This window comes from Homo sapiens, chromosome 6 (genome assembly GCF_000001405.40).
Source record: "Homo sapiens chromosome 6, GRCh38.p14 Primary Assembly".
Lineage (NCBI taxonomy): Eukaryota > Metazoa > Chordata > Mammalia > Primates > Hominidae > Homo > Homo sapiens.
In genome coordinates, this window is record NC_000006.12 from 14,078,441 (window position 1) to 14,145,861 (window position 67,421).

The window sequence follows — 67,421 nt, forward strand, 5'->3', positions numbered from 1 at the left end:
AGTTGAAATGAGGTCACTAGGGTGGGCCCTAACCCAATATGACTGGGGTCCCTATAAGAAAAGTTTGGAGTCAGTTACAGATGAGGAGAATGCCATGTGGAGATTATGGTATAGCTAGGGGTGATGCATCTGTAAGCCAAGGAACACCAAAGATTGCCAGCATGGAACGGAGTGTCCCTCCCAGCCCTGAGAAGGAGCCAACTCCACCAGCCCCTTGTTACAGACTTCCGGCCTCCAGAACTGTGAGATAATCCATTGCTGCCATTTAAACCACCTGGTTTATGGTACTTTTTTTTTTTTCTTTTGTTCTTGAGACAGGGTCTCACTCTGTCACCCAGGCTGGATCAGTGGGGTGATCTCGGCTCACTGCAACCTCCACCTCCTGGGTTCAAGTGATTCTTGTGCCTCAGCCTCCCGAGTAGCTGGGATTACAGGTGCACGCCACCACACCCGGCTCATTTTTTTGTATTTTAGTAGAGACAGGGTTTCGTATGTGGGTCAGGTTGGTCTCGAACTCCTGGCCTCAGGTGATCTGCCCACCTTGGCCTCCCAAAGTGCTGGGATTACAGGTGTGAGCTGCCGCGCCCTGCCAGATTTGTGCTACTTTGTTACAGCAACCCTGAAACCGCCTTTGCAAAATTATGACTGAGACAGTGAAAGAGCTCTAACTTAACCAACTCCATCTTGCTTCTAACCTCCAAGCTGTCCTTGTTCATTCCTGGGTGTAGGCTGAATTAACTTTGAGAGAAACTTAGTTTATAGTTTAAACAAAGACTTTAACAGCTCTTTGCCAAAGCAGTCCTCCTTCTTGCCTGGGGACTAGATTGCCTTTGTAGGACTAACATTAGCCACAAGATTAGAAATTATGGTTTAGGAGTCACGCAGCTGGAGGCTACAAGATCCTGACAGTCCCTAAACTGCTCCTAAAATCAGTGCTTGAGATATTTGGCAGACCCTGCACTTGATGGATCAGCTGGCACAGCTGGCACCGCCCAGATGGATAAACTGGCTCACCTGATCTTGTGGCCCCCACCCAGGAACGGACTCAGTGCAAGAGGACAGCTTTGAGTCCCTATGGTTCCATCCCTGACCAATCAGCACACTTGGCTCACTGGCTCCCCTGTCATCCACCAAGTTATCCTTAAAAACTCTGCTCCACACTGATTTGAGTATTTATAAAACTCTGGTCTCCCGCCCAGCTGGCTCTGCGTGAATTACTCTTTGTCTATGGTAATTCCCCTGTCTTGATGAATCAGCCCTGTCTAGGCAGCAGGCAACCCGCTTGGGCGGTTACAACCCCAGTGAACTAAAATAGAAACCTATGGAATTAAAAGAGACTCAAGACATATTAACAAAAAGTGCTGTGTGACCCTAGTTTGGATCCTGAGCTGAACAAATAATTGTATTAATATATTCTATTGGGTATTTGATGATATTAAGAAAGTGCAGAGTTGTTTAGGCATGGTAATGCCATTTTAGATATGTTAGAAAAAGAGTCCTCATCATTTAGAGATAAGTATTGAAGTACATATGGATAAAATGATAAGATGTCTGGGATTTGCAGCAAAATAAGCCATCAGGGACAAGAGCAATAAATTAACATTGGCCAATTGATAATGATTCTTGAAGCTGGGTGACCGGAACAGGCAGTGATGGACTGGGAAAAAGGCTGGGGAGTGGCGAGTTCACTTTTGAACCGTTTGCCAACTTCTGTGGGTTCCCACCATGGCTAATTTCAAGCTAGCCATGACTTAACAGGCATCTTGCAACATTCCTGAATATTTAACACTTAGGTCTCAGGAGCTGGTGGTAAGAGCTGGTTCTAACACAATGCTGTTCTATTCTTTCTATTTTGTGTATTTGAAATAGTCCATTTAATCAAAAAACAAAAAAAAAACAGAATCTGGCCAATATTTCTGCTTTTATTTTATTTTATTTTTTTTGAGATGGAGTTTTGCTGTTGTTGCCCAGGCTGGAGTGCAATGGCACCATCTCAGCTCACCGCAACCTCCGCCTCCAAGGTTCAAGCGATTCTCCTGCCTCAGCCTCCGGAGTAGCTGAGATTACAGGCAGGCACACATCACCATGCCCAGCTAATTTTGTATTTTTTTTTTTTTTTTTTGAGACAGAGTCTCGCTCTGTCACCAGGCTGGAGTGCATTGGCACAATCTCAGCTCACTGCAACCTCTGCCTCCCAAGTTCAAGCAATTCTTCTGCCTCAGCCTCCTGAGTAGCTGGGACTACAGACACATGCCACCATGCCCAGCTAATTTTTGTATTTTTAGTAGAGACAGGGTTTCACCGTGTTGGCCAGGATGGTCTCGATCTCTTGACCTCGTAATCCACCTGCCTCGGCCTCCCAAAGTGCTGGGATTACAGGCATGAACCACTGCGCCCGGCCTAATTTTGTATTTTTAATAGAGACAGAGTTTCACCATGTTGGTCAGGCTTGTCTTGAACTCCTGGCCTCAGGTGAGCCGCCCGCCTTGGCCTCCCAAAATGCTGGGATTATAGGCATAAGCCACCGCGCCTGGCCTCATTTCTACTTTTTGCCCTGGAGGTTGCTGTTGGAAAAGGGGACATCAGGCCTTGGAAGTGTAAGGGCCAAGGGAAAGCTTCTCCTCTGCCCTCTAAAGGTTTGCGCAAATGAACTTACAATAGGCAGGTTCATAAGAGAAAAAAGCATTCAAAACGTGTTATCGTGCATACGGATATGGGAGCCATACCAAGGTATGAGACATGAAGAGGGACCAGATGGATGAGGCTTGAATACTCTGTATAAACCCTGGAGGCAGACATTATTTTGCAAATGATTATTTTTGGAAGCTGGATAGGAGTGACAATTTCAGAAGGTGAGAGGAAAAACTGCACAGGAACAAAGGTTGTGTTATTATGCAGATAACATCCTCCAGATAATGTAGGCGCTTCCCTCGGAAAAATAGATGAAAGGATGTCTGGGTGTGGTGCTGACCCCCAGTCCTTTCTCTTCCTGGTGATTAATCATTCCTGGTTATTTGATGAGATTCCTAGGTAGGGGTTCTTAAGGCAATTGCATTTCTTTTGGAAAGTTTTTTTAGTCAGATAAGAAAATTCTAGGCTGGGTGGTGTGGCTCATGCCTGTAATCCCAGCACTTTGGGAGCCCAAGGCAGGAGAATCTGTTGAGCCCAGGAGTTCAAGACCAGCCTGGGCAACGTAGGGAGACCTCGTTTCTACAACAACAACAACAAAAAATTTAGCCCGGCATGTTGGTGCTTACTTGTAGTCCCAGCTACCCGGGAGGCTGAGGTAGGAGGATCACTTGAGTCCAGGACATTGAGGCTGCAGTGAGCCATGATTGCACTACTGCACTCCAACCTGGGCAACAGAGTGAGATCCTGTCTCAAAATACAATATAAATAGATAAATAAAATAAAATTCTAGACAGAGTGCTTCAGGAAAGAGGATCAGAGAGGCAGGAAGTTGGCGATATGTCAGAGAGAGACCCTGAGGCTGCTTCTTTAGTTCAGTATGTCAAAGTGCCACATTATAGAGTATTGTTTTCTGAGCCCCAACAGAGGACACAGTCTCAGCTGAGTCCCAATTCTGCAACCTACTTGCTATGTGACCTTAGGTAAGTCATTTAACTTCTCTAAGCCTTGTTTCTCAGTGGTAAAATGAGAAAAATACTACTTCATAAGGTTGTTGTGAGGATTAATTAAAGTAACATAATGGCTTTTAAAAATGTCAAATATTGTTAACATGGTAATTACAGTTGTTGATTATCAGACCGAAGACTAAAAGGAAATGAAATTAAGAACTGACAGTAGACAGCTATTAGAATGTTCTATAATCCTGTGAAGGCCAAAAAAATCATTACTAAGTCGTTAGCAAGAACTTTGAAAAGGGATCTTCCAACCACCTTGGGAAATCACTAAGAGAGGCATTGGCAGTGCGGCAAGGACATTCAAGGGACTATGAGTCCTTTGACAGTGGCAGCAGGAATGCTGTCCACTAAGGAGCCTTGAATAAATGGAGTGTGAAAGAGAGAAACATGGGGGAAACCTGAGCTGAAAAGTGTCATCCCACATCACGAGGCTGGGTGGGAAAGAGAGGGGTTTGGTGAATCCTTTTTGCAATGCAACTGACAATAATTCCAGTGCACATGTGTGAACTCGGGTTAGAGTAAGGAGTGGGCAGCCCCGGTGAGTAGAGATGTCAAACAGAAGCTGCAGGTGAATGGAACATGGGCCTTGAGGCATCCATTCTGCCATGGACATTGACTGACTGACACCTCTGGGAAAAGTTTGGAGCTGACGTTTCTCCTGTCTGGGCCCCCAATCCTAAGAAATGCTATATATATATATATTTTTTTTTTTTTCTGTAAGTAAAAGACACAATTACCAGATCTTCAGAGTGGATACTGGATGGACACTTCCCTGGGAGGAGGCGAACAAGAGCCTGAGACTTTGCTTCTCCCTCACGTTCACCTTTCCTGCATTGCTGCAGTCCTTAAGGGAGCTGTCTGGAGGGCCCTAGCTGCTGCATTCATGCTTACCTCAAGGGGTGTCATTTGCCTTATAATACTCTAGGCCAAGGTGGGGTCGATGGGGTGAATGAATCAGTCCTCAGCTTTCAGCCACACTGTAAACCCTCCCCTCATTTTAACAGGTGGTTCCTAAAGAAGAAAAAGCCTCCAGGACAAATAAAAACAAAACCAAAAATCCCTAGACATAATGGCAGAGGTGCAGGTGATGCACCATGAAGTTTTAGGGTCAAGATCTTGTCACTACCGTCTTAAATTACAACTGTGTGTAATGCTGACTAAAGGCCACCCAGAGGGTGTGGATGCCTTAGCAAATGAGGTTCCACTCATTCGTTCATTCATTCGATAAAAGGATACTGAACACTTCCTCTGACACAGACACTAGAGATGCTGAGATAAATAGAACATGGCTCCAAGCTCTGAAGATGACAGCAGAGTGTTTAAATGTGTGGGTTCTAGGACCAGGATGCTGTGTGACCTTGGTCATGTCACTTGATGTCTCTGTGCATGAGTTTTTGTATTGATGACATGAAGAATTTAATAGACTTTCCTTCCCAGGGAGATGTGGTAAGGAAAAATGAGCAAATACATGAAAATCACTTCGATTGGTGTCAGGTACCTGACATACATGCTTATGCTATTATTATTTATATTATTACTTATGCACCAGCAGCAATTCTTTCAGATTTCTGGATATCAGAGTAAATATATAAATAAATAAAACCTCCATCCCAGGCAAGTAGTTAAAAAAATAAAAAATCCACACACTGTCCCATTGCAGTGCCTGGAATGTGTCCCCTGAAATGATTTCAGAACCTGCTGCCTCTGTAGCTAGAAGGTGATTTGATACCAGATTGCGTATTTTCCATTCAAATAGCTCACTTTCCCCACCAGCACTCTCCCCCAGCCCACTCTGCTTCCACTGACACACAGAAGCAGTGCTGCTGGATCAATTTCTCTCTCAGTTCAGCCAGCACAGCCAGCACAGCACATCTTGGCTTGGCCTTCAGCTCAGTACAGAACATGTGTGTCTCCTCATTCATTCGGAGCCCATATCCTTGTCTTGGTTTCCTGACAATGAGACCGAGCAACTCATCTCATCTTATCTTCTGCACACAATACCCATGATTCCTGTGCATCCCTGTTCCTAAAATCCTTGAAGCTCCTGCCTGGGAGGATTTCCACTGAGAAGAGGAGAAATCATCCCCTACCATCATGTAGTGGTCCAAGCTCTCTCTCTCACTCTCTCTCTCTCTCTCTCTCTCTCTATATATATATATATACACACACACATATATATACACATATATATGTATATATAAAAATATATAAAATATATATTTTTTGAGATGGAGTTTTGCTCTTATTGCCCAGGCTGGAGTGCAATGGCACGATCTTGGCTCACCGCAACCTCTGCCTCCTGGGTTCAAGCGATTCTCCGGCCTCAGCCTCCCAAGTAGCTGGGATTACAGGCATGCACCACCACACCCGTCTAATTTTGTATTTTTAGTTGAGACAGGGTTTCTCCATGTTGGTCAGGATGGTCTTGAACTCCTGACCGCAGGTGATTTGCCCACCTCGGCCTCCCAAAATGCGGGGATTACAGGCGTGAGCTACTGCATCTGCCTGCGGCCCAAGCTCTCTAACAGTGGCATGCGTGGGGTTTGAACAAAGAGAATCTCATGAACTGGGTTTGCTGAGGAAGCGGCTCTGAGTTGGGAGCCCTTGGATTTCACCAGATGAATGAGACAAAGGAGGTGGGAAGGGGTCGTCCTGTCCAAATGGAAATTGTTAACACTCTCCCCTGCAGCACCTGCTCCTCCCTTTGTGTTCTTTGATAGACAATTTTATTTGTTTTAACCACCTCTTCTTCACCCCATTGCTGAAGGAGAGATTCCCGCCCTAGGATTACAGGGGTGGCCAAACACGCACACTGGGCAGATGAGACCCGCAGCAGTGTGTTAGTTCCATACACTCACAGCATGGACGAGGAGGACACTGTGTGCCACACAGGGCCACAGGGAGGTTGCGCTCCAAGCAGAGTGAACAACCAGAGGCTATGGACGAAGGCAGGCTTTGTAGCAGCAAGAAGATGGAGTGTCCCTGGTTCCCCCGGGAGGATGTGACTGGCTTGTTTGAATAACTCCATGGACTGGCAGGGAACTGAAGCCCACTACTCACAGATAAGCAGAAATGCATCTGTTCCCCTTGAAAAGGAAGGCTGTTTGGCTTGGGGATCTTACCCTCAGGAGAACAATGAGGGGATTTTGCAGTCAGGCCATTTAAGGCCCTCTCAATTTAACCAGATGTCAAGGCAGCACATTTGTGAATTTTAAGCCCTATACCACATCATCATCCACTTGGTCGCACAAACCAGAGTGTGGGTCTAACACTTGACCCCTTCCTCTTTCTCATCGCCCACAGCCAATCAACCACTACATTCTATTGTTTGTGTCTTTTTAGTATATGCAATCCATCCACTTCTTGCTGTCTCCATAGTTCCAGTCACTTTCATTTCTCATGTGATTTTTGCAAATTAACCTTCAGCTCTTTCTGAGGATCTACAGCTGCTGGCCCCTACAGGCTTCTTCCTCCCCAGAGCACCCAGCTTGGCAAGCACAGCACGCGCTGTTCCCACCTTACTCACCATCTGGGTCAGGCGCTATTGTGCAGTGCACACCTTGCATACCTGTGTGGCAGCCTTTGGTTTTATCTCTAATCCTGTTTCCCCTCTATAGCTAGAGAGCTTTGGGAGAAGGAAATATGACTGTACCATTGCCTATTTGCTTCAGGACAAATCTAAACTCACTGCTTTTGGTGTGAAAGGCCTCTTCCTTCTGCTTCACCTCTCTCCCTTTCTCCTCTTGCACATTTTGCCTGCATTGGCCACAGTAAACTGGTCCCAGTTTCTAAATAGTCACTGTCTACCTCTGAACCTTTTCATGTTCTGGTCCTTTTGCTGGGCTACTTTTTTTCCCCACACAAACTCACTCTCCCAGTCTCAGGGGAGCCCTCACTTCTCCCATAAGCTTCCTTGGCCCTGGCTGAGCTTGGTTTGGGCACCTCCAACGCACGCTTGAGCTTAATCTTGTCATACACTTCCTATGTGTTAGTATTTGCTCCTCTCTCTACTGATCCTATAAGACTCTGAAAGTCAGGACCTGTATCTTTTCACCACCACACTGCCAACATCAGGCAAGGTGCATGGCACAAAGGAAACATACAGTAAATCTGTCAACCAAAAGAGGGCCATTCCGCTCAGAGGAAAAGTGTTGGTTGTTATCAGTGATTGAAGGCTTACTATGGGCCAGCTTTAGTTCCAAAGAGAGAGAGAGAGAAAGAGAGAGAGAAAATGATTTCAAATATATATATATGTATATATATACGTATATATATATGTATATATATACGTATATATATATACGTATATATATGAAAATAATGTCCCAAGTGGGTTTGAATGGGAGATAGGGGTTTTCACTTTTCTCACCTGATTTCAGATCACCAGCCTCTCAGTGTAAGCACGTTGCTTCTTTGAGGGCAATTTTAGTGTTTGGAGATATGCATTTTTCATATGAAATGCCAGCCAACTGCTCTTAGCCAAAGAAAGAGTGATCTGTCCCAGTGCTGGCTGGAAGAATGGGCCCGGTGGCAAGTTTTGGAGAGATCACAGATTGGTCTCCAATAGGGTGCCTGCCTACATGATTTTTCAAGGGTAACTTTGAGTCACTGCTTTCATTAAATGTGCTGACTTTAGACCTCTCCACTGCCTCAGACATGATCCCATAGCAGTGGGCTCTGGCTTTGCCATTTTGAGTTTGGCTATTTTCAAGACAATTTATCAGGTAAACTCCAATTCTAAGTCCTTTTGGTTTGAGACACTTCCTTGCCTGAAGTGTATGACTCATTCTCTCTTTGCTGGTGACTATTTTATCAGTGATGGCGAGGAATAAGGGAACTAGAAATACTGAGTTATAAATTTAGAGCTAAAAGTAACTTAAGGATTAAGAGATCCAAATCCCCCATTTTGCAATGAGAGAACTGAAGCCCATGGAAATGTACAAATGTGTGAAAACCACAGGATGGATAAAAAGAAATCCAGGTCTATTCCTTTATTCAGTGATTTTTGAAAGGAGTTTCAGATCAGGAAAAGCCCAGTGGATGCAGATATCTTTGTGTTTGCTTTTCAGCTGGTCATGAATAATGCTGCTCACTTATTGTCTGCATTAAATACCAGCCTTGGAATCAGGGCTTTGATAGAATGATTAAATGTGTACCTTAATGAGTTTCGAATTAAAGTTTGTGAATAACTAACTGAATGAACCATCTTGCTTCTGGGGTAACGATGAGATGGAAATCCTCCTTAAGGTAGATTTGGTGTCACAGGATTACAGATTCCAGAAGTTTCTAGTGGAGATCTTGGGATTCACATCTCAATGGGCTTCAGAACTTTTCTTTCTTTTTTTTTTTTTTTGAGACAGTTTCCCTCTTGTTGCCCAGGCTGGAGTGCAGTGGCACGATCTTGGCTCGCCGCAGCCTCTGCCTCCTGGATTCAAGCGGTTCTCCTGCTTCAGCCTCCTGAGTAGCTGGGATTGTAGGCATATGCCACCACCCCTGACTAATTTTGTATTTTTAGTAGAGACAGAGTTTCTCTATGTTGGTCAGGCTGGTCTCAAACTCCCGACCTCAGGTGATCCACCCGCCTCAGCCTCCCAAAGTGCTGGGATTACAGGCGTGAGCCACCGAGCCCGGTGGGCTTCAGAACTTTAATTGTGAGGTTTTGAAGCACAGCCCCAAAAAAGAAACTGTTACTTGAAGCCTATGTTTTAGGAAACACAAATGTAATATTGATGCTCACAGCCACTGAAGAAGTAATTCCACGCAGGTCTCCCAAGCAATTTATTGGACAGGTCTAGAGGTTTGCAAAATGGATTTTATTCCATTTATATTTTGGTTCTTAATCCTCCTTTATGCCAAATACTTCACATTTCAATTTGGTATTTCAGAATCTATTTAAATAAATCACTAGAGCTTAATGGAAAATCAAAATCAAATTAAATAAATGGGCTAACTATTCAGCTGCTAAGTTTTACTTCAGCCATTACAAGGTTAGGAAAAACCACGGAGCAATTTATAACTAACCCGACTGCTCAGGGAGAGACCTCTATATCAGCTGTCCCCTCCTGAGCATACTTAACCCATCTCAAATGACACATGGAGAAAACATCAGTTCTTTGACAAATACCTACACAAGAACAATTTAAATTGCAAACCCAAATCAATATCAAACACACATCCTGCTGCATTTTAAGTAGAAATAGGGGAGATAGCAATGTAGAATTCATTGCAAATCATAAAAGTTTATTTACCAAGCTTAATGCTCAGAAGGGAATTAAACTCCTTAAAACTGAGAGAGTGTTATATAATGCTGAGAATTAAGGGAGAAGTAGCAAGTCTGAGTTAAGAAACCATGTTTTCCTGAACCCATCTTAACCTTCAGGGTCTCCAAGGTTCACAAGCATCTCTAGAACTCTCTGTTTACTCTCCCACTTTCTTCTTTATTAGCAATGCTGCTATTCCATCTTTAGGACCACTGCCAGACCAAAACTTCCTGAAAAGGTAATTTCCCTTCATCTCTTAAAGCTTTCTTGTCCTTGTTTTCCCAATCCATCTTCCTTTTCTTCTCTTTCTTTACTTCAATGTGCTGAAGGCACTTTTAGCTGGTGGTATATTAGGCAAATTTTGTTGCAGTAACAACCCCAAATTTTAATGATTTATGAAAATGAATCATTTCTCAGTCCTGGGACTGTAGGTCAGCTGCGCCTCAGCTGTGTCTCACCTAAACTTTTTGGCTTCCTCTAGACTTGATGGGGTTTGGTTGTAAGCTTCAGGTCAGATTCAAGTCTGCTTTGTGTGTTTTTCATTCTGAGACCCAGGCTGAAGAAGCAGTGGCCGCCTGGGGCATCCTTTTCTTATGGAGAGTAGCAGGAGTGCCAGACAGGAAGCGAAAAGACATAATGCCTCTGAGTCTCTCTTTGTGCTGGCATGCCACCATTGTGCCACACCCCATTCTTCAGTCAACGCACATCCTATGGCCCAGCCCAAGGTCAAGGGATGGGGAGATGTACTCCATTCAGGAGGGTGGACCAGGAACATGAAGACTGACTGAAGAATAATATAATCTACAATAGATGGGAGAAGGTGGAGTACAGTGATCCCTCAATCACTCATATAAAGAAACATAAAATAGTTCTCCAACATTTATTATGCTAGGGATGCTCTGCCCTTATTTCAGCACTCAAGGTTGCCTCAACTTCTCTGGAAAGAGAAGGTGGACAGAAATATAACTGGTCAATAGTCATCATAATAATGCTTGGAATTTATTGTGCAACTGCCACGTGCACAGTTACTTTACATATATTCATGTAATGAGTACCCATATTGGACTGCAACAAATGTAACTTTCTATGACTAAACTTAATTTCTATTTCAGTTTCTGTTTAGTGCTCTCATTCCAAAGCGTTTCAGAAATCTAATTTTTTTTTTTTTTTTTTGAGACGGAGTCCCGCTCTGTCACCCAGGCTAGAGTGCAGTGGCTCGGTCTCGGCTCACTGCAAGCTCCGCCTCCTGGGATCACACCATTCTCCTGCCTCAGCCTTCCGAGTAGCTGGAACTACAGGCGCCCGCCACCACGCCCGGCTAATTTTTTGTATTTTTAGTAGGGACGGGGTTTCACCGTGTTAGCCAGGATGGTCTCAGTCTCTTGACCTCGTGATCCGCCCGCCTCGGCCTCCCAAAGTGCTGGGATTACAGGCGTGAGCCACCGCGCCCAGCCCAGAAATCTAATCTTTTTCCCCGCAAGGGTGGAGGTGGTGGGGCGGGGCGTGGCGTGGTTATCACCTGTCGGTGCCGGCGTGGTCCTGTGCGTCCTCTCTCCTGCCTGGCCTCCAGTCATCCATGTGTGTAGTACTACCGCTGCCCCCACCTCATCCTGATGAGGCCCTGTGGATCTGGCTCTCTTCGTCACTCCTTTGCCCTTCTGGGGAGCAGGGACAATATCTGGCTGTGTTGGCCCAGTCCCTTTCTGCCTTGCTATGCCACCTAGCAATTTCTGCTCTATTGCTTCCCACCATGCTGGGCTCAAGGGACTTTGAGGTCTTATGGTCTTCGAAGGTTTCACACATGTTCTTGGGTCTTTAAAGCTATTGGGGTTCCTATCAGTCATCCTTTTCTCAGTTGGCTTGGCCCAAGATGGGGTGGAGAGGAGCAGGAGGCAGCGCTTTTTCTGGAACCATATTGCAATGATTAACTCTCTTGATTCTTATCAGTCTCTTCTCTCAATCCGTGGAACTGTTTCTGGGTTCAACTGGGGTGATTTGGCTTTATGGAGTGTTCCCAAATGTGTGGTTTATGAGATAATTTTATGTCCTGATACCTTCATATTTATCGCAGGTGAGAAAGTTCATTTTGAGGCAGATGAAGTCACTCTCCAACCTTGACTTAGTGAAGAAGTGGAAAAAGGAGAATTTGTAGGATTCAAAAGCTGAAACTTTCTCCTCTAGGCTAAACTGGCTCTACAAAAAAAGCAAGTTTTAAGCAGAAAAGGGCAAAATAGGGATAGTTTTAGTTCGAGCTGCTATAACAGAAATACTAGAGACTGGGTGGCTTATAAATGACATCGTTGCTCACAGTTCTGGAGGCTGGGAAGTCCAAGATCAAGGTGCTGGCAAATTCAGTACCCGGTGAGGACCTTCTTCCAGGTTTATAGATGGCATCCTCTCACTATGTCCTCACATGGTAGAAGCAGCAAGAGTGTGCTCTCTGGCCTCTTTTAGAAGGGTATTGATCTCATTCATGAGGGCTTCCCCTTCATGACCTAATCGCTTCCCAAAGGCCCCACCTCCTAATACATATTGATACATGAATTTGGTGGCAAGGGGAGAGACACAAACTTTCAGTCCCTAACAGGGATCTTCTGGCATCTCAACCCTAGTAGGAAGATTGCAGTAACTTGTGTGGGACCAAATCGAGAATTTCTAACAGGATCTTCTGTTGGGTGTTGGGGAGATGGCCTCAGTTTGGGGGGCAAAGTGGAGATTGAGCATATTCAGCTCTTGTTTTTAAGACTACAGAACACATTCCAGATAGAGAGAGTTTGAGACAAAATCCACACCCACCCCGCTCCCAAAACTGGATCCACAGAGGTCCAACACAGTGGTGAGAGGCTACGCTGAACTCACTGACTGTGCAGCCTTGGAGTTTGGGAAACAGACTTAGGTTTCTGTGTGCCTAGAAAGCATGTATAAACAGTACGACCCCTCTCAGTTTCTGAAAAGATCTGATACATGTCAAACACCCATTCCATCATCTCTGGTCCTGCCTTAAGTAGTGCTTCTTCAATTTCAAGAGATGTTACTCCATAGCCGAGCATTGACTGGGTAATAAACTTTTGTGACTTGTAATAAAAGGTGTGTTCACACACACACACATGCAGGCGCACACACACGTTGTCTACATAAATGATTGACTTGGGCAAGGCATCTCATTCTCTTTATTTTCTGTTGGAACCACATAATTTTCTTTTCTCTCACTCTTGGTTTCTCTCTCATGTGTCATGCATTGTGGTGTTATAACTAAGTACTATTCTTGCTATTATCACCAAGGAATAGGGAATAGAAAATCAGGCTTTTTTTTTTTTTTGGTATAACTGTTCTCCTTTTTTCAGCCTCAATGCATTTTGAAAGAAGTTGGAAGTTAGAACACTTTCTGAAGTATGACTGTTTGCTTGTTACTTAGCTTGTCTGATCCTTGTAAAATAGGAATAATGGGAATATTGACTGGGGAGAAAAAGGGGAGATGCAAATCTGCACACGTGACATCATCCTATTTATGTTAAAATATATACATAGAGACTTACTAGCATAAAATATGCCAAGATATTCATGGTGGTTATCTCTGGGCTGTGAGATGATGGACAAATCTGAATTTCTTCCTTATATCACCCAGTTTGATTGCTCTTTTCACTAAATTTGTTCCCAAATGACTTTTTCTGTTTCCAAAATCGTATTCATTCCCAAAGGACAAAGAGTTGCTGCCTTTAATAATATATTTTTTTAAATGGCTTTGAAGGAAATCATAAAAAGATTTTCAGCACAGTTTTGACCACTGGCAATTCTTTGGAATAAATGAATAAGGTGGCTGATTTGAAGGAACAAGATTCACTTTGACGTATAATTTCTGGAATATTGCAAAATCAGTTGTGGTGCTTTGATAGCTATGCCCATACTTGGAAGGAAAGCAGGCTTATCCCATTGTTCTTTTGGTGTTTTTTTGAACTCCAGATCAATATAACATGCGATTGTAGTAATCTGACCAGTCATCTGGAAAGTTCCAGTATATGAAAAGTAGATTTGTATTTAAAAAAAAAAAAACACCCTTTCATTGAATGCTTTAATATAAAACAAACCTTCCTGACTTGTTTTATAAAAAGAGGAACTATACTACATTTGAAACTAAACTGTGGGAAAAAAAATGTGGTTCTGAAGAATATTCTCTGGTCTTAAATAGAGAATATGAAAATCAAATATGATCAGCTGTCATACACAAAAGTGTATTTTATTAATAAAAATGAAACAGAGCACTGTAAAATAGGAAGTAAACATTAGCTTTACACAAGGTTTTGCTTCATAGTCCTTTTAAACTTAATCTTCGCCAAAGGCTGAGAAGCGATTCACAGGCCTTTTAAATAGGTGGCTTCACTATCTCTCACTTATTTCTATTGATGTATTTTGGCTGGGAAAGAGAAATGCTTATATTCAATATCTATGGAATTGAGAATTTGAATATTATCTTTATCAAAAAAGATAAGGCATATGACATTGAGTATTAATAGATCAGAAATATTTATTTGATTGACAACTCAGTTACTTTTGCTTCTCCAATGGACACTCCATAAATATTCGAATGCGTCTTATGTCTACTGTGTGCATAGCCTTATGCTAATTCCATGAATGCAATGGTGATGTGTTTCCAGCTAACATCTGGAAGCCTTATTCTGCCAAAGATGAGAGATCACGGTACAGAATGTTCCTAATAAGAGTATTTTATTATCCATCCTGTACTCGCATGGTCCCTGTTCTCAATGACTTTATAGTCTTGTTGATAAGGTTTCAAACATGCAAGTATTGAGTAATATGTCAGACTGACTTCTAGAAAACGTTTTATTGACTATGATCAGGGGCCCAAATATAGGACACCAAAAAGAAGGATTTAGGGTGGACAAGTTGTAGAGAAGCTAAAGGAACCAAGGAAGGTGTCACAAAAGAGGTGGTTTGAGGAGTGTGTGATGCAAGGATAGGGTAATAATTCATCTCTAGTCTAAATCAGACCTTATTTTGGCAATTTTATTAGTCATCAACTACCGCAATAATGTATAACAAATAATGCCCCAAGTCTCACTGGCTGACGCCACAAACATTCATTTTTTTATTCACAGGTCTGTGGATTGGCAGGGACTCAGCTGATCTTGGCTGGGCTCCACTGGGCATGGCTCCAGGCTCCAGGTCTACTTTGGGCCTGCTTTATATATTTTGTTCTGGAACTGGCACCACCTGGGGCATAGTCTTCTTACGGTGATGGCGGAAATACAACAGGCCAAGTCAAATCATGCAAGCACATTTAAAGCCTCTTTTACATCATTTCCACTAGCGTCTGTTATTCAAGGCAAAGCCTGTGGCTGAGCCAAGCTTCCATGGGGTGAGGAAAAACACTGCACTCATTCTAGTGAGAGCCACTGCAAAGTCACATGGCAAAGGTCACGGGTGTAGAATTCTGTAACAGAGAGAGAGTGAAGAATGGGAAACAAAAATTCAATGTACCCCAGTCACATTTTTGAAAAAAATAGTGGAAAAATTGCAAACAGTATAGATTAAAAAAACAACAACAACAAAACCTGCACAGTACAGGAACCAAGTGAAGAATGTAGGTGGAGATAATTGTGTTTAGCTGGCCTGAAATGAAAAGACTAATAGTCACTTCCACCACTATCTTTGAGTTTGCAAGTTTGTGAGGGGCCTAATGCTGACTAGTGGACCCTCCTGGCTGAAAAAAAAAAGACAGTAGACTGGAGTTAAATGAGAACTCAAGTTGCGAGAAAAATCTTCCCTCTTTGGGAGATAAAGCCCTGGCAGCAAGAACTGAAGGAGGTAGAGTACTATTTCTGCATCTTCAGGGAGAGCTGCAAGGAGAGGGAGCTGTGTCTTGTCTCACTGAGGTGCCTGGACAAGATGAACATTTCAGGTCTTTTTCAGTTCTAGGTTTCTATGATGTCAGTGCTACTTCCCTTTCCAAAACCCCACAGTGGCCAGGCATCACAGTGCCACAAGTGAAAAGACCCATGACTGCCTTTATAAGTAAGTTCTTCTTTTGGTTTCTCTGGCAGGAGGCAGATGGAGGAGGAGAGAAAGGCCAGAGGTCTGTTTTGGGGTTGTTGTCTCTGGTTGTCTAAGTCATGCCAAGACACCACCCCTTGGAGCCTGGTTCCTGACATCCGGCAGCATGGCATACTTGAAGGGCATGATGTGGGGATAACAACAGAGCCCTGGCTGAGTCCGGTGGCTCACGCCTGTAATCCCAGCACTTTGGGAGGCCGAGGCAGGCGGATCACCTGAGGTCAGGAGTTTGAGACCAGCCTGGTCCACGTGACAAAACCCTGTCTCTACTGAAAATACAAAAAAAGTTTGCCGGGCATGGTGGCACACACACACACACGCACGCACACACACACACACATGCCCCCATAAGCATCCCAGTATTTGGAAGCAATCAGTTGATTTTTTTTCTTTTTAGAATTCAGTTTGGTGTTATAGGGACACTGCTAGCCTCAGGCAGTGCCGCAAGAGCAGATCAAGGCTCTGATTAAAAAATTCCTCAGTTGCTCCCAGCTGGAGATGTCTGCTTACAAAGCCCTTACAAAGAAATGTTTTTCAATAGGCAACATTCTCTGGTCTGGCCCCACCAAGGAAGTACAGCAGGAAATCTCACAGGCATCCCGATTGCCATTGCCCTCCTGCTCCCAGACACACACTTGGCCCCAACTGGCCTCTGACATGCTCCATGGGGAGCAAAATGGACTTGCTCCATTTTATCCATTGCTCTGGGCTCCACGGTGTTAAGCATGATGGCTTGGAAACTCTATATACCCAGTAAATGAATGCTTGTTGAATAACTTAATGAACACACCCCATGTCAGCCTATCTCCTCAATGCACATCCGCCAGCCACCTCAGCTCAGGCACCTCGCTGATTTTCAAAACATGGGCTAAAAGCTACCATAGGGCATCTAATTATACCTTCTGGTGTAGAAGGTGTTCTCTCATAGGAGGCCTTAGCCAAGTTTGAGAACAAGGACTTTGTATGGAATGAGCTGCATAATGGACAGCACTGGCTGGACCAGCCATTGGGGGTGTCTCTGGCTGAAATTTAACAAAGTTTCCATAGACCTTTTACCAGATTTACTGAGAATGTTGATTTCCTCTATTAAAGCTTAAACGTCAATTCAGGGGAATTTCCCCATAAATGTTGTGAGACTAAACGTGGCTTCTTGTGGGTTCCACATGGGAGCTCACCAGGATGTTGCCCAGCCTTTGTAAAGGTCTGCCTGGTTTCCTGTACCTAGTGGTCAACGTCAGCAGCTGTACCTGTGCCCAGCATTGGGAGGCTCGTCCTCGGCCCTCACCCGGCCATAGGCAGTCAACATCACTAGTTCTCCCCTGCTTAGCACCCAGTGGCTGCCTTTTTGGCCTCTAAACTTGCTTCCCTGTGTTCTTGATCCCTGAAGCTCACCACTGGTCCACCTGCCAATTACTCACTTTAATCTTATCAGAGTAGATACCCAGGTTTTACATTTCACCCAACAGAACTTGAGTCCTAATTCTCATTTCCTTCCTTTCATCCATGAGCTTTACATGGGAATTTGCATTTACAGTTATGCCTGTGAATTCAGAGGCCTCCCCTGGACCAGGCGGTCATGTGCTGAGTGAGGCGGGTGACCAGCTTGGAAGCCAGGGCGGGAAGTTCGCATGGCCCTCTGGGTGAATCCTTTGCTTCCCTGCTTTGGAAGACAGCTGGCTGCAGAGCAAGAGTTCTCTTGTGTGAGGCCCATGGCAGTGTCGGACCCTAAATGGCCATTGGAACACACCCCCAGGTTTCTAGCTGCACTGGGTAGGGGTGGGTGAAGGAGAACTGAGGGCGCGTCAGCCTCTCCTGCCTGGACAAAAAGGCATGTAGGTCACAGTTCTCCCCAGGTGTTCTCAAGTCTTGCTTGTTTGTTGTCAAGAGAAGGCAGAATTCTGCCTTGAAAAAAACCTCTGTGATGGCCATTTAAACAGCCTGTGGATTGTTTCCAGGCCTGAGCACTGCTGGAGGAGGATGCTGGCTTACAGAGGCCTCTCCAAAGCATCAGTCTTTGGACTCCCAGGAGCACTATTATTAGCCTCCCTTCACATTCAGAAGGCGCCCACCCACAAGAGTGGGTGGATATCAGGGTCTGGGCCCACATCTTCTGACTCCAAGTCTGTGTATCTTGCTACCATGCAGCTGATTTCCCAGTTGCTGAGTTTTCTCTGTGCACATCTTGATGGCTGATACCTGTAATAACAGAAACTTCGTTCAACTCTCATAAACCCTGAGTCTGGAGGTCTGGGACATATTAGGCCATACGAGGGGGCTTAGCTTGCTTTCTGTCTCTTTCTCTTCCACCTGGAACATAAGTTGTCCCCTAGGTGAAGGCCGTCTGCCACACTGACTGTGTAATCTGAACTTGGAGCCAGAGGTTCTGAGTCTTAGCGCCGCCCTTGCTATTATCTTCCAGCATGATTTTTGGGCTTGTGCTTTCACTCTACTGAGACTCAGATTCCACACCAATAATAGAGAGATTTGAACTAATGTATCCATTGAGATGGTTTGAATGCATGTTACAGAAAACCTAACTCAAGCAGGCATAGGCAAGAACTTGAAATAATTAGTTCATGCAATTCATTAAAAAGGGCAGGGGCTTGATCCAGGGGCTTGAACAATATTTCAGGAACTGGTCTGTTCCCCTCTTAGCATTGCTCTCTTCCTTCCATTTCGGCTTCATTTCAAGGCTCCACATGATGCCAAGAGGGCTGCTGGTTACTCCAGGTCTACTACCTCCCAGATGCTAGTGCAAGGAAAAAGAGGAAGATGGCCTCTAACAGTGGCAGCTAAAGGCTATGAAAAATCACTGACTCAGTTGTGTTAAGCGCCCACCCCTAGGCCAGGCCCCATGGCCAGAGAAATGTGGTACTCCGAATGGACAGGACTGTCACATGCCCACCCCACATATGGGTGGGGCCCATGAAACACACATGGGAAAAGGATGTGGGATGCGTGCTTTCCCCCCAAAAAAGCAGGGCATGGTTGCCCAAAGAATGGCAAATAGGTACTGGGTGTTAAGCTTCATTACTGATTTAATTTTATTGTTTGCCAGGTAGAATGTGAACATGCTTTCAAAAGTCAAAACAATATAGAAAAGCATGCTCAGGCTGGGCCCAGTGGCTCATGCCTGTAATCCCAGCACTTTGGGAGGCCGAGGCAGGCAGATCACCTGAGGTCAGGAGTTCGAGACTAGCCTGGCCAACATGGTGAAACCTCATCTCTACTAAAAGTACAAAAATTAGCTGGGTGTGGTGGCCAGTGCCTGTAATCCCGGCTACTCGGGAGGCTGAGGCAGGAGAATTGCTTGAACCTGGGAGGCAGAGGTTGCAGTGAGCCAAGATCTACCACTGCACTCCAGTCTGGGCAATAAAAGTGAAACTCTGTCGAAAGAAAGAAAGAAAGAGAGAGAGAGAGAGAGAGAGAGAGGAAGGAAGGAAGGAAGGAAGGAAGGAAGGAAGGAAGGAAGGAAGGGAGGGAGGGAGGGAGGGAGGGAGGGAGGGAATTAAAAAGAAAAGCGTGCTTTTTCCATCCTATTCCCTCATACTCCTTAGAGGAAAACAACTACAAGATTTTTTGGATTTTTCTTCCCATGTTTCTTTTTGTAGAGAGAAGCTCAAGAAGCTTGTCTTTGTAGAGACAATATGGGTGGATCACGAGGTCAGGAGATCGAGACCATCCTAGCTAACACGGTGAAACCCTGTCTCTACTAAAAATACAAAAACAAAAAATTAGCTGGGCATGGTGGTGGGCGCCTGTAGTTCCAGCTACTCGGGAGGCTGAGGCAGGAGAATGGTGTGAACCCGGGAGGCGGAACTTGCATTGAGCCGAGATCGCGCCACTGCACTCCAGCCTGGGCGACAGAGCGAGACTCCGTCTCCCCCCCAAAAAAAAGAATACTCAAGTCTCATTATTTCCCTTCTTTCTTCACAAAAGATATCCCACTCTATATACTCTTTTGTACCTTGCCTTTTCACTTAACAGCGTCTCCTGGAAATCATTCCATATCATTTCACAGGGATCTTCCGCATACTTTTTATATCTGCTTAGTACCTCATTGCATGTGTGTACCATATTTTATTCAAGTACTCTATACTTAGGCATTTAGGTAGCTTCCAATATTTTGCAATTATAAAAAATTGCTGCAATGAATAACCTTGGGCATTTGTATTTTTACGTAGTGGAAGGGATATATTTGGGGCAAATTTACAGAAGTGGAATTGCTGAGTGGAAGGGTACATGCATACGTGGTTTTGTTAGATGTTGCTGAGTTCATCTCCACAGGGGTTGTGCCGTATCACAGTCCCACCTGCAATGTACCAGAGAGCCTTTTTCCTTAGCCTCACCAACAGTGCGTATTGTTAAGCTTTTGAACTTTTTTTTTTTTTTTTGCCAATTCAATGAGTTAAAAATGTGCATTTAATTTACATTTTACTATAAGTTTTTTTTTTTTTTTTTTTTTTTTTTTTTTTTTTTTTTTTTTTGAGGCAGAGTCTCACCCTGTTTCCCAGGCTGGAGTGCAGTGGTGCAATCTCGGCTGACTGCAACCAACCTCCGCCTCCCGGGTTCAAGTGATTCTCCTGCCTCAGCCTCTTGAGTAGCTGGGATTACAGGCGCCCGCCATCACACCCGGCTAATTTTTTTATTTTAAGTAGAGACGGGGTTTCGTCATGTTGACCAGGCTGTTCTTCAACTGCTGACCTCAGGTGATCTGCCTCCCTCGGCTTCCCAGAGTGCTGGGATTACAGGCGTGGGTCACCGTACCCAGCCCTAGTATAAGTAAATTTGAACACATTTTCGTATGTTTAAGGACCGGTGTTATTTCTCTTTTAATGAATTATCTGTTCATGTATTTTGTCTATTTTTCTTTAGGATTTTTAGAAGTTTTAGAATTTTAAAACCTTATGATCTGCATCTGCAAATATTTTTCTGGTCAGTTTTCATCGTGTTTTGACTATGTTTATGCCTTTTTAAAAAAAAAAACTTTTTTTTTTGTGGTGATATTTACCGGTCTTTCCTTTGTAGCCTCTGGATTTTGGTCATATTAAAAAATCTTTTCCTATCCAGGTTATACAGGAGTTCACCCATGTTCTATTCTAGTACTTTTATAGTTTCATTTTGCATCTAGGTCTCTGATTCATTTGGCAATTATTCCTGTGATAGTGTGAGAAATAGATATTATTTTATTTTTTTTTTCAAATGACTATTCAGTTGTTTGAGTACCCTGTGTTAAGAAGACTATCTTTGCCTCAGTGATTTGGGGATATTTGGGCATAGCACTTTTACATAACTTGGATTTCTATAAGCATTTGGGTCTACTTCTTGACTTTTTATTTTATTTAATTGATCTTTCTGAATTTTTATGAGTTAGTACCACACTATTTTCATTATAGGGGCTTCACAGTGTGTACTAATATAATGTAGAACCACTCCTTGTTCAGATATAATTTTTTTTTTTTGAGACAGGGTCTCACTCTGTCATCCAGGCTGGAATGCAATGGTGGGATCTCAGTTTACTGCAGCCTCAACCTCCTGGGCTCAAGTGATTTGCCCACCTCAGTCCCCAGAGTTGGTGGGACTACAGGCATGCACCACCATGCCTGGCTGATTTTTTTTGTAGAGGTGGGGTCTCACTATGTTGCCCAGGCTGGTCTCAAACTCCTGGGCTCAAGTGTTCTGCCCCCCTCAGCCTCCCAAAGTGCTGGGATTACAGGCACTGCATTTGGCCCAGATAGAATTTTTTTAAACATAGGAGTTATTGTAGAATATATGTAGGCTGATGAGTATAAGCAAGTAGCGAGTTGGGTCAAGAGAGAGAGGAGATGGTTGCAAAGTCCTTCAGTAGGCACAAGTGGAGAGGTCTTGGAAAGGAGCCAGATAACACAGATTCAGGAAGTTGGTAGATTTGTTGATGAGAAGAATTCTCTTCTGATTTTGTTTTCTGGTGAAATAAAAACCAAGGTCAACAGCTGAGTAGGGAGAGGAAAGAAGATGAGAAATAGTCATCTTGCGCAGGGGGATTGCGGAGTGAGTTGACTGAGGAACTACCCAGATGGTGCTGGGGCCCACTTGAATTTTATGGCCATACATATAAAGGAAGAAGTAGGCACAGTTATGTGTTTTCCACCAGCCTTGTACATGGCTTAGGTTTGGGAGCTGACTAGGCAAGGAGGTAAGTGTAAGCAGACTTGGGGTGTTAGCCTCACAAGTATGACAGATGGGACAAGGGGTTAAGTGTGGAAGGACATGGATGCAAGGGAGCAGAATGATGGGCCCTGGATCCAAGCTGGGTAAGAGGGACAGATGTGAAAAAGATGATAGTGCCAATGGATCAGAGATCCCAAGAAATGCTGGAGTCTATGCAAGGGGAAGCAATGACCCTGGATATTGATCTAGGAAATGATCTTGGGAGTGGGTGGATAAAGTGGGATAGAAGAAAAGATGTCAACAAGGAGATAAGAAACAGAAGGGCCAGAATGTAGGGTGGGTTGTCTTTGTAGTTGTGATGACAGTGGGGGTGGCAGAGAGACAGTGAGCCAGATCCTGAACTCTTGATGAACAGGGGCAGTGGCTGGGAGGCTAGAGATGACTGCCGTAGCATCATCATCATGTAGATGAGAGCGGGTAGCCAGTGGCATCTGAATCAATCGTTCTTCAAGGACGTGCAGAATTGCAGCACCAGGAAGTCCTAGTCTGTTACTCCCAGATATCTCCCCACACCCCGTTTCAGTCTATTTCCCTGGTAACCTTCCAGGGTTGGATTTAATTGTGAAGTCTGAGTCTAAGAGGATTGTCTAAGAGATTTGTCTGTAGAGCTTACCATTTCTTAAAACCCAGAGGCAGAGATCATAGACAGCCCTTTATGAGGGGCTGACATGACTGGGATTCCTCTGCAGTGTAGACCAGAAGAATGAATAGTACATTCAGTGTCATAATGGAACTCAGAGCCTAGACCCTGAAAGAGTCAAATAGACAAAACCTGGATCAAACCACAGGGATCCCTGCCTACCTGAGCAGCCTGCCCTGGGTCCCAAATTAAAGCCTCAGCTCTTTTCTCCAAGAGCTCCCAAGAGTTGAAAAACACCCTCCTGCTTCAAGCTTCCTTTCCCATGCAGACTTCTTGAGAATCCCAAAACATTTGAAGCCAGATTCTGAAGACTATAAGTGTCCCTGCCAGGTGAACTTAACCTGGGCACCCTCGGAAGGCAACACTTTCCTAACCAGCCCTGTTTAATCGGTGACTCCAGTGTTGCTTTGGCTATGCCACTGAAGTTGATCTTACCTGGGGACCCAAGGAAGGAAGGGTCCCCAGTCTTTCTGAAGGGAAAATAGATACTGTTAAGGAAATCAGTCTTTCAGGGAGCAGAAATAATTAATGGACTTAGGATGAGGTCCATGTATGAGGTGACAAATGGTGTGTATGGGATGTAAGAGCTGGGTATTTACTAAGAATTAAAGGTGATGGTCTATGACTAGTTAAGATGTTAGAAATAAAGTTCAGATTCTTTTTTTTTTTTTTGAGACAGTTTCACTCTTGTTGCCCAATCTGAAGTGCAATGGCACGGTCTTGGCTCACTGCAACCTCTGCCTCCCGGGTTCAAGCAATTCTCCTGCCTCAGCCTCCCAAGTAGCTGGGATTACAGTCATGTGCCACCATGCCCAGCTAATATTTTTCTTTTTGTATTTTTAGTGGAGACGGGATTTTGCCATGTTGACCAGGCTGGTCTCGAACTCCTGACCTCAGATGATCCTCCTGCCTCAGCCTCCCAAAGTGCTGGGATTACAGGCGTGAGCCACTGCACTTGGCTAGATTCATTTTTTTAGTCATAGCTGTATAATAATAATTTGGAAGTTGACATCTGTCTTTTTGGGGTAGAAAAAAAGTGCACCCTGGACTTGGGATCCCCTGACCCAGCTCACACAGGAAGGAGAGGAGAACAGGTGAGAAAGGCCACCTCTGTTTCCATGCCATGTCTCAGGAGGTCCTTGTGAAGGAGAGGCAATGTCCCACCACCAGCTCTTACTCTCAGGACTGGGTTCCAAGGTTGATGGACAGGGTCTAGACAATAGAGAAGAGGGTAGTGGTGACAGAGCTGAGGCTGGAGACATTCACCCATTCCTCCAAGTTCCTCTGCTCACAGAGAGAGAAGTGATGCTTGGGGATTACCAGCCCTGAATCCCCATCTGCAAGAGATGCCTCAGATCTTGAGGAAACACGCATACACAAACACGCGGAGAAAGAGAGACACACACACATATCCATATGTTCACAACCACATATATACCCACTCTCATATAGGCATGTCCTCAAATGCACAAATCTGGAGTTGCAGCTCTTCTCATCCAGACACAGGCAGCAGCCCAGGACCCTCCGATTGCTCAGTAACCTGAGGTCATGGGGGGGATAAAGGAGCCTTATCACTTAGATAACATGTTTTGAACCCAAACACCAACAGTCAATGGATAAATAAAGTATTTTATTTAAATACCAGTCCTTTGATAAATAAAGGCTATCGAAATCAGCTTGAGGTCTTGGGGACTGAGTCTGACCCAGGCAGAGACCCCGTGGGAAGTCCTCTGGCTCAGCTGGGTGGTCTTGGTCCTGCCTGACTCTGGCCTAGTTGCCCCGAGTCCTCAGGGTCAGGAGTCAGACCTTGCTCCCCAGCCTGACTTTCCTGTGCCCAGTCTTAGCCCCTGGCACACACTCTCACATCCTTGATGCTGGTCTCCCACCTTCCTGGGCCCTCCTCACACCCTCACTGCCTGCCCCATTCCTGCTTGGACCAAATGGCCACACTCAGAGCCCGATGAGATCTTGGCTTTTGCTACCAGACATCTGACCCCTCTCTTTCCTGGCAGGCTGGCCTCCTTGTACAGATCTACTTTCTGGACTCATGTACCCACACAAGCCTGCCTTTGGAATGGTAGAGAGTTGACTGTGCTATCATGTTTGAATCTTCAGGGAAGGTCTATTCGGCTGGCCATGAGACATGAGAAAGGCTGCCTTTACCTTTGCGACATCATAATCTTCTCATGTAAGTTACTGAAAATACCGTTGTCAAGGAGCTTTCACTTGTTTTCTTCCCTATCATGGAAGTGACCAGAGACAAAGTTGAACTCGCTCTTCCCTTTTGGCTTGATGCTGACCTGTGGTACCTAGAGGGCATTTATAGAATGTCCTATAAAAATTCTGTAGGGTATTAAAAGAGGATGGGGATAGGGGGCTCCTCACTGGCCTCATGACATAGTGACATCCCACAAAGGGAGAAGGTGTAATTGTGGAACACAGTATTCAAAATCTGGAATGTTCAAGACATATGCCTACCATATCTAACAGTAGTCTCTTGGGTCAGACATATCTGGGCATCAATTTCCTCATGTGTACTAGTGGACGTTTTAATATCACCTGTCAGAATCATCATAAGGATTAAATGGTGTGATGTGTATGTCTGGTTAGTATCACTCAGTGGATGTTTGTTTCTTTTGTCTTACTGGTACCAGTAGAATGTGCTTTCAGTGGCATTGTTGATATACATTCTTAAAAATAAAACCCTTAGGCAAGCTTAGGTGCTTTTTCATATGAAGTGGGCTTGCTCCCATTGCAGGTAGAGATAAACGCTCTGTCATTTCTGCTGTTCCTGCCGGCAGCTGCGCTCAGGTCTGTGCACGTGGGGGAGACCTTCCCTGGCCTTCCTCAGAACCATCATGTCTGCAGCATCCCCAGGGCTACAAGACAGCAAGGAAGTGAGGAAGAGCAAGCAACAACCTGGTGCTAAACAAATATCAGCTTACAAGTGACTTGTCTCAGGAATAATTCTTGCACCTGTAGAGCAGACAGCCCATATCAGGACCAGTGACTGGGGAATAAACACCCTGAAAGGCAGTCGTAGGACTTACTGACAGCTCTACTGTGTCCACAGCTGATGTCCACCTTAGAGAAAAAACTAGGTGCTGATGTCCATAGCTTTTAGTCACAAACAGAAAAGAAGCCCACCTCTCGCTTTTCTGTTTCAAAGAGCAAAATTCTGCAAACACAGTTGAGGGTCAGTGTTTGGGGCAATGCCTAGTGAGGGGTGAGCGTATGGAGGGCTATGTTAGCACCTCCCACCTTGCTCCTGAGCCCCAGGCAGAGGCTACTCATGTGCTGCCGCTGATGTTGCTTGAATTCCTGAAACATTCTGCAGCACCCTACAGAGAGGTATACATGTAAATTACTTTGATCCTTGCCGGATTATTACGGGTGTTACACCCCCACCATTGAAAACTGTTAACAAATCATTTCAGAACCCTCAAGTGGCCCCATTAAGCTGTGATAGGAACAGCCACGGGCCAAATAACGGTGAAGAAGTTTGTCTTTGGTATCCCCTTGTTATGCCTGCTCTCCTCTTTGTGTGATTTTTCCTCTCTGAGCTAAAACCCATCACCCAGCCACGCACAAGGAACTGGTCACCTCATGCTGACCCTGGCCATCAAGCGTCCTCTCCTTAAGGTCCCAGACAAGCCTGCTGCCACCAGATGTTGTATATCATGACATAAATGAGAGGTTGCATACAGACAGCCATAGGTGTGTTTGGTTTGTCTTGCAAAAGTGTTTTGAACAAAAATCAACCATTTGCAGCATTTAAGAGATTTCATATAATATCTATATCCAATCCTCTGAAAAAAAAACTTGAAAGATTTGACGTTGGTTGACATTTTCCCATTAGCAACAATTGGTGGGAGCTAAGTGGTGGCTTCTCTTAGTTGGGTGATTACTGTCCAGTTTGCCATAGTCCTCACTACTCTCTGTTGCTTTTCTTCTCACATGGTTCACATTTATTGTCAGGTAACTGGCTTTCTTTGTTCCCTCACATAACCCTTCTGGCCCTGTAGGTAACTGGATTTGCAATCACTGCTTTAGATCTTGCAAGCCTCCTCCCTCATCACCTGCTTTCATCCAAACTTCGTCAACTTGTGCCCATTTTCTCAAGCTACCCTGTTTTTGACAGCCAAAGGAGCTCTAATAGGATCAGCAAACTTATGGAAAAATATAAATGGTCCTTAAGGGTTTGATATCTTTATCAGTTAATTATACCCATGATAATGCTGCTTAAAAACCAATCACAAAATCTCAGCAGCATATAGCAGAAGGCATTTATGGAGTTCAGATAGTCAGCCCACGAGATGAAGGCTGGCTCTAGGCTGGGTTCAGATTGGGGATGGGTTGACTTTGCACCATATGTTTCTCATATTCTTCCTGGCACAAATGGGCTAGCCTGGACATGTTCTTCTCATGATGATGGTAGAGATGAAGGAGAGAAAGTGGAATTAATACACCTTGATTTCTGCTTCATTCCATGGGCAAGAAGTCACACTACAAACTGTATGAAGCACCCTTGACATAAGTGACTCCATCTTAGAAAAAAACTCCATCTTACATTTCATAGGGCACTTGCCAATAGGGACAAGATATTTTGCTTAATAAATAAATTAATAAGTAAAGACTGCAACCAACCAGATAAGGACATAAATAAGCACAATCTTCCACTATCATTCTTCACCAGAGGACACTGCAGCCATAAAAAGGGCAGGAGGAGGACTTCAGCGCTTGAAACAGTGGTTTTTTGTTTGTTTGTTTTGTTTTGTTTTGAGATGGAGTTTTGCTCTTATTGCCCAGGCTGGAGTATAGTGGTGCGATCTCAGCTCACTGCAACCTCTGCCCCATGGGTTCAAACAATTCTCCTGCCTCAGCGTCCTGAGTAGCTGGGATTAAAAGCGCGTGCCACCACGTCCAGCTAATTTTTGTATTTTTAGTAGAGATGGGGTTTCACCATGTTGGCCAGGCTGGTCCCGAACTCCTGACCTCTGGTGATCCACCCGCCTCAGCCTCCCAAAGTGCTGGGATTACAGGTGTGAGCCACCACACCCGGCTGAAACAGCTGTCTTAATCAACACTGTCTTGCTGTCACTCAAGATAAGCTCCTTGGCATCTGCCATGAAAGGCTCTGGCATCTGCCACGAAAGGCTCTACCCACATCAAAGGTGTTCCTTGCAAGACCACTGGACTGCCTGGCCCAGACCAGGAGATTCTTTTTGTCTCTGTTGCTCTTCATGGACTGGTTCATTAACCATTTTTTCCCATTTCTTTTCTCTTGATGTTAAATGTTATTTTGTTTGTTGTAGATGTTTAACCCATAACATTTATATATTGATTAGGTGTACTATTATGTATAATTTGCAATATAGAGTGACTTGTGGAGTGGCTTCAGCCTCTGTGCCTGTGACTCTGACTGCCCAGTGAACAGGAAGTGCTAACGAGAATTGCCTCCTTGGGGACCTGATGTAGCTAGTGGCTTTTGTGATTGAAATAGCATCAGTAAAAGTCTGTCAATGTGAAAAGACACAAATGTGCATGGACCTGGTTACCTCTGATCTTGCACCACTCATGAGACAAACCCAAGGTCAAGAGGTGGGGGAGTTATTCCCACCCACAGCTCAAGGGCACAGCAAATTTATAAGGCATGTGTGAGTAAAGAATTAACTCTACCCAGAGAGAGGTCTGACCTTTGCCGTTCACTACTAGGAGGTAACCCCTAGGCTCCTGGAATATCAAGACTGATAGAAATGTCTTTGTTTGTCTAGGGGCATTGGCCACTTGACAGTCTAAAAATATGATTTGCAATGGAGGCATTTGGTGGAGGTGATGTTAGCTCTGCCTTTGGAGGAACTAGAGAATCATGTCAGCCACATGGGCAGTAGTGATTGAGCTGCAATAAAAACTCTGGCCACTGAGGCTCAGGTGAGCATCCCTGCTTGGCAATATTCCATGCATATTGTCACACATCATGGCTGGGAGGAGGTACCACTGTCCATGACTCCATGAAAAGAGGATGCCTGGAACCTCCACATTGGACCTCTCTTGGACTCTGCCCTAGGCTTCTCTTCCTTAGCTGGTTTTAATCTGTATTCTTTCTCTGTAATAAATGGTAACCATGAGTATAACAGCTTTCAGCCACTTCATGAGTCCCTTCAGTGCACTATCATACTCAAGGGTGGCTTTGGGAACCCCTCAAACTTGAATTGATGTTGGAAGCGAGGGTCCCCTGACTTAACGTTTGGCCTCAACTCTCACAGCATGAAAACAAGGTGTGAAAATGAAAGCTGATAATGCAAATTGCCACAATATTTCTCTCAAGTACCTCTGTCTTCATTGATACATTAATTCAGCAAACATTTATTGAGCACCTACTACATGCCCAATGCTATTCTTGGACCTGAGACTAAAGGAAGTGAATAAGACATGGCCTCCACATTCTAATGGAGGAGAAAAAATATAAATAGGCATACAAATATGTGCGATAATGTCAGATTGAGAGAAGTGCTGTGGGGGAAAATTAAGACAAGGTACAGGGATGGTGCAGGGCTTAGATCTTTTAGATAGATGGTCAAGAGAGACTCTTCTGGAAGAGTAACATTTGAACACACTTGGGTGAAATGAATGAGGAAGTTGGGCTGTGATTCTGGGCAAGAAGTTTCTAGAGAGAGGGACAAGCAAGCTCAAAGGTGCAGCAAGAAGCATACAAGCAGGAGATTTCAGCATAGAAGTTCCTGCCTTTAAAAAAAAAAAAAAAAAAGGCAGCCTGGCATGGTGGCTCACGCCTGTAATCCCAGCACTCTGGGAGGCCAAGGCGGGTAGATCACCTGAGGTCAGGAGTTCAAGACCAGCCTGGTCAACACAGTGAAACCCTTTCTCTACAAAAATTAGCTGGGCATGATGGCAGGTGTCTGTAATCCCAGCTACTCGGGAGGCTGAGACAGGAGAATTGCTTGAACCTGGGAGGTGGAGTTTGCAGTGAGCTGAGATCACACCATTAAACTCCAGGCTGGGCAACAGAGCAAGACTTCATCTCAAAAAAGAAAAGAAGAAAAGAGAAGAAAAGAAAAGAGAAGAGAAGAGAAAAGAAGAGGCTTGCTTTACATGGTCCTTGAAGGACTGTGTTGTGCCTGTGGAGAGACTTTCCACTAAGTGCCTCAAATCAAGCCTGAGACCAATATCTCTGTGTTTTGTTTTTGTGTCACTTGCTGGATTATGCGGTTTCTTCCTCATGTTCAACAAAGGAATTGTTTCACCTCCCTCTTTCCTCCTTGGCAGAGGATGGACACTCTCTCTACAGGCTTTTAGTTTCTAAGAGAAAAAAAGAAAGCAAAGACAAAGCACGAGAAATAAGAGTTATTTCTATTTATTTGGTTCATTCGGTGAACAAACAAGCCCATAACTGGAAAGTACAGGGTGACTAAGAAGTAGCCCTCAGGGAAAAACCTGATGGGAAATTTTATTTAAAAACACAATTTACATAGCCACACTTTGGGCTTTCCTTCCAGCCCTTCTGTGGTTCTCAATGGCCCATGGGTGTTCAGGCCTTAACGCTGGGGAGTGCCGCCAGCAGTGGAGGTGTTCGCGAAGGTTCTACTGGCTTGAGGGAAGGGCTGTGGTAATGGGAACCCGAGACCTGGAGGCCAGCAGATAAGAGCTCTCCGCTGGGGAGCAGAGTCAGAAGGGGCTGAGCACAGAAGGCTTGACTCTCAGCCAGAGCTCAACAAGGGGCAGCTGCTGCGGTAGTCCGTGGGCAGGCCTAGGTTAAGTGCGTTCTTTTCACTCAAAAGCCCTTCTCTGGAAAGGAGGCTCAGAAGGCACACTTGGGGCAGAGGGGAACCCCCGCCTTCCCCTTTTACAGAACTTCCTCATCCTGCAGATCAGTCCAGCCAGGAAGTCAGGCTGGGTAGAGAGCTGGGTGCCTGGGAGTACCATGGGTTTTGCCCCCATTGCTGGCAGCAGTCATCAGGTGAGCTATTTCCAGCCTATCACAAACTTCTTTCTGCCTATTTATGATCCATTCAGCATCTGACAGGTGTCTAAGGCAGACAGCAGAAACGTGTTCACTGGCCCCCCTCCCTCGGGACTTTTTCTTAAAGGGCATGCCTTACTCTCATTTCCTTTTTCTCCTAATCCTCTCTCCTCCCCTGAATTCTCCCATCACTAGTTCTCTCCCTCCTTGTAGAACCACCTTCTGCCCCTGCATCCCAGTCCCCCCAGACCCTCAGTGAGAAACTGTGTAGAACTCCAGAGAGGCAAGCAAGGTCCACTGTGAGAAATGGTATTCAATGGCCAGGCACGGCGGCTCATGCCTGTAATCCCAGCACTTTGGGAGGCTGAGGTGGGAGGATCACTTGAGCTCAGGAGTTCGAAACCAGCCTGGGCAACATAGTGAGACACTCCCCCAGCAACTCCAGAAAAAGGAAACTGTATTCTACTGTGTAAACTTCTTGAGAATGGTCTTTTCTTATGCACCACTTACCAGCTGCTTAGTGAATGTTTAATAGTGAATTAAAACTTCCCTCTCTCCACACCCGTTCCCCATGAGTCCCTGACTTGGGAGGGGCAGGTGAGAGAACTAATAAAACATTCTAGAGCTTTCTCCCCTGGCTCCCAAACTCTGACCAGCTTCTCAAATGTCTAGGTTCACAATGTTCTGCCATGCTCTGTCAGGATGCTCTCTGAGATAAATTAAATGATGAAGCCCTGGCCGTGATGCAAATTGCAATCAGACAGGAAGGTTTGAGGGTCAGAAGAAAGGGAGAGGGACCTGGCTAGCTTTGTTCCTTGCCCAAGGTTACCAAATGCTTGCCTTGGCAGTGAGAATGCGTAACCACAATGTTTTCTAATGATTTTCGGTTTTTCTCTTTCTATAGTCACAGCAGAGAAAACATGAAGGTGACAGCCAGTGGTTTCAGAAAGGCAAGAAGCTCTTCCTCTGCATTCACCTTTCTTTTCCCTTTTCACTGAAAGCGAAGATCAACATACGGGTAAGCCCCTCTCGTACATTCGAGGAAGAACACAAGTCAGGACTCAGAGCTACTGAATTTCCACTCCCACTCCCACGCCAGACACACGCTGCGAAATACTGTCTGGTTTTTTATGATAAGGTAGCTGTAGTTAGCCTGAAAATGCTTCCTCAGGAATGGCCTTCATCAGAGATCTCTTCATACTCAGTATGAGGACATGAGGAAGAATATGCTACGTGTGAAAATACACCTTGGCGTTCAACTCTGTGGGTTAAGAAGGGGTTCCTGTGATGGCAAGCTTTTAGGTTATTGAGCAGCAGATTGGATACTTCTGTTTTTCAACAACATAGGTTTCCATGTAATATGAAAAACAGCTGTTGCAAATTTCTAGAAGTGCTGAATCCAGTCTAATAAATGCCTAGCTGCACCTGCAAGAAAGTAAGGGAATGCTGAAGGGTCAAAAATGGAGGAAGAACTATGACCAGTCTGGGTTGCCCCTGGGGCTGCTGGAGGTAAGGTTGGGGAGGACAGTTGGCCAGGCTGGGAATCCAATATGGGAATATTAATTCACTTTAGAATTTATTAAATCAAGGAGCTTAGGCTTTCATGACCAGCAGGCACACAAGAAGGGGCTTGGGCCCCAGAAGAGTAGGGAGTTGGAACTGAGACCCTGGTGTAAGGATGAACTGAAAACCATTGCCTGCTTACACAGGGAGATGACAGGGAAGCTTGCTTGAGAAAAAGAAAAAAGCTCCCCTTAAAATTAATTTATAATAATTAATGTGCCCTCTCGTGGATATGATATTTAAATTTATATTACTAGAGTGGTCTAAGACATGTCCCACCAAGAAATTAATATAAAATGCTGTCACACACCAATAATATCCTTGGGAACCTGGCTGAAATAAAAATAAAACCTTTCTGGGAGGCCGTACATCCATCCTAGGCCTCCTAGCATACCCTCATATGAAGTCCCAACTAAAGATTAACTTATAATTAAAAACTACCATACAGTCCCGGCATGGTGGCTCATACCTGTAATCCCAGCACTTTGGGAGGCTGAGGTGGGTGAATCACCAGAGGTCAGGAGTTCGAGACCAGCCTTGCCAACATGGTGAAATCCCATCTCTATTAAAAATACAAAACTTAGCCGGGCGTGGTGGTGCCCAGCTACTTGGGAGGCTGAGACAGGAGAATTGCTTGAATCTGGGAGGCAGAGGTTGCAGTGAGCTGAGATCGTGCTGCCACACTCCAGTCTGGGAGGCAAAACCAAAAAAAAAAAAAAACCCCTAAAACCAATAGTTAGTGAACAAAACAAAAAACAATATGAAACAGCCAACAACTTCAGATAAAATATAATTATCAGGTAGATTAAAAATAAGCATGTTTAAAATGAGAAGTCATAAAAGAAGTATAATAATAATAACATAACAGAATAAGACATCAAAAAGATTAGACTGAGCTACATAGGAAATCAAATATAACTCAGAAATTTAAAAATTATCATTTAAAGCTTACTATGTTAAACCAAAGATTATATATTACCAAATAAATAACTAATGAATGGAAAGAAAGATCTGAGGAATCTTCAGAAGCCTGTGCAGAGAGATGAAGAGACAGAACATGCAGAGGAAGGGCTTACTGACAAGGAGTGTGGACTGTGAAGGACCAACCATATCTATTAGATGTTCAAGACATGATAAATGAGGACTAATGAAAGTTATGAACCACAGCAGGTTAAGTAACATGAAATCCTCTACTGGACACAACACAGTATAACTAAAAGAAGACCAGTCGGGTGCGGTGGCTCACGCCTGTAATCCAGCACTTTGGGAGGCTGAGGCGGGCGGATCACCTGAAGTCAGGAGTTCGAGAACAGCCTGGCCAACATGGCGAAACCCCATCTCTACTAAAAACACACAAAAAAATTAGCTGGGCATGGTGGCACGTGCCTGTAGTCCCAGCTACTCAGGAGGCTGAGGCACCAGAATCGCTTGAACCCGGGAGGCAGAGGTTGCAGTGAGCCGAGATCACACCACTACACTCCAGCCTAGGCAACAGAGCAAGATTCCATCTCAAAAAAAAAAAAAAAAAAAAAAAAAGACCAAGTAGAAAGGCCAAGATCTTAGAAATTCTCAAAGACAAAAGCATTGCCTACAAAGGAATGAGTTATCAGGTTGTCTGGAACTTTGCAACAGCAACAACAGAAGCCAGAAGACCAATGGAATAATATGTTCAAGTGCTGAGAAGGAATAACCGTCAACTTACAACTACACTATGATTCAAGGATATGGGCAAAATAAACACTTTCACACAAAAACAGAGAGCATTTTCCACTTGAAGACCTTTGCTAAAAGAATTAACAATATACTTCAGAAGGAATTGAACCAAGAAAGAAGCAGTGAGATGTACAATATGAGATAAATTTCAACAAATATCTAATATGTAAAAAAAGACTACTTGGGGAGTATAAAAACATAGTGGAACAAGGGTACTGGTCATAATAGTAGATGAGATGGGCAGAGTTCGGGCATTTGGGCATTTTAGGGCAAAGGGTGGCAATATTAATTAACTCTAGAATTTATTAAATCGAGTATGCTTATGAAAAATTATAAAAAGTTAATCACATAAGAAGAGAAATAGTATGCATGACTTCCAAACCAGTAGAGAGAACACCACAGAATATATATTTCTATTTTTATTTTATTTTTTGAGACCAAGTCTGGCTCTGTTGCCCAGGCTGGAGTGCAGTGGTACAATCTCGGCTCACTGCAACCTCCGCCTCCTGGGTTCAAGTGATTCTCATGCCTCAGCCTCCTGAGTAGCTGGGATTACAGGCACGCACCACCACACCCAGCTAAATTTATTTATTTATTTATTTATAGTAGAGATGGGTTTTACTATGTTGTTCAGGCTAGTTTCAAACTCCTGACCTCATGTGACCCACCCGCCTCGGCCTCCCAAAGTGCTGGGATTACAGGCATAAGCCACCATGCCCGGGCTAAAATATTTTTATTAATGGTCAATAAAAAGATGCAAGAAAGGAAGAGGCAGAGAAAAATCTGGTTAAGCATAAAGCGTAAAACAAAATGACCAAAATAAATCCTAATGTAGCAGAATTCACAAAGTAATAAAATTAAACCCTCAGTTAGCAAGATAGATTGTCAGTCATACTGGATAGAAGAAAATCTAACAATATACTTTAAAAAGGACACAATAGAATGTAAGGAAAAAGAAATGTTGAATGTAAAAGTATTGAAAACGCCAGCAAGAAATTAACCCAGAGAAAAGAAGAGGCAGAGGATGGTAATATTAAGAGTAAACAGGCTGGGCATGATGGTTCACGCCTGTAATCCCAGCACTTTGGGAGGCTGAGGTGGGCGGATCATGAGGTTAGGAGTTCGAGATCAGCCTACCAACATGGTGAAATCCCATCTCTACTAAAAATACAAGAATTAGCCAGGCATGGTGACGGGTGCCTGTAATTCCAGCTACTTGGGAGGCTGAGGCAGAGAATTGCTTAACCTGGGAGGTGGAGGTTGCAGTGAGCCGAGATCCCGCCACTGCACTCCAGCCTGGGCGACAGAGCGAGACTCCGTCTCAAAAAAAAAAAAAAAAAAAAAAAAGTCAAATAAATGAAGAGAAAAAGGAACAATTCATTGGAAAAACATAACTTCCAGACACTAAAACATAGCATCAAATTATACCAAGCCAAAAAAATGATAAAATTTCAGAGATAAACAGACAATTCTGTAGTCATGGGAGAGAATTTAACACATCTCTTTCAATAATTGATAGTTCATGATTACAGAAGGGATATAGAAGATCTGAGCAACACCATGAGCAAAATCAAAAAGATCTTTCTTTCCGAGTACATGCCACTCTTACCAAAAGATCACATATGAGGCTACAAAGCAATCCTTGATATTGCAACAAAGAATCATACAGACTGTTCTTGAGCAACCTCAACTGTTAGACACCAGTAGCAAAATGAAAAGCAAGCCATATATTGGGAAATTTTTTTAAAAAAACCCTCTAAATAATTCATAATTCAACAAGTGACTTAATGGAGAGTCTAAGAACACATTGTTAACATTAATAAGAAAGGAAATTTCTACTCACTGGCTATGGACACCTAGAAAAATAGAGTTTAAAAAATATATATGTGAAAGTAGCAACACAATGTGAAGGTATCCAGGAAGAAATCTATCAAAAGATGTGAAAAACCTATATATATATAATTTTAAAAATTCTTGAAGACCTAAATAAATGGAAAGATACACAATATGGGATGAATTTGTAGAACTGACTTCTAAAGATGTTGATTTTAGGAGATTTATAAATTGAATATATTCCTACTAAAATTCAAATCAAGTTTTTTGAGGTTCACAAATTGATATAATATGTATAAGGTAGAACAAAGAACCAAGAATGCCAGAACATTTTTTTTTTTTTTGGATACACAGTCTTGCTCTGTCACCCAGTCTGGAGTGCAGTGGCACAATCTCGGCTCACTGCAGCGTGGACCTCCTGGGCTTAAGCGATCCTCCTGCCTCAGCCTCCTGAGTAGCTGGGACCACAGGTGCAAGCCACCATGCCCGGCTATTTTCTGTATTTGTTATTTTTTTGCATTTTTAGTAAAGACCAGGTTCACCATGTTGCCCAGGCCAGTCTTGAACTCCTAATCTCAAGTGATCCGTCCACCTGGGCCTTCCAAAGTGCTGGGATTACAGGCGTGAGCCACTGCACCCAGCCACCAGAACGATTTTGAAGACGAAGTTCAACATGTGAGGACTCACTTCCACCACAGCAAGACTTAATTAAATTATAGTAATAAGAAAGTGTGATATTAGCACAAAGAGAGGCAGAATAGAGTCTAGAAACAGGCCCACTCATATGTAGAAATTTGTATAAAGCACAGATGTCATTTTAAATCAGTAGGGAAAGAAGGACTTTTAGCAAGCAGCATTGGAAAAAATGGTTATCCATATGGAAAAAATAAGTTAGATCACGACATCAAACCATATTTAAATGGATTAAAGACCAACATATGAAAAAGCATGACTTTAAAAGTTTTGGAAGGAAATGAAGGAGAATGTTTTTATGATCTCAGGTCAGGAAAAGATTTCTTAAACACAATACCAGAAGCACAAATCATAAACCAAAAGATCAGTAAATTTGACCACATGAAAATATTTTTTAAAAACTCTTTGGTAAATTAAAGATATCATAAACAAAATGGAAAATACAAATCTTAAACTTGGAGAAGAGATTTGGCATGGATATAACCAAGAAAGGATTTGGCCCAGATTTTATAAACAGCGCTCATGGAAAAGGCCAAAGGATATGAATGACAATGCTCAGAAATATCCAATGTTCTTGAAGCATATGTTATCAATGTAACATAAATTAAGCAAAAAGGATCTAATATTTCACACTCATTAGATAGGCAGAAATTTAAAAAGATCTGGCTGGGCACGTGGCTCACACCTGTAATCCCAGTACCTTGGGAGGCCAAGGTAGGAGGATCTCTTGAGCCCAGGAATTTGAGACCAGCCTGAGCAACATAGTGAGACCCTATCTTTAAAGAAAAAAATCTGATCATGCTAAGACCTGCTGAGGGGAGTGTAAATGGGCATGTGCATTTTGGATAATAAGACGGCAATATTTAACAATGCAGTGTAATTACTGAGCTAGAGTGTTGGAAGACTTTCAGCTCCCCTGCAACATTGTTTATAATCAGGAAAAACTGAAAAGAAGCATAAATGGCTAGGTATGAGATCTGGCAGAGGACACATAGTGGGTCTCAAAAGACCATCCTGGCTAACACGGTGAAACCCCGTCTAAAAATACACACACAAAAAAATTAGTCGGGCGTGGTGGCGGGCTCCTGTAGTCCCAGCTACTCGGGAGGCTGAGGCAGGAGAATGGCGTGAACCCGGGAGGCGGAGCTTGCAGTAAGCTCAGATCACGGCCACTGCACTCCAGCCTGGGAGACAGATCGAGACTCCGTCTCAAAAAAAAAAAAAAAAAAAAAAAAAGAGGGTCTCGAAAATGTTAGTACTGTTTTATTTCTCAAGAATAAATTGTATACAGATGTGTTCAATTCCATATTTTCTATACTTATTTTGTATGCTTAACATTTTCACAATTAAAAAATTAATTTGGTGAGGCTGCTGGAGAAAAGGTACTCACACAAGCTGGCGGGACTGTCAATTGATATAACTACTTCCAAGAGCAGATTAGAACTGGTGGTATAGTGATGCCACTCTTTTTAACCTCTTGGATGGACAAAGATAGAAAGGTTGGATAACAGTTTGTGTTGGCAAACAGGCACTCTCTTTGCAGATGGGAATATAGATTGAAGACACCTCCTTGCAGGTAATTTTTTGGCAATATTTGACAAAATTGGAAACTCCCCTTCACCTAGCACAATTTCCTTGAGGTATTTATTCTAAGAAAATAAGCAATTTTAGAGCAAAGATTTATCTACACTGAAGTTTCCCATAGCAATCACAGTATTGTTTCTAATATTAGTAATACAAAAAGAAACAACCTGTATGTCTAACACTAATCGATTCTAATTTATGGTGCAACTGAACAATGGACCAAAATGATGCTGTTGGAAGTTTTTAATGATGTGGAACCGCTTGCAAATTATTAAGCTAAAAGAAAGTAGGTTACAAGATAGCAGGAAGAATAAACCATTAAAAATACCAATCTGTGCACTGACAAATGTTATAAATATTTTACGTTATGTTATGTTATAAACATTTTATAATATAAAAAAATGTTAACTGAAGTTACTTCCTGGATGAATTACAGGTGATTTCATTGTCTTCTAGAATTTTCTTTTCCAAAAATGTTGTGTATGCGTGTAATTATTATTTTAATAGGAGACACTCTCCTTTGGTGATATAATTTAAACAGGACGGTACTGACTGATAACCTCCCGGGGAAGGCAGGGAGCCAAGTACTACAGACTTGTATGTTTCCATGGAAATCTAACGCGCCTTTGATTATCACAGATTCTGGAGAAGAGTGAGGACTTGGGTTCACCAGTGCGTTCCCAAGGACAGGCTGGGCTTCTGAGGAAGTTGCCCACCCTCTCGGAATCTGGTTTGGCCTCCGTAAAATGGGCAGATCCCGCTCGGATGGCCCGGTTCCCGGCTTCCTTTTGCGGGTCAACGGCAGCGTCACGCGCGCGAGCGCGGTCTGCAAAGCCCCCAGCGCTGGGCGTCACGCGGGGATTGCTGTCGCCGCTGCCAGCCGCAGCAGCGACGCGAACTCGGGGCGCCCGGCCCGGGCGCGCGGGGGCGGGGACGCGCACGCGGCGAGGGCGGCGGGTGCGACGGGGGCGGGGACGGGGGCGGGGACGGGGGCGAAGGGGGCGGGGACGGGGGCGCCCCGGCCTAAGCGGGACTAGGAGGGCGCGCCACCCGCTTCCGCTGCCCGCCGGGGAATCCCCCGGGCTGGCGCGCAGGGAAGTTCCCGAACGCGCGGGCATAAAAGGGCAGCCGGCGCCCGCGCGCCACAGCTCTGCAGCTCGTGGCAGCGGCGCAGCGCTCCAGCCATGTCGCGCGGCCTCCAGCTTCTGCTCCTGAGCTGCGGTAGGGCTCGCGAGCGCCTGTCTCGCCTGTCGCCCCCCGCCCCTCCACGACACCCCCTCCCGTCGGTCGCTTGCTCACGACGCGCTCTCTCTTTCTTGTAGCCTACAGCCTGGCTCCCGCGACGCCGGAGGTGAAGGTGGCTTGCTCCGAAGATGTGGACTTGCCCTGCACCGCCCCCTGGGATCCGCAGGTTCCCTACACGGTCTCCTGGGTCAAGGTAGGTGCTGCGATACCCACGGGCTGGGGTTTGGTGGGCTCATTTGAAGACAGCAGGAACCATCTCCCCTAGGCTGGCGACCCTCTGTGGCTGCCAGGTGGGGGCGAGGGGCGTCTCCCGCAGCTGAACTTGGAGTACCCAGCCTCCCGTCGCGCCTCCCCCACCCCATCCGCATCCAGGTACAGGGCCGAATTAGGTTTTGCTCTCCGCAGACCTCAATCCCCTTCCTGTCACTGAAGGTGGCCTGAGATGAATGATCCACTTAAGATGTTTTGGAAGGGCAGAGACTCTCATTTGGATTAATTCTGGAGGCCACCTGTGGTTGTGGGCCAGCAGGTCAGGAAGAAAGCAACAGGGACCTAGATTTGGGCATTGGACAGGGGGAATGTCTCCAGACTTCTGATTTCTTGTGTTTTGTGACTGTGATGCCCATGATACATGGGAGGGGGAGGGGGCAATTTGAAAGGAAAGGCTAAGACACAGAAGTGACTTAGGCCATTTCATCCATGGTAGTTATCAGTGGTCATCTCCTTTGTGGGATACCCTTGGCTTCCTCCCCTAGCCCTCCTCCTCCTTCCTCTGGCAGCCTTGAGAGCATCAGGTGGATGCATGAGCCGGAGCCCGCATGTGTAAGAACAGGCCTTGCTGCTCCTACTGTAAGTGGACTGAGTGACAAGGAGGCTTTTTCAAGGTTTCCTCTTGACTGAAACATTCTCAGATTCTAAGATGGCAATGATGGTGTCATTCCAAAGCCAAGCAGCTACTGTTTGATATCACTGGTCCTTCTTTAAGTCAGGCCACTGCTACCACAGCACCTCCATTTTAACCCAAATGAATATGATATTACAACCTTACTCTGTAGCTCTCACTGATTTGCTGTCTTACCACGGGGGCAAATCTCTGCACTTGTAGCTTTCCCCAAAATGCAGGGCGTTCTTCTGCCCACCATAAAAGATACTATAAGAAACTGTACGTCTTTGGCCACTTAACAGTACAAGGCATCATTGCGGTGATCTCTTTGTGTGTGTGTCTCCTAACTGGATGGTCAGTTCCCTGGGGGGCAGTGGCTGTATCCATACTTCTGTGTATTCTTCACGGCACCTAATTTTTGCCCTATAAATTGCAAAGGTGCTCTGTGAATTCAGCCCAGCACTTCATGAGTTATGCATGACGGGGATGGTGCTGCTGCCTCAGAGCATTGTATTGTGTATAAAAGTAAGGTGTTAAATATTCCTACTTCATTGGTACCTTACTTACTGTGGGATCAGAGAACACAACAATTCCGAAATTGTTCTCATAGTCAAAACAATAGTATTTTTAAAAATATTGTAAAAACAATTTTTGAATGCTCACCACGTGCCAAGCTCCAAGGTAAATATTTACATACATTATCCATTTCCATCCATCGGAAGAATGGACTTAGGGATTAGTACTGTTACTATTCCTACTTTACAGGTGAGGAAACTGAGCCTTAGGGAGGGAAATAACTTGTCCACTTTTGCACAGCTAGCTAAATGGTGGAGTTGGGATTTGAACGAAGCAGTCTGATTCCAAATCCTGAGTTGTTAGAGGTCTATCTTGATCTCTGTTTTCTCCCTTAATAACTTAAGATAAAGAAAATCAAAGTGCCCCTGGGCTAACCAGGCAGGGACTTAGTTATCTCAAAGAACGGGGAAAAACATGAAACCACTATCCCTTCCAGAGAGTAACTATTTAATAAAGAAAACATTATTAATACCCCCAGGGGAGTAATTAAAAAGTACTCATGAAACAAGTAGATGAAATTTCAGGCTGTGAAGTTCAAACAGTTCTGGAGTGAAAGCTTCTTGCACAGGGTCATTTGGAATGGTCCACTAAACCATAGCAATTAACCTTGGACTTCTCCTTGGATGTCAGCTGGTGACGTAACTCGGTAACGCATGAGCTTGTTTATTGGACAGAATTCTTGCGAGATTTACCCCCAAGGTCTTTGAAAGCTCTGTCAAGAAAAAAAGGGACAGCAGTCTCTAGGCGTTCTTTTTTTCCTGTTGATCCATGGAATAGTGCCAATGAAAAGTCATACCGTAGTTATTTTTTGAGAAGTAAATGGTGATTGAGATTCGTGGGTAGGAGAGTTATGCTATACCAATAAACGAATCAGGTGCCTCGAAAGTGACATATATTGTTCCTTTAAGCATTTTTTTTAAAACAGCTCTCAGCATGTTCTGTAGATACTTATTATTTTCCAGCCCAATAATTATACTTTTTCATTGATTATGCTTATACAACAAAAATGGATAGAGTGTTCTGGAGACAAGGCCAGTGGTGAAATGCCAAAATACTTCATTTTACAGAATGTTAAGCATCTGGTCATTTTTCTATAAGTTTCTTGTAAAATGTTTCATCAAAGTGGAGGGGTAGCCACAAAGGGAGGAATTTCATTTTGGTAACCAGAACCAGCTTATCCCATCCTACTCACTTCATCATCACTACCCTGGCTTTGTAAAACCTGTTTTGCCAGCTTAGGAGGGGGCTTCATACTGGGCAAGGAAAGCAGAGTCCCTTGCAGTGGGTTTTCACCATCCACCAGATTGAAGCACATTCTGCAGGCTGTCTGCATATCATAAGTATGGTTATAATGACTCACAATTTAAAATTCTATTCACCACTCAATCCTCCGGCACCATGTAGCATCTTGCCTTTGTCCATTTGGCACTGATACTTGTAATTAACAAAAGGACCCATGTAAACCATGTGTTTTTTATCATATGCCTTTGACCAGAAAACTCAAAACAGACAGCATCCAATCTGTTTGCAACATTAGGGTTGGGAAGGAAGAGTGTTCATTCTGTTCTCTCTGTTTCAAAGATGCAGTGAGATGGGCTAGAGGGGACTTAATAGACACATGTGCAAGAGGCTAAAGGTGAAGCCAAAAGTGGACAGAGATATCCCAATTCCTGTTGGCCCAGCTCTTCTCTTCTATGGACCATGTCCTCTTAACTGGGATCCAACAAAGGGTCCTCTTCTCATCCCTTCCTCCCTTATACTTTTTAAGGCATAATGGGTGATTGAGAAGAAATAGAAAAGTTAATACATTATATTCATTAGGATAGTAGCTCAATTTAGCTTTATGTTTATTTTTTGAGACAGAGTGTCACCCTGTTTCCCAAGCTGGAGTACAGTGGCATGAAGATGGCTCACTGCAGCCTCGACTTCCTGGGCTCGAGTAATCCTCCCACCTCAGCCTCCCAAGTAGCTGAGACTACAAGGGCGTACCACCACACCTGGCTAATTTTTATGTTTTTAATTTTTTGTAGGGACAAGATTTCAATACATTGCCCAGGCTGGTCTCCAACTCCTGAGCTCAAGCCATCCTCCCACTTCAGCCTCCCAAAGTGCTAGGATTACAGGCATGAGCCAATCGATTTATCTTTTAAAGTTGTAATAGACTGGGTGTGGTGGCTGAGGCTTATGCCTGTAATCCCAGCATTTTGGGAGGCGAAGATGGGAGGATCACTTGAGCCCAGGAGTTTGAGGCCAGCCTGGGCAATGCAGTGAGACCTGTCTCTACCAAAAAAAAAAAAAAAAAAAAAAAAAGTTGTAATAGATGTGGTTCTTTGAGGAGGTATTTTGAGAAAATATGCAAATAGACTTTGATCCATGACTTTTCTTCCACTGGCCATGACCTGTGATTAAATTCCAGCATAAAAGGGCATAGCACAATATCATGTCTGTGAGGAGTAAAGCCATGCATTAAAGGGCTGCATGTGGACTTCATGAAAAGCGTCGCTGTGTCTACACTCTCTTTAATGTAGGTTTGGAGAGAGAGGATGACTTTGGTTGGAGTACTTTGGGCCTGGTTGATAATCACTAAAGATAGTAATGAGTGATCATTTATCCCAGAGTTGCAATGCCTTCTTGTATCATGCTAGGAGCCCTGACAGCCTATGGGTGATGCAAAACGAAAGAGGATATATGGTGTCATCTCTGGGTGATGCTGCGGGGGTGAGGAGAGTGAAGCATCACAAGACAAGTGCCCTTTTCAGATGATTTCCAAAGGAAGGGAGAAAAGGGAAGTAAGAGTGTGACTTCATATAAAAGTCTACTATAAATAGACTTTATAATATTGAGAAGAGCCCCAGCTGGGGCAGATCATGGGCCATCCATGGAGTGTTCTGCTTCTGACATTAACACTAAGGAAACTGTTGGAGAGCAGGTTAATGGCTTGCGTGAGGCCACTTCAAAAGTTCAAGGCTGTCTTCCGTGTATGTTGCTAAACTTCTTTTTGGTGGAGTTATGTTTTCTGTCTCTACCATCTTGTGTGATAATGAGCTACAAAACCAGGGATACTGAGGAGAGCAGAGTGCCTTAGGAGGGCCTAGAGTTGATAAGCGGTTGGGGCAGATGTAATCTGTACAGCCAGAGACCTTCATAGCCCATGGAAGGAGCCAGTACTGAACACTTACTGTGCTTCCTTGATTCCAGAATGATTCTGTTGTAAGGTGGATTTAAGAACATGTTTTAGGACAAAAAGGAAACATTTCTACATTAAATGTAGAACCATTGAATTATGAAAACAATGTATGTTAGAATTAAAAAAAAAAAATCGTACTGTCCCCATTGGCACCTATAGTACTTGACCTGGTTGAATCACTTTTATGGGCTCCTCCCTAGGTCAAACCATGAAAGATGTAAAGTTGCTTTTCAGATGTCTCTCATATTTACACTTTCATTGTTTAGTAGATACTTCTAAGTCCCAAATGTGTGCCCCATCCTGGGCCTGGCATTGGCCATCTCAGGATCAATGTAGAACTTTTGCCAGAGGACCATCTTGAGCAAAGGCCTGGGAATCCACTAAGACTTTTTGGGAACCATTGAGGTAACCAGTGATGTAGAAGGGAGACTTAAACAGCAGATATGGCTGAGAGATAACATTAGAAAGTAGGCTAGAGACAGATTGTGAGGGGCCTTGAATGCCCAGCAACAATGACTTGACCTTTATCCTTTTGGCAGTAAGGAGCCATTGAAGGATTTTTTGTTTGTTTGTTTGTTTTTGTTTTTTTTTTTTTTGAGACAGAGTTTTGCTCTTGTCGCCCAGGCTGGAATACTGTGGTGTGATCTCAGCTCACTGCAACCCCCTCTTCCAAGGTTCAAGCGATTCCCCTGCCTTAGCCTCCTGAGTAGCTGGGATTACAGGTGCCCACCACCATGCCCGGCTACTTTTTTGTATTTTTAGTAGAGACAGGGTTTCACCATGTTGGCCAGGCTGGTCTCGAGCTCCTGACCTCAGGTGATCCACCTGCCTCAGCCTCCCAAAGTGCTGGGATTACAGGCGTAAGCCACCACGCCCGGCCTCACTGAAGGATTTTAAGCAAAGACAATGGCATAATGCAAAATATGCCTAAAGCAAAGCATATTTCTCCTGGTGTTGGATAGAATATGATTCATCTTAGAAGATGAGTCTCAGAGGGAGACTTCATTCTTTTCCTTCTTTTCCTCTTGGTCACCAGTCCTGTCCATGTAGTTCTGCGGAGGAGTGGGCAAGGAAGAATGAGGCCGCCTCTGAGTGGCTATAGAAGAAGTCTCATCTAGATGAGAATGGTGGATCACTGAGATTTTTGGACAATAGTGGAACAGAGCACAAGTTGCCAAAATCTTTTAGCTTGATAATGGGGAGGGAGGAAGAAAGCAGCTGAGAGTTAAATTGAAAAAAAAAAAAAAAAAAGCTAAACAAAAAAACCAACTTGTTTTCCATTAATAAAAGGGGGAACCTGAGTCACATGAGGACTGGATTGTCTTAGCTACGTACTTGGCAATGTCACTACACAAAGAAGAGGAAGTTTGGAGAAGGTCTCAGTGACATAAGGGAAAGTTTTATGTAGGGCAAGACTAAAAGCAGATTGATTACCTAAAAAAAGTTTCCTCCCTCTAAAGATGTTTCCGTAATCCCTTCCTGGCTACTCCTGGAATAACCCTAAATTTTGTATCAACAATCATTAGCTCAAAATAGAGCTGGGCAGAAAATACTTCCCTAAGATTCTTTTATACTCATAAGCATGTTTTTGTTTTTCATTTTGTTTTGTTTTGCACTGAGGTGTATTTGGGTAAAATTTCCGTGTGTGTCATGTGGGACTAGTACAGACTTGGGAGCCCAAGGCTTGTTAATATCACTTGATGCTTTCTTGGAGGACCAGTCTACTGCATATCCCAAATTGGGACAATTTGGAGAAGTGTTCCAGTTCTTAGCTTCCAGTGGTTGCCAGCAGTCCTCGGGGTTACCGATTAGAATCGGTATTACCGATAGAATTGAGGTTACCGATTCTAGAAGAGCTGGTAGCTGCCTAGGATTATGGGTCCACATAGGGAAAACCTTTAGGAAAAGAAGGATGCTGGTTTCCATAAACAGTTCATAATCACCTTGGACCAGCAGTTCTGGAGAACAGAGGTTCTGATTCAAATCAGGCCTTGAGGTCTCATTCCCCAAGGAGTGGGAGGCATGTAAGCCCAGGGGACAAAGCAGGACTGGCCTCGAGGCTGGAGCCATGTGCCAATAGCCCCCTACGTACCAACCTTATTTACATGGTGGTGCGGGGTGCCTTATCATTAGGAGTCTTTCAGTTGTGAGGGATTGTAAATCCAATCAAAACTAGCCTAAAGAGAAGGAAATATATTGGCTTATATATAATTGGAATGGGAAAAAATTGAAAAATCAAAATACAGTTCACATTTCAGTTATGGATGGCGTTGTGGCTTGAATTGTGCCCCCCCCAAAAGATCAGAAGTTCTAATTTCTGATGCTTGTGATTGTGACTTTATTTTGAAATAGAGTCTTTGCAAATGTAATCAAATTGAGATGAGGTGCTACCTGACTAGGGTGGGCCCTACTTCAGTATGAATGATGTCCTGATAGGAGAAAACACACACTGACACAGACAACAGGGAGAAAGCTATTTGAAGACAGACACAGGGATTGGAGTGATGTGTCTACAAGCCAAGCAACGCCGAGGACTGCTGGCAACCACTAGAAGCTAAGAGAAAGGCACAGAACAGATTCTCCCCTAAAGCCTTCAGAGAGCTTGGCCCTGGCAACACCTTGATTTTGGACTTCTGGCCTCCTGAACTGTGAGAGAATACATTTCTATTGTTTCAGCCACCCAGTTTGTGGTGCTCTGCAGCCCTGGCAAATGAATATAGCTAGGCTTAGAGGTTCATGAATGTCCCCAGGACTTGGTGACTTTCCATCTGTCAACTCTGCCTTCCTTTACATTGGTTCTGTGTCCAACCTCTACATAGCAGCCAGATCACAGCCAGTAACTACAGAGTTGGACAAGTTGCACATCCTTTATCTGAAATGCCTGGGAGCAGAAGTGTTTCAGATTTTTGGATTAGGGATGCTCAACCTGTATATCCTTCCAGAAGCAAGTGCAAAGGAGAAGGTTGTGTTTCTCTTCAAATATCTCAACTTATGTCTGATTATTCTCAAGGGACTTTGACTGGGTCACGTGCCTATCAGAGCCAGTCTCCATGATCGTGGGGTACCAGGCCTGAGTTAAGTTGCCTCCTCTAGAACCTAGGTGTGGAGTTCTTCAGAGGACATGAACTCAGAGCTTGTAATGGTACCTCTTCCAGGTCCAGCAGGCCCCACGGGATGCTAATAGAAGAGAGATGATTGGCATGAACAATGAAGGGTCCAACATTGCCTTCAAATCTCAGTTCCAAAGGGGTTTTGATACATTATTATGATGGTGCTTTAAAAAATACAGAATGTTGTGGATATTTTGAAGACATCATATGTGGAAAAAACAGTTTCTCCCTAGAGCAGAGATTGGGACTTCTAGGACAACTTTCCCAGAGGAGACGGGAAGTGTCAGTGGTAAGGAAATGACAGAGTGGGTGGATGGTGTGGAAAGCTATCACAGACAAGAATAATTTCTATTACCAGCATTACCAATTATACAGCACTTTTCTTGTTTTCTCACTTGATTTTATAATAACCCCATGAGCAAGTAAGGGAGCTCCAGATCACGAAATGGGGCTCAGAGGTGAAGTGACATATGGAAGATGACCCAGCTAACACATGGAGAAACTGGGATTGACTTCAGACCTTTGATTCCAAAGCTAGTGCTCTTGTAACTTTCTCACTCTTTCTAAAATTCACGCATTCATTCAGTAAATACTTTTTCAATACGTCTTATATTCAGGGAACTATTTAGTATGCAGAATGAAACCTTGGTTATAAAAAAAAGGAGAGAGAGAGAGTAGTAACATCTTCAGGGCTTTCTGTGTGATCGATATGATGCTTAGGGTCTGTATACATCATCATAAGTATCTTCACGCCAGCTCAGTGAGATGTGATCACCCCCAGATTCCAGTGGAGCTATCCAAGCCTGAGAGTGGTTCAGTCAGTTGGCCAAGAGCAGAGGTAGCCGTGGGAGGGCTGGGGTTTGGTTCCAGCTCAGTCCAATGCCAATGCCTGTGCTCTTAATTATGTTGCCTCTGCTATACTCATAACTCTGTTAACAGCCATAAATCCAGCTCTGTCTGTTAGACCCAGTAAATTTCAAAGTAGAAAATCATTTTTCTAATAAAACTACGCATAGAAAAAAAGATATTAATGCTCATACATTCTACCCTCATTATGACATCAACCTCTGAGCCAAACTATTTTGCACATTATAAAGAGCTGTTTTTATGATGAATGGGAATTATATTGGCACTTTAATTGAGTTAGAAACCAAGGTACATGAATGTTAGTGCACAAGAAATGCGATAAAAAAAGCTGCTCAATGTGGTTGGAATACATCAGATTAATTTAATACCAACTTTAAATCCTTACAATCTATACCCTTAAATATGTTTTATCAAATTATTAGATGAAATTTTTATACTGTTTTTTTTTCTTTTAGGTAGGTACCTATTGCACATTCCCCCCACCCCTGCTTTTATTTTTTTATTTTTTTTTAAGACGGAGTCATGCTCTGTCACCCAGGCTGGAGCGCAATGGCACAATCTTGGCTCACTGCAACCTTCGCCTCCTGGGTTCAAGCGATTCTCCTGCCTCAGCCTCCCAAGTAGCTGGAATTACAGATGTCCACTACCACGCCCAGCTAATATTTTGTATTTGTGGTGGAGATGTGGTTTCACCATGTTGGCAAGGCTGGTCTTGAACTCCTGACCTCATGTGATCCACCTGCCTCAGCCTCCCAAAGTGCTGGGATTACAGGCATGAGCCACCGTGCCTGGCCCTGCATTCTTAACAAATCTGCTATATGATAAATTTAGATTTCAATTTTGTGATCAAAACTCTTTTTTTGCTATAAAATGAAACTATTGCCCTCTTAGCTTCAAATATGGTAATGTAGGAGGTTGGCATATATTTGGATAAAATTATGTAAACTTAAAAAAAAACACTTTCCACAATAGGATGTTTTAATATTGGTTCAGTTTCAGCCATAATTAATGATTTATTTTATGTCTTTTGTTTTAGTTCAAATTAGTTCATCATTAAAAAAAAAAAACTGACTCCATTCACGTGCCCATACAATTAGTACTTGTGTTTGCTTGATTTAGCATTCTGCAAATGAAAGAGAGTTTGTTTTAATTTAGGGCCTGTGCTTTCCTTAAGGTCAAATCTCCATTTGAGAGAAAGAATATGGTATTTAAATAATTTAGTCAAATTGGAGGCCTTGAGACAAGTCAGAGTCCCCAGGCTTTCTGAAAATGAGATGTCCCACGTTTGCACTTTTCCAGCCCAACCAAAAATGATAGAGTTGTCAGCATAAAAGTTAATGTACAACATGTGGATTTTTAAAACATGATTGGGATGAGTGTTTTGAGTAATTAATTTGCTGAAATTGTGTTGTGCTTTAGCGCACTGTACTACAATATTAGCATTGTGAAGCGTGCATTAAATAGTTCCTGTCAATTATGGTTGGCTGTGAATGAATCTGAGGGTTCCTTTTGTTATAAATTACTATTTCCTAAAATGGTTTTGCAGAGAAGCAATGGAACACTTTTAGATTTGGAATGTTTAAAGAGCTGTTCTTGCCAGTGGTTGATTTTGAGTGAGCTCCAATGTTTATGAGAACTCATAAAACAAAGCAAAGTGGGGATGGCCCATTTGCTGTTACTCCGTTTTCCTCCCACTGAAATTTCCCTCCAGTTTTTGGTGGTGCCTCTGCCACAGTTAGCTCATCTGATAAAGCAGGGTGATAGCTGCCTGGCCACGTATCTGATGATAATGATATGAGCTTTTGCATACGGTCCCTTGATCCTGCTAGGGCCCCACCCCCATTCTGAGCATGCAACATTAACATAAAAACTACCACGCCTTTTGCAGCTGTGGATAAACCCCAAATTCCACAGCTGGGGGTCACAAGAGAAAGTTTAGCTGAAAATGTATATACCTAAAACTGGAAGTTAGAGGGAGGGTTATGAAATATTTCCAGGTGCAATGTATGAATTTACAGGGAATTCTTTTTGCTGTAGTTAGTTATTAGGCAAACAGCGCTGTTCATTGGTTTGGCAAGAGTTCCTAGGTTTTGCGGATAGTTCTCTGGGTCATTTAGGAAAAGGGGTGTTTGGAAGATGACCCTGTGAGAGTTGAGATATTTTGCCATGATCCCACTGGTGGCAGCACATCAGAATTCTGCAGGTCGCTTTGAGGTTCTTTGTTTTGCCTTCTCCCTTGATTCTTCCTTCTGTTCTTATGGCTCACCCTGCCTTTGTTTTGCCATTTAAAAATAACTAGCGGCCCACTGACGGTTTTGCCAGAGGCCCTTGGAAATCTAACCGTCAAATAAATTTTATTGGTGTTGCTGCTGATTTTTAAAATGAATTCTCTGCAAATAGGCAGAAGTTACTGCCAGCCAGTTTTGATCACCAGCACCTTTTTGCTTCAACAGTTCCCAGCAGCTAACACAATAATGGGGCCATCTTTATGTAAATAGACACAATAGTTTATGTTTCTACCAGCTCCAGAGGGGTTCACAGTGTTGATCTTGACTTTCAGATGGGCCTTTCTGAGCTGAGGGAGGGGTTGCTGGATGGGAGAGGAGCTTCCCAGGAGAAAACCATGGGTGAATAATCTCAAAACGGTTGTTGCAGCTACACTCGCATTTGGAGGTTAATTTAGAAAAAGAAAAGCAAGATTGGACATCGGAATGGGGACTGCAGGGACTGGGCCGAGCTAATTATTTCAAACTGGCCTTTCAGGCCATCCTAGACACAGATTGGCCCTGGATGGGCCTCGGTCTCTGGTCTCTTGAAAGCCCTTGCCTGGTAGGAAGAAGCCGCTCTGCCAGGCAGCGGAAGGGAGAGGCAAGCAGTGTGAGCCCATGACGAGGCTTCAGTTTATGGTTTACTTAGGCTTGAAAAGGGAAAAATGGTGCTAAATTAGATGTGTTCTGGAATCAGATGGACACTGTTAGTTTCCTCTAAATTTCCTTGGCCCCACCTCCTTTTTGTGCTTTATTTTTGCACACCTATGGGCCCCAGTCTTTTAGCTTCCTCCCATAGATTCTTGATTATTTAGGAAGGAATCTTTCCACACAAAAAGGACCATCAAGAAATGGGATTTATGTCCGCAGACTCGGCCTGAGAAGAGCCGTTCATCTCAGCTCAGGGCTGGGAGGGAGCTGAGCAGGTTTTCTTGCAGGAGCGATCAATCTGCCACCAGATGTCTCTGTAGCCCACTCTACAGGAATGCTCACAAACACCAGGGCTGGAGCCTGAGCTTTCCGGTGACCTTGTGGTATATGCTCTGAATTAATAAATGAAGCAGAAATGACTGTGTGTGTGTGTGTGTGTGTGTGTGTGTGTATACGAGTGCACACGTGCCCATGTGTATGTATTTTCTTTCCTGAGTTGCTTCTCAGAGTATTCCCCTAACTCCTTGGTTATCTCTTTCCCTACACTGAGTTCCTTCCTAAAAGTCAGAGAAGAGTTGTAGGGTGCTCCCAGAACGGGAGATTCATCATTGATAGGTGCAAGCAAAGACAGTGGCAGTGGGCCCTGATAATCTCTGTCTCCTTCCCTAAGGTGGCTCTTGGGTGCAGTTATCATGCTAGGGACAGGTAAGGAATGTCACTTAATCCTGGGCTCCCTGCTGGTCCCCAGCCAACCAGCAAAGGGAAACTCAGGTGCTGCTAGGGGATGTCATTGTTGAAGGGCTGCCCAGGAAGGCTGAAAACAAGGATTTGCTTTACTGCATGTGTACATTCATTTTAGAAGCTTTAAAGTATTTCAATGGAGGAGCAACTTAGCAAGTTAATTAGGCAAATTAAAAATATGTCTAGGAAAGAGAGAATTAATGGTGAATGTGGTATGAGCCTAATCTATGCAGTGGGAGATGCTGTGGACACTCCACCAGTTTGATCACAAAGAATTCACAGAAAGCAAGCCGCGCACGGTGGCTCACGCCTGTAATCCCAGAACTTTGGGAGGCCGAGGCGGGCGGATCGCTTGAGTCTGGGAGTTCAAGACCAGCTTGGGCAACAGAGCAAGACACTGCCTCTAAAAAAACAAACAAATAAAAATTAGCCAGGTGTGGTGGCACAGGCTTCTAGTCCTAGCTACTGGAGAGGCTGAGGTGGGAGTACCAGAAGGTTGACTCAGGAGGCCAAGGGTGCAGTGAGCCATGATCAAGCCAGTTCTCTCCAGCCTGGGTGATAGAGCGAGACCCTGTCTCAAAAAAGAAAAAAAGAAAGCCAGCCAGATAAAATGTCTGGCTAAATTGGGCATCTCCCCAAGTCCGGCTGGTCTGTCCTGAGTACAGTGAAGTCAGCTGTTACTGCCCTTCCATGTGGAGTTTGATATGAGCAGCAAATGATCTGACACATACACTCTCTATAAAGCATGCTTCTCAGCTGTCTCACTGCCATAGTACAGAGAAAAGGTGTGGCACATTCGGCGACGTCAGGCATGACCACACAGAGACACAGCCCTTGAGGAACAAGGTGACTGTTCGCAGGAGGCGTTGCTCATCTGCTTATCTGATTTTAGTTGAATTGTCTGGCAAGGATCATAACAGATTTAGGAATTTTTCCAAATAAAAGGCTGGGATACAAAAATAGGAATCATTCAGTGGGTGAGTTGGTATCTGAAGAAAACAAGAGAACATTTAATACAGAACAGTCCTATCTATACATGTATACATAGACACAAAATATAATCCAGCAAGATTCACACACAGCATATCACTGTCATCAACAGTGACTCTCTCTCCCTAATATAGGGTGGAAATTGGGATACTTATGATAGAATCATGAGATGTAGTCCTGATATATTCCGAAGATGTAGCCTTGGGAATTTTCATAGATCTTTCCTCCCCCAGAGGTCACACACACACAAAAGCATCACGTCTTGTTTTACAAACATAAGTTGAGGCTGGATCTTCTGAAAACAAAATGGAAACATTGGTGTCGAGTTGGAGTGCTTGCAGTGGACCGTGATGCGCTCTGATTCCTTCTTCACAGTTATTGGAGGGTGGTGAAGAGAGGATGGAGACACCCCAGGAAGACCACCTCAGGGGACAGCACTATCATCAGAAGGGGCAAAATGGTTCTTTCGACGCCCCCAATGAAAGGCCCTATTCCCTGAAGATCCGAAACACTACCAGCTGCAACTCGGGGACATACAGGTGCACTCTGCAGGACCCGGATGGGCAGAGAAACCTAAGTGGCAAGGTGATCTTGAGAGTGACAGGTGAGGTGACCTGCTGCACTTGTTTTCTTCTTGAACAATGCATGTGTACTTCCTTTAGGTCCTAAAATCGTTCCTCTCTTTTGGAGTGTAGCTCTAGAGCTTTGGATCACATCTGTGGCTGAAAGTGGAAATCCGCTGCAAGCATGTCACCATTTTCTCTTTCTGTGGCTTAAATGATGCCTTTTGTTTGACTTTTGCCCAACACTTGTTAGGGGCTGAGGGTGGAAATGATAAAAATGTGGTCACAGAGCCCCTGATTCCGTACAACCGTTGATTTCTCCTTCTGTCAGGGATCTGAAAGGAATTGGACTTCGGGTAATATTATTACACCTGCAAGAGTACAGTCCCTGTTTAAGGGGGCAGTGTGTGCTTTTTGCTTAGTGTTGTATGCACACACCTCCCTTAGGCCCTCCTGGATCTCCAGCCCTTCATCCTGGTTTCTTTGTTTCCTGGTACTTAGTACAACTGGCATGTTATGTATGGATTGATTTACTGTCTGTCTCCCCAAGAGAACAAGAACCTCTGCGTTTTCTTCTCTGATGTATCTGGGCACATAGTAGGCCCTCAATGAATATTCACCTGAATGAGAGGAACCTTGCAGAGGAGAGTGGAGAGGGCAGGCATGTCCTGCAGGGAGTGGAGAGAAAATGAAGAGAATAGCTGATTTTCTCTCCTTTTCCTCTTCCATGGCGATATTGCCTACAACTTAAGGGGTCAGAGTCTACAGTCACTTAGATCTGGCTCAAATATTAACTCTGCCTTTTGTTAGTGTGTGACCTTGAGCAAATCACGGATTGACACTAAGCCTCAGTTCTCTAATCTCTAAAATGGAAGTAACGTCTACAACATAGGCTTGTTGTGAAGGTTAAATGAGAAGTTGCGTTAAAATGCTGAGTGTAGTGCCCGGGATAGACTGAATGACCAATACATATTAGGGACCATGAGGACAATGGCTCTCATTACCCACGGCTGTGAGAATCCATCCCTCGACTGCTGCACAAAATGTCGAATCCATTTTCAGGGGTTGACATCTCTGGAGATCTAGCCATTGGCTCCAATGGCAGAACCCCCTCCGCTCACTTGCACTCCACCTGCTCCTGCCTGGGGCATCAAGCAGATTCTGTTTGCAAGCACACTATAGCCAAAGCTCAACTTGCTTCCCCAAACAGCACATTGGGTGTTGCACCTGAGTGGGGAGAGGCACCTCCCTTCATGTCTGTCCCTGGGCTAAAGGCCTCGCTGCTCTTACCCTCCCTTCGTGCTGCACCAAACCCTTTAACAGCCCTGAGGGAGTTGTTCTTCCACCCAACCATGCTGGCACCCTTGCCGAAAGAGCTTGAATGATTCTAGAAAAATCTGTTGACGTATTTGGCAATATCAGGGCAGCTCCCCTGCTTCCTTTCATAGTCCCTGAAACCTCCTGAGGTGAGGACACACCACAGTCTACCCAACAGTGATGAAGTTAAGATAATTTCTGGATTAACAAGTGGTGGTTCATCTGGTAGGAGGACAAAATAAGCCAGGAAAGGCTTGACATCCGAAGTGCAGGCAGACAGGCCGCAGGATAAGCCTGGACCAGCTGTCTGGCTCAGCCGCCTTGGTCCTTGGTCCTTGACCCTCTCTGAGCCTCGGCTCTTTCATCTGTAAAATGGGACTACTCAGGCCTGTTCTGAAGATTCGGAAAGATGCCATGTGAGAGTCGCATGCAGCCAGACACAGAGCGACAGTGCGCGCCGGCTGCTGCTGTCACCTTCACTGTCACTGTTACTGTCGTTCATCCTGATGGTGGGAAGAGGAGACAAGCAGGACTCCAGGACCAAGGAACAAAGCATTCTTAGCTTTTTTTCATGGTAGAAAAATCCTGTTAAAATGGCTTCACATGTCGCTTACTTTTTTAAAGGATGCCCTGCACAGCGTAAAGAAGAGACTTTTAAGAAATACAGAGCGGAGATTGTCCTGCTGCTGGCTCTGGTTATTTTCTACTTAACACTCATCATTTTCACTTGTGTAAGTATCTTCTTAAAACATCTTCTCTTATTAAAAGATTACCCAGGGCACCAATCCAAGTATCTCTTGCAGATAGTGCGAATCATTTAATAATGGTGAGAGAGATTATTCTTTGAACCCTGGACTTTTTGAGGCCCCTAGACTGGGAGAATCATTACAGGAAGCTCCCTGAAATATTTCCAGCTTTTGTCTAGTGGCTACGTTTAGAGCATTGTGGAAAAAAAAAACAAAGTAAGATATAGGAAGGACGTTTGGGAAATGACAAGGGGTTCTATGCAAGAGCAGAGGCCCTGTAGGCGCAGTGCTAGAAGTTGCAGCGCTGAGGGTCCCCCATCCCAGAGCAGAGGCCCCGCTCTTCCTGTGGGTGAGGGAGTGGGCCCCACTGCCCCAGGGATGCCAGGGGATAGATCAGCCTCCTTTGGCTGCCTTCAAACTATTTCTCGTGGGGGTTCTCCCCTTCTATTTTTGGTATTTCTGCCCATGCCTTAAGAATTAATCCCAAGAAGCCAGAGCAGTGAGGCACAGTGGGAGGCTTCCGGGGTGCAGGATGGCTGGCCGGTGCTCAGGCACCCTAGACATGCCCATGAGCTGTTGGTTGCAGGTTCTGGCTCAAAGCCCTCAGAGATTCTTTCTGCATGGCTGCTCACCTGTGTTGATGATGGTTGTGGGAGAGTAGGGCCACATGTGTGTCTGACCCCTCTAGGAAGTGATCTGCCCCCTTTGTCTCCATCCACCAGGCAGGGCTGGCTACCTAGGGGCCAGGACAGACTTCACCCAGGAGCTACCCCAGGACTGGTTCTTGCCACTCACTGTGTCCCTCTATTCACTTACTTGCCTCTCTGGCTGTGCACTCATCTCTCTGGTTTCTATTTTAGATACCAGTCAATCAGAGACTCCAGTGAGCACCTACTATGTTCAAGGCATTATGCTAGGCACTGTACAGGGCATAAAAAGGTGTAAGACATTGTTCCTGCCCTCAAGGAGCTTACAGTTAGGATGTTAGGGTTATTTGCGTATAAGAAGATAATTAGAGTTACCAGGCAGTATGTTTTAAACATGAATGACTTTAGCTTCTTGTTGGAAAATGCCTGCTTCTGTGGGCATTGACTTTCCATACAGAGACCTAACAGTAGGGGGTCGAAATGGCCACAATCAGTGAATCTCCTGGTCCAAGTTTAGAGACGCCAGTGAAATGGTTGGTACAAATCCCTTGTGGAGCGAGTGAGGCAGTGAGTATGAGAGCTTCCAGAATGGGTTGTCTAGCCAGCTCTTAGTGAATAGAGTTTAAAAGGAGGTGACAACTGCTGAATTTTTCCAATTATTCACTTCACATTTCTTTCATTTCTTTTTAGAAGTTTGCACGGCTACAGAGTATCTTCCCAGATTTTTCTAAAGCTGGCATGGAACGAGCTTTTCTCCCAGTTACCTCCCCAAATAAGCATTTAGGGCTAGTGACTCCTCACAAGACAGAACTGGTATGAGCAGGATTTCTGCAGGTTCTTCTTCCTGAAGCTGAGGCTCAGGGGTGTGCCTGTCTGTTACACTGGAGGAGAGAAGAATGAGCCTACGCTGAAGATGGCATCCTGTGAAGTCCTTCACCTCACTGAAAACATCTGGAAGGGGATCCCACCCCATTTTCTGTGGGCAGGCCTCGAAAACCATCACATGACCACATAGCATGAGGCCACTGCTGCTTCTCCATGGCCACCTTTTCAGCGATGTATGCAGCTATCTGGTCAACCTCCTGGACATTTTTTCAGTCATATAAAAGCTATGGTGAGATGCAGCTGGAAAAGGGTCTTGGGAAATATGAATGCCCCCAGCTGGCCCGTGACAGACTCCTGAGGACAGCTGTCCTCTTCTGCATCTTGGGGACATCTCTTTGAATTTTCTGTGTTTTGCTGTACCAGCCCAGATGTTTTACGTCTGGGAGAAATTGACAGATCAAGCTGTGAGACAGTGGGAAATATTTAGCAAATAATTTCCTGGTGTGAAGGTCCTGCTATTACTAAGGAGTAATCTGTGTACAAAGAAATAACAAGTCGATGAACTATTCCCCAGCAGGGTCTTTTCATCTGGGAAAGACATCCATAAAGAAGCAATAAAGAAGAGTGCCACATTTATTTTTATATCTATATGTACTTGTCAAAGAAGGTTTGTGTTTTTCTGCTTTTGAAATCTGTATCTGTAGTGAGATAGCATTGTGAACTGACAGGCAGCCTGGACATAGAGAGGGAGAAGAAGTCAGAGAGGGTGACAAGATAGAGAGCTATTTAATGGCCGGCTGGAAATGCTGGGCTGACGGTGCAGTCTGGGTGCTCGCCCACTTGTCCCACTATCTGGGTGCATGATCTTGAGCAAGTTCCTTCTGGTGTCTGCTTTCTCCATTGTAAACCACAAGGCTGTTGCATGGGCTAATGAAGATCATATACGTGAAAATTATTTGAAAACATATAAAGCACTATACAGATTCGAAACTCCATTGAGTCATTATCCTTGCTATGATGATGGTGTTTTGGGGATGAGAGGGTGCTATCCATTTCTCATGTTTTCCATTGTTTGAAACAAAGAAGGTTACCAAGAAGCCTTTCCTGTAGCCTTCTGTAGGAATTCTTTTGGGGAAGTGAGGAAGCCAGGTCCACGGTCTGTTCTTGAAGCAGTAGCCTAACACACTCCAAGATATGGACACACGGGAGCCGCTGGCAGAAGGGACTTCACGAAGTGTTGCATGGATGTTTTAGCCATTGTTGGCTTTCCCTTATCAAACTTGGGCCCTTCCCTTCTTGGTTTCCAAAGGCATTTTATTGCTTGAGTTATATGTTCACTGTCCCCCTAATATTAGGGAGTAAAACGGATACCAAGTTGATTTAGTGTTTTTACCTCTGTCTTGGCTTTCATGTTATTAAACGTATGCATGTGAAGAAAGGGTGTTTTTCTGTTTTATATTCAACTCATAAGACTTTGGGATAGGAAAAATGAGTAATGGTTACTAGGCTTAATACCTGGGTGATTACATAATCTGTACAATGAACCCCCATGATGTAAGTTTACCTATGTAACAAACCTGCACTTATACCCATGAACTTAAAATGAAAGTTAAAAATAAAAAACATATACAAATAAAAAAATCCCGACTTTGGGATGAGTGCTAGGATGTTGTAAACCAGTTTGAGAATCAGAATCCAAAATGAGAGCTGAAAGATTGGCTGAGTCTTTCTCGGAGGGAGGGCATGCTGGCAGACAGAGCTTTGTAAACAGCATCCTCCTTCCCAGAGATGCTTCTGCTTCCATCCTGGGGCCACGTTGCTACCCAGTACATGAGCAGCTCATACTAACATGCACGGTCATGGGTGGGCGGGATGGAGGGAGGGTTTCTGCTTCAGAAAGATGTGTAACATCAGGGGCTTTGTGCCTGGATTCATGGGTTTCACTCAAGATTCTCAAATAGGTCCCTTCCCCCCAAAATGTTAAGAACGATGTGGTCTAAGTAGTTGTAATAGTTATAAAAGCATCAGGCCAGGCACGGTGACTCATGCCTGTAATCCCAGCACTTTGGGAGGCCGAGGCAGGCGGATAACGAGGTCAGGAGATCGAGACCATCCTGGCTGACACGGTGAAACCCCGTGTCTACTAAAAATACAAAAAATTAGCCGGGCGTGGTGGCGGGTGCCTGTAGTCCCAGCTACTCAGGAGGCTGAGACAGGAGAATGGCATGAACCCTGGAGGCAGAGCTTGCAGTGAGCCGTGATTGTGCCACTGCACTGCAGCCTGGGCGACAGAGCAAGACTCCGTCTCAAAAAAAAAAAAAGCATCATAAGTGGAAGTCTCTTTACAAAGATGAATACACATAAAATGTCTCTAAAAGCTGTGGAATCACTTTCAATGGAATCAAGTCTGTTCTCAAATGCTTTACCAAAAGTGCCAGGGCATGGTAATTGAGAGTTCACAGAGCTCCTAGTCACCTGAGTGTGTAGCCCAGCTTCAAGATTTGGAAGTTATATTTCCTTGGGCAGAGGACTTACCCCTCTAAGCCTTAGCTGGCCAATCTTTAAAATAAGAATAGTATCTGCCTAATAGGTTTATTGTGAGGATTAAATAAGATAATATATAGAAGCAGTAAGCCTAGTGTGTAGCAAAAGGTAAGCCTTTGACTGATATTAGAACAAGAAAGGAGAAAAAGGTAGCAGAGAAAGTATCAGTAACCATAAATCTTTGACAAAGTGGTTTTGTTAAAAGGAATGAATTGGCTTGGTGAAGGAGTCATGCTGCTTTCAGAGGATTAATACTCAGTGTACTAAAATTCTTCGTGGCCATTAGAATTACAGTACAGGACACACCAGGAAGAAGGGTTGCCCTTTGTCAGTTTGGACTGAATTAAGCTGGAAACATGATGGAAATTTGAGAGCAGGCGGACTCAATGTTTCAGACCTAGTCTTTGGTATAAGAAAAAGTTTGTGTGTGGCGGGGCACGGTGGCTCACATCTGTAATCCCAGCACTTTGGGAGGCCAAGGCGGGCGGATAATGAGGTCAGGAGTTTGAGAGTAGCCTGGCCAGTATAGTGAAACCTGTCTCTACTAAAAACACAAAAATTGGCCAGGCGTGGCGGCGTGTGCCTGTGGTCCCAGCTACTTGGGAGGCTGAGGCAGGAGAATCACTTGAACCCGGGAGGCGGAGGTTGCAGTGAGCCGAGATCGCACCACTGCACTCCAGCCTGGGCAACAGAGTGAGACTCCATCTTAAAAAAAAAAAAAATGTGTGTGTGTGAGGCAGAGAGAGAGAGAGAGAGAGAGAGAAGGGGGTGTAGAAGAGAATGGAGGGCAGAATTTGTCAAGGAGAGTGGACTGGTCTCAACTGCCTCGATTGAGGCCTACGAAGATGTTTCAGAGGAAGGCAGATGATCATGGACCATATTTATTCTTCATCTCCATTGCCAGGGAAAGCTTTGTATTCAAGGCTGTCCCTTGTCTATGAAATTAGTTCTAGAGTTATAATAATTTTGCCTTGGGATGTCCCAGGGCACAAATACAGATGTGACTATCAGCTCCACATTCTTCCAAAAGAAAGCCTGTGGTTTTTTCGTATTTATAATAATACTTAGGAGGTTTCCTCGTAGAAAATACTGAGCCACACTCATGGAATCCAGCAGAGCCCGATTATTTCCTGGGGTTGCAAGGGAAGAGATAATAACAGCGACTTCTGGACGTAGAGACAGCAGAGCGAGGCCATGTGTTCAACCTAACAGCACAGTGAGAGTCGAGAGTCTTGGAATAACTCAGTCTGGTTCCCAGCTCTTTCCTCACTAGCAACTTTATTTGGTAGCATTAACTGGGTCATTGTTTAATACCTCATCTTTCCTACGTAAAAATAGCTGAAGACCTAAAAATCTTAGGATACGAGCTATGTGCTTAATTCACCAGCTATTGTCCCCCATAATTTTGTAACTGATTGTCTGCAGAGGCAGATGGGACCAATTGGTTGGTTAAATGCAGTCAGTCAGTTATTTGGTCATGGTCTACTATTGTTATTTATTGTCTTCTCAAGACTAGATGTGCATAGTTTTTAATTTTCACCTTTAAAGTACATTTAAAGTACGTACGAAATTAAGATTCTACCACCTGCCATTCTGTGGTGTATGTGTGTGTGTGTGCGTGCGTTGAATGGGTGAAATTAAACATAAGTTATGTTGGGCGAGTATGTACTCCAGATACAATACTGTTGCAGACACCGTGCAATACTTAACCTAGTGGGACACATTCTTTCAAGGAGCTTACAATCAACTGGAAGGAGAAGTGAGCTCAGAGCCATATACATGGTTGCTTGTTTTACTAAATATGAGAGCAATATATGAAATATGAAGATTACTGGGAACACAGAAAAATAACTGTGGCAATGTCCGGATTCTTCTGGGAGCACCTTAGGAGGCCTTGCAGAGCTGATTCTGTGTGAGCTTGGGCTTGATTTTGAATGGTAGCCATGGGAAGAGCAGTGAGAATGGTGAGGGCACAGTCTCTAAGGCAAGAAAGGAGAGAGCAGGCTGAAGATAGGGTCGTATGGGAGTTTAGGTGGGCATGGGGTGGCTTCCGCCCAGGTGGAGGAGGGAGGAGGCAGTAATGGAAGATGGATAAGTTATTGTAGAGTTTGTACAGTGGTAGTGTCAAAGGATTCTGAGTTGGGGAGCCACATTGTCAGATCCAATTTTAGGATAATAACCAGGAAAACAAAGTAAAGCATGAAAGAGCTGGAAGAGATGGGAGGCAGGAGGACCACGTAGGAGACTGAAGGGAAGCCTGAAGAAGCACCGCATCAACAGAAGAGAAGAGGAGGGCTGGACTCCAGCCGGCTCCTGCACGTGTCTTTTCAATTGCCAGCCTTGGGTTTTCTTATGATCCTAGCTGCTGCTTATATGTTTTTGTTATTATTTTTTAAAAACTCAGCCATCTTTTCCTTTTAAAAAATAACAGAATGCAACCGGGCACCGTGGCTCACGCCTGTAACCCCAGGACTTTGGGAGGCCGAGGCGGGCGGATCACGAGGTCAGGAGATCGAGACCATCCTGGCTAACACGGTGAAACCCCGTCTCTACTAAAAATACAAAAAAATAAAAATTAGCCGGGCATGGTGGTGGGTGCCTGTAGTCCCAGCTACTCGGGAGGCTGAGGCAGGAGAATGGCATGAACCCGGGAGGCGGAGCTTGCAGTGAGCCGAGATTGCGCCACTGCACTCCAGCCTGGGCGACAGAGAGAGACTGTCTCAAAAAAAAAAAAAAAAAATTAACAGAATGCAAAAGAAAAGAACCTATCTCTCCCATCCTTATCTCTACCTAAAAGACAGAGCTCAATCGTTGGAGACCATGGAAAATGTTCTCCCTGTTTCACAGTCATCCCCGTAGCTAATAAAACACTACCGCTGCTGCAGCCATAGACTTCACGTGTTTCACGCTAGTTTTATCCTTCTTTCCTCCCACTTCAGCCTCAACATTCCTCTCCCGGAAGAATAGTCCTGGTTTTTCCCTTATGTAATTTGCATTCCTGTCCCGGAAGAATATTCCTATTTTTCTCTTATATAATTTGATATTCTATTTAATCGGTGATTGGTTGACTTAGAAAACACGGTGTGCACCATCTGAGCTCTTCTGGTTTATTTCTTCCTGTGTTTATAACCCTGTAACTAACATTTGATCCTTTCATTGATTTTGTGCCTTTATACTTTTGTCCAACGGATTACATGTTATATAATTGCTCCTGAGCAATTTTTAAAAATAAAATCTTCCAGCAGTTGGCTGACTAACAAACACTGCTAACAAAGCATAATGATCAACCAAAAGATACCTTCAAGGGAATGTGATGGGTTGTGCCTGAGTGATGTGGGACGGGTGTGAATACGTCTTAGGGAAAAGGAAAAGGAATATAACATTGTTTATTGCCCCCAGAGCTTGATAAATCACACACGAGCCCCACTCTGTCCTTCGGAGACAAGACATTTCACTTGCAGACATATCTTTCTTCTTTTCCACTTTTTTATTTCATTCTCCCTGTGGGATCCCAGGCAGCGCACAGTGAGGCAACAAAGGACTATCAGGAAAACATCATCTAGGTGGGGTGTATTTGTTTCCATGGTTCCTGAGAAGTTAGGGTGAAGGAAGGAGGCAAAATGTGAGCAGTGGAAGCAAATCTTCTATTCTTTTCTTCTTTCAATGCATAAACACGTACAGTATCCCTCTGGGCGAGGGAGACAGACCTCACTTAGTGGTTCATTTAGATTCTGCATGAGAAGGAGATATTGTTTTATTCTTCATTATAAGAGGAGCTATTTCTTCAAATTGACCATTTCCTGTCCCCCGCCCCAACTCTTTGCAAAAGTAGCCTGTTTACAATCTACTCTTGTAGATTACAGTACTTAGTAGAGACAAGTAGAGAGAAATTCAGACATTGAAAAGCTTTGAGACATCCCACAGAGTTGGAATGCTTTTTTCAAAGGGAAAAAAATCTGTAAATGTGTATGTACCCAAAAGAGCCAGCTGGACAGCCCATAAACGGCTCCCATTCAGGAACAACAAAAGCCTATGTCAGAAGTCAAGGGACAGGAGGCTGAGAACTAATAATAATTTTGTACTTACACAGCAGTTTTCATCTGAAGACCTCAGAGTGCTTTATAAACATTAATTAAATTGCCCAACAGCCCTGTGAGATGGCTGTGTATCACTATTTCCAATTTGCAGGGGGTATAGGAAGGAGAAATGTATGCATGGAGTGAAGTTGGAACCAGGCCATACTACAATGCATGTGGATTGCGAACTCAGAAAAGGCACCGGGAATATCTCCCTTGTGAATCCAGGGCTCTGGTCAGGTGTACATAGTCCCTGCCAGGCCAAAGAGACAGTGTGATGACTCCCTCCCCAGCAGGACCCACTTTATGCATACAGTCAACTGGCCACCCACACCCGGGCTTGAAGGATGCTGGCATGATCTCCCCAGCAGGCTCATCACCACATGTTAGATTGCGGTCATTTCAGACTCATTCCTTTAGTGAGAATTGTGATGGCAAATCGGCTTCACCGCAGGTGTCAGCTCTGATTGCTGGTAGGTACAGCCAGGCCGGCTGCCTGGAGGATCGCTGTATCTAGTGTGCCTAGTAGAATAGGCCATGATTGATTATTGATATCTGGAAAAGGTAGTTGTTGTAGATTGAATTGTGTCTCAAGAAAAGATACGTAGAAGTCCTAATCCCTGGTACCTGTGAATGTGAGCTTATTTGGAAACAGCGTCTTTGCAAATGTAGGCAAGTTAGGATGAGATCATTCTGGATTAGGATGGGTGTCCTTATAACAAAAGTGAAAGGTGGAGACAGACACACAGAGAAGAGAAGGCCTTGTGAAGACAGAGGCAGAGACTGGAATCATACATCTACAAGCCAAGAAATGTTGAGGATTGCTGGCAACCACTAGAAGCTAAGAGAGAGGCCTGGAACAGATTCAGAGGGAGCATGGCCTTTGCTGACTCCTTGATTTCAGACTTCTGGCCTCTAGTACTAAGAGAGAATACATTCCTGTTGTTCTAAGCCATCCGGTTTCAGGTACTTTGTCATGGCAGCCCTAGAAACTAATATAATAATCTGAATATTGGAAAGCTTTCAAATGCAGGATTGTTAAAATGATCACTCATTTAAAAACACACCCTACCATCTTGATAACTGAAGGAAGGTTTCCTGGAGGGACTGGGCTGTGACTGTGGTGTGCTCCAGCTGGAGATGAGGTCAGAGTGCAATGGTGGTGACAGGGACATCACAGCGATCCTCTGGCATGGCAGGTGTTGATGGTTCTCAGACACTTAGATGTTTTGGCAGGTCAATCCTGTCTTAACATGTTGAATTGCACTTGTGCAAATGCATTTAACACATTCCATTTCTTAATCCCCACAATAAATCAGAAAATCAAAGAATGCACCCAGAAGCCAGTGGTGCTAGATCAAGTGTAGCAAAAGGAAAAAAATCTTTAGACATTAAGACCCAAAGTCTGGAAATACCATTCATCTGGCATGGGTGAGGTTGCAGACGTTCGTGGTAAGAGATTATATGTGGTATTTATCTTTAGTCTTACCCTTTTCAGGCTCCTTTGAAAAAAATGCAAACAGGCCCCAGAGGGGGTAACACATAATAAGGTAGAAAGATGGTGGCTGACACACTGGTGTGAAAAAAATATAGTCTTTGGAGTCAGTCAATGTGAATTAGAATCCAGGTGACTCAATTTACTCATCTGGTAAATGGGTATGATATTCTCATAGATTTGTTGTGAGAACTAAATGCATTGATATTTGTGTAAAGGTGTGGTGTGCAGTATGTGTTAAATTATCAGTAGCATTTGCTTCTGCTCAATAAGTAGTTTTCTTCTTTTGGAGCATGGAAGCTGATGATATAGGCCCGGCAAGCTGGAGGAGGGGCAGAAGGCGAGGCTGGGAGAGATGGCTCCATTGAAGGAGGCTGCATAATTGAGCCTGCCATTGGACTGTGGCTTGGAGAGAAGTTGCTGCCTACTCTACGTGGCTTTAGTTAGCCCCTCCCAGGATTTCCCTGGGAAGATTCTCCTTGTCTAGGGTCACCCCCGAGAGCTCCTGGCAGCAGCAGCAGCAGCAGCCTGTCCACAGTGGGCCAACAGTAGGCAGTGGGGCTTCTTCCTTCTCTGTCTCTTCTCTCTAAGGTAGGGTTCATCTTCTGGGGAACCAGAAATGCGGAGCAACAGGGAGGCAGCTCGAGTTGTGGATGGATCCTCTTCACAGGCTGAGAGCAAAGCAATATAAAGAAAGCAAGAAGTCACTCCTCTTAGACTAGGCCAAACATCGGCATCAGCTGAACCCAAAGGAGGTGAAATCAGCAACCTTACTTTCTTTGAAAGTGATTTCCAGGCTGGGCACAGTGGCTCACGCCTGTAATCCCAGCACTTTGGGAGGCCGAGGTGGGAGGATCACTTGAGGCCAGGAGTTCAAGACCAGCCCAGGCAACATGGCGAGATCCTGTCTCTACAAATAATAATAAAAAAAAATAGCCAGACATGGTGGCGTGTGCCTGTTGTCCCAGCTACTTGGGAGGCTGAGGCAGGAGGATCCGTTGAGCCTGGGAGGTTGGGGCTGCGGTGAGCTATAAGTAACAGTCATAATGAGTGCATCATACCACTGCACTCCAGCCTGGGTGGCAGAATGAGACCCCTGTCTCAAAAAAAAAAGTGACCTCTGAACCCCCCTTATATTTTTAACCCGAATTTACCCAGACACAAATGATCTTTGCCAAATAACTCATTATATTTTCATTTTTTAAAACAAATCCTAACAAATTTTGAGTATAACTTTATTTCTCCAGGCTCTTCATGACCAAGGACATGAGTAACAACCCTGATAAAAATAAAATTATCCTTGACGCTGCATTTCCCCACCAAATAGGGCTGGTGTCCCGCGCACAGGCCCCATTCTTGTGGGCCTCCATGGCTCTCCTTGGCCCTTGGCCCCCCGTCAGTGTTGTATTGTTGGTCTGGCCACTGCTGCTGTCTGTGCTGCCACCTGGTGGATGGGTTAAGCAACTGCTTCCCCCATCCCTCCTGCTCAGGCTGACTTGCTGCTCCCAAGGCTGCGGCCGCTGGGCCCCTGGGAGTCGTAAAGGCCTCTCTTGCCAATAAAACCTCCCTACATAATAAGCTAACTTCTTGCGTTTCTTTCAGTTCCTGGAATTGGGGCATTTTCCACCACCCCAGTGCCCCATTCAAAAACATCTTGCCCCCAACATTAGCCAAAAACCACAGCAGGGGCCAGACACAACTGTTGTCACTACAGGAAGATGCCCTGCCCACGTGGGACTTCACAGGTTGTACAGCCTTTCTCTGTCATCTTTGTAACTCTTAATCCCAGAACAGGCTTGACCCACCAGGTTCAGTCTCCCAGTAATCTTCCCTAGGAAGCCTGTGGAGGTTGGTTGCCATATAGCTTAGATTTGGGGTGGAAGGGGGCATCTGTAATTTCAAATTTCCCTTCCCACTGCATGAATCTTTTTGTTCAAATAACAAGGTCAGCCTATTTTCTGCTCATGTGCACTAGAGTTCCTGATGAGCCCATCGCTTAGGGCAGTGTTTTCTTTCCCTCGGGCTCTTATAACCTCCCTTCCCCACAAGAATGTGGGAACAAGTGACCAGCCACCTCCTTCAGCTTCAGTCTCTGCATGTCCTTCATGGCCCTCCCAAGAGCTAGTTCAGAATAGCAGCAGGTCGACTGGGATGCAGCCCGGTAGGCCCGCTCTCATGGTTGCTCTGGTCCTCAGGACTGGGTAGGAGCAGAGGAGAGAGGAGAGGAAGAGGTGTGCCTTAGTTTCCTCTTCTCCTCCCTGCCTCCTTGCCTAAATCATGCAAGCTGGGAGTGGGATGCTCTCACCTGGCTCCTTTATTCTCATAAAAATCCCGTTGTCCCCAGTGCCAGATGCTGAGTAAAGAGAAAGCCAGGTCAAGCCTCAACCATAATGAACAGGAAGCAAGAGCAGCCTGGAGGTTCTGGGCACAGAAAAGGGATTGGTGCAGAGAAGAGAAGAGGTCCTATGTGGCAGGTCTTTGCTGGGGAAAGGGTGCAGTACACA

At 44.4% G+C, this 67,421-nt stretch overlaps 1 protein-coding gene and 2 long non-coding RNA genes across 5 annotated transcripts, besides 22 other annotated features; all 3 read left to right on the forward strand.

Moving 5' to 3' along the window:
- Positions 7,049-7,148: an enhancer, noted in NCBI's record as "active region_24041". NCBI's record gives its function as "activates an Ori minimal core promoter by ATAC-STARR-seq in GM12878 lymphoblastoid cells {active_cell/tissue: GM12878}" and the evidence as "EXISTENCE:reporter gene assay evidence [ECO:0000049][PMID:35858748]".
- Positions 10,202-10,251: an enhancer, noted in NCBI's record as "active region_24042". NCBI's record gives its function as "activates an Ori minimal core promoter by ATAC-STARR-seq in GM12878 lymphoblastoid cells {active_cell/tissue: GM12878}" and the evidence as "EXISTENCE:reporter gene assay evidence [ECO:0000049][PMID:35858748]".
- Positions 10,288-10,789: an enhancer, noted in NCBI's record as "NANOG hESC enhancer chr6:14088959-14089460 (GRCh37/hg19 assembly coordinates)". NCBI's record gives its function as "activates a minimal SCP1, AML or CMV promoter by ChIP-STARR-seq in naive and primed H9 embryonic stem cells {active_cell/tissue: H9 hESC(naive and primed)}" and the evidence as "EXISTENCE:reporter gene assay evidence [ECO:0000049][PMID:30033119]".
- Positions 15,895-16,024: an enhancer, noted in NCBI's record as "active region_24043". NCBI's record gives its function as "activates an Ori minimal core promoter by ATAC-STARR-seq in GM12878 lymphoblastoid cells {active_cell/tissue: GM12878}" and the evidence as "EXISTENCE:reporter gene assay evidence [ECO:0000049][PMID:35858748]".
- Positions 16,896-17,396: a transcriptional cis regulatory region, noted in NCBI's record as "chr6:14095567-14096067 region (GRCh37/hg19 assembly coordinates) targeted for CRISPR interference". NCBI's record gives its function as "positively regulates CD83 gene expression in GM12878 lymphoblastoid cells {active_cell/tissue: GM12878}" and the evidence as "EXISTENCE:mutant phenotype evidence [ECO:0000015][PMID:33828297]".
- Positions 16,918-17,047: an enhancer, noted in NCBI's record as "active region_24044". NCBI's record gives its function as "activates an Ori minimal core promoter by ATAC-STARR-seq in GM12878 lymphoblastoid cells {active_cell/tissue: GM12878}" and the evidence as "EXISTENCE:reporter gene assay evidence [ECO:0000049][PMID:35858748]".
- On the forward strand, positions 20,194-28,844 carry LOC105374939 (uncharacterized). Its single transcript, XR_926500.3, has 3 exons — positions 20,194-20,327; positions 24,836-25,011; positions 28,598-28,844. It is a non-coding gene; the product is annotated as an uncharacterized LOC105374939 (long non-coding RNA).
- Positions 30,188-30,975: a transcriptional cis regulatory region, noted in NCBI's record as "candidate enhancer chr6.709 targeted for multiplex CRISPR interference". NCBI's record gives its function as "positively regulates CD83 gene expression with high confidence in K562 cells {active_cell/tissue: K562}" and the evidence as "EXISTENCE:mutant phenotype evidence [ECO:0000015][PMID:30612741]".
- On the forward strand, positions 30,323-33,368 carry LOC124901265 (uncharacterized). The gene is made up of 2 exons (XR_007059464.1): positions 30,323-30,798; positions 31,706-33,368. It is a non-coding gene; the product is annotated as an uncharacterized LOC124901265 (long non-coding RNA).
- Positions 30,612-30,751: an enhancer, noted in NCBI's record as "active region_24045". NCBI's record gives its function as "activates an Ori minimal core promoter by ATAC-STARR-seq in GM12878 lymphoblastoid cells {active_cell/tissue: GM12878}" and the evidence as "EXISTENCE:reporter gene assay evidence [ECO:0000049][PMID:35858748]".
- Positions 38,658-38,952: a silencer, noted in NCBI's record as "tiled region #13983; K562 Repressive DNase unmatched - State 1:Tss". NCBI's record gives its function as "represses a minimal TATA promoter and a strong SV40 promoter by Sharpr-MPRA in K562 cells {active_cell/tissue: K562}" and the evidence as "EXISTENCE:reporter gene assay evidence [ECO:0000049][PMID:27701403]".
- Positions 38,658-39,759: a biological region, named in NCBI's record as "CRISPRi-FlowFISH-validated CD83 regulatory elements GRCh37_chr6:14117366-14118274 to GRCh37_chr6:14117614-14118430". NCBI's record gives its function as "regulatory_interactions: CD83".
- Positions 38,695-39,603: a transcriptional cis regulatory region, noted in NCBI's record as "chr6:14117366-14118274 region (GRCh37/hg19 assembly coordinates) targeted for CRISPR interference". NCBI's record gives its function as "positively regulates CD83 gene expression in Jurkat T cells {active_cell/tissue: Jurkat}" and the evidence as "EXISTENCE:mutant phenotype evidence [ECO:0000015][PMID:33828297]".
- Positions 38,816-58,478, forward strand: CD83 (CD83 molecule). 3 transcript variants are annotated; one of them, NM_001251901.1, is made up of 5 exons: positions 38,816-38,859; positions 39,510-39,625; positions 53,080-53,308; positions 55,209-55,315; positions 56,668-58,478. In NM_001251901.1, the coding sequence occupies exons 3-5, from the start codon at positions 53,104-53,106 to the stop codon at positions 56,794-56,796; spliced, it is 441 nt and encodes a 146-aa protein (NP_001238830.1). In that variant the 5' UTR covers positions 38,816-38,859; positions 39,510-39,625; positions 53,080-53,103; the 3' UTR covers positions 56,797-58,478. The 3 variants fall into 3 exon arrangements, with proteins under 3 accessions (NP_001238830.1, NP_004224.1, NP_001035370.1); NM_004233.4 differs by lacking the exon at positions 38,816-38,859 and adding an exon at positions 39,332-39,408 and having other exon boundaries at positions 56,668-58,466; NM_001040280.3 differs by lacking the exon at positions 38,816-38,859 and adding an exon at positions 39,332-39,408 and having other exon boundaries at positions 56,671-58,443.
- Positions 38,943-39,598: a transcriptional cis regulatory region, noted in NCBI's record as "chr6:14117614-14118269 region (GRCh37/hg19 assembly coordinates) targeted for CRISPR interference". NCBI's record gives its function as "positively regulates CD83 gene expression in anti-CD3- and PMA-stimulated Jurkat T cells {active_cell/tissue: Jurkat(+anti-CD3 and PMA for 4hr)}" and the evidence as "EXISTENCE:mutant phenotype evidence [ECO:0000015][PMID:33828297]".
- Positions 38,943-39,759: a transcriptional cis regulatory region, noted in NCBI's record as "chr6:14117614-14118430 region (GRCh37/hg19 assembly coordinates) targeted for CRISPR interference". NCBI's record gives its function as "positively regulates CD83 gene expression in GM12878 lymphoblastoid cells {active_cell/tissue: GM12878}" and the evidence as "EXISTENCE:mutant phenotype evidence [ECO:0000015][PMID:33828297]".
- Positions 39,080-39,199: a silencer, noted in NCBI's record as "silent region_16942". NCBI's record gives its function as "represses an Ori minimal core promoter by ATAC-STARR-seq in GM12878 lymphoblastoid cells {active_cell/tissue: GM12878}" and the evidence as "EXISTENCE:reporter gene assay evidence [ECO:0000049][PMID:35858748]".
- Positions 39,764-40,264: a transcriptional cis regulatory region, noted in NCBI's record as "chr6:14118435-14118935 region (GRCh37/hg19 assembly coordinates) targeted for CRISPR interference". NCBI's record gives its function as "positively regulates CD83 gene expression in anti-CD3- and PMA-stimulated Jurkat T cells {active_cell/tissue: Jurkat(+anti-CD3 and PMA for 4hr)}" and the evidence as "EXISTENCE:mutant phenotype evidence [ECO:0000015][PMID:33828297]".
- Positions 39,764-40,661: a biological region, named in NCBI's record as "CRISPRi-FlowFISH-validated CD83 regulatory elements GRCh37_chr6:14118435-14118935 to GRCh37_chr6:14118800-14119300". NCBI's record gives its function as "regulatory_interactions: CD83".
- Positions 39,835-40,661: a transcriptional cis regulatory region, noted in NCBI's record as "chr6:14118506-14119332 region (GRCh37/hg19 assembly coordinates) targeted for CRISPR interference". NCBI's record gives its function as "positively regulates CD83 gene expression in GM12878 lymphoblastoid cells {active_cell/tissue: GM12878}" and the evidence as "EXISTENCE:mutant phenotype evidence [ECO:0000015][PMID:33828297]".
- Positions 40,129-40,629: a transcriptional cis regulatory region, noted in NCBI's record as "chr6:14118800-14119300 region (GRCh37/hg19 assembly coordinates) targeted for CRISPR interference". NCBI's record gives its function as "positively regulates CD83 gene expression in Jurkat T cells {active_cell/tissue: Jurkat}" and the evidence as "EXISTENCE:mutant phenotype evidence [ECO:0000015][PMID:33828297]".
- Positions 43,425-43,484: an enhancer, noted in NCBI's record as "active region_24046". NCBI's record gives its function as "activates an Ori minimal core promoter by ATAC-STARR-seq in GM12878 lymphoblastoid cells {active_cell/tissue: GM12878}" and the evidence as "EXISTENCE:reporter gene assay evidence [ECO:0000049][PMID:35858748]".
- Positions 43,505-43,834: an enhancer, noted in NCBI's record as "active region_24047". NCBI's record gives its function as "activates an Ori minimal core promoter by ATAC-STARR-seq in GM12878 lymphoblastoid cells {active_cell/tissue: GM12878}" and the evidence as "EXISTENCE:reporter gene assay evidence [ECO:0000049][PMID:35858748]".
- Positions 50,103-50,701: an enhancer, noted in NCBI's record as "H3K27ac-H3K4me1 hESC enhancer chr6:14128774-14129372 (GRCh37/hg19 assembly coordinates)". NCBI's record gives its function as "activates a minimal SCP1, AML or CMV promoter by ChIP-STARR-seq in naive H9 embryonic stem cells {active_cell/tissue: H9 hESC(naive)}" and the evidence as "EXISTENCE:reporter gene assay evidence [ECO:0000049][PMID:30033119]".
- Positions 51,332-51,381: an enhancer, noted in NCBI's record as "active region_24048". NCBI's record gives its function as "activates an Ori minimal core promoter by ATAC-STARR-seq in GM12878 lymphoblastoid cells {active_cell/tissue: GM12878}" and the evidence as "EXISTENCE:reporter gene assay evidence [ECO:0000049][PMID:35858748]".

What these genes read in the sequence shown, in the direction of transcription:
- CD83 (NM_004233.4), top strand. Translation starts at nt 39,372, where the DNA reads ATGTCGCGCGGCCTCCAGCTTCTGCTCCTGAGCTGCG. An exon ending in GCTTCTGCTCCTGAGCTGCG is followed by an intron (nt 39,409 to 39,509) that starts GTAGGGCTCGCG and finishes TCTTTCTTGTAG; the next exon opens with CCTACAGCCTGGCTCCCGCG. An exon ending in CACTCATCATTTTCACTTGT is followed by an intron (nt 55,316 to 56,667) that starts GTAAGTATCTTC and finishes ATTTCTTTTTAG; the next exon opens with AAGTTTGCACGGCTACAGAG.